The 72089-nt window shown below is 32.9% G+C and overlaps 2 protein-coding genes and 1 long non-coding RNA gene across 3 annotated transcripts; all 3 read left to right on the top strand.

Moving 5' to 3' along the window:
• The first annotated feature begins 5128 nt into the window (after nt 1–5128).
• On the top strand, nt 5129–10083 carry LOC139501611 (uncharacterized). Its single transcript, XR_011658618.1, has 3 exons — nt 5129–8281; nt 8835–8918; nt 9730–10083. It is a non-coding gene; the product is annotated as an uncharacterized lncRNA (long non-coding RNA).
• Nucleotides 10084–32035: 21952 nt separating this feature from the next.
• LOC139501307 (uncharacterized) lies at nt 32036–35068 on the top strand. The gene is made up of 2 exons (XM_071290337.1): nt 32036–32142; nt 32512–35068. The coding sequence occupies exon 2, from the start codon at nt 32512–32514 to the stop codon at nt 34453–34455; it is 1944 nt and encodes a 647-aa protein (XP_071146438.1). The 5' UTR covers nt 32036–32142; the 3' UTR covers nt 34456–35068.
• A 14229-nt stretch (nt 35069–49297) lies between these two features.
• LOC139501451 (uncharacterized) lies at nt 49298–58300 on the top strand. The gene is made up of 2 exons (XM_071290527.1): nt 49298–49380; nt 55934–58300. The coding sequence occupies exon 2, from the start codon at nt 55934–55936 to the stop codon at nt 57881–57883; it is 1950 nt and encodes a 649-aa protein (XP_071146628.1). The 5' UTR covers nt 49298–49380; the 3' UTR covers nt 57884–58300.
• Nucleotides 58301–72089: the final 13789 nt, after the last annotated feature.

The raw sequence follows: 72089 nt of genomic DNA, 5'->3' as shown, positions 1-72089 counted from the left end.
GTACTGTGCCATGCGTTTTTAGATTAATCACTCAACAACCTATTTACTGAACACTTGTATCATTTACACATGATAGCTAAGTTGAAAATTTTCGTCCTCTTTTTTTCATGAGGAACTGCAATACAAGGATTTCTGAAATTTGGTTTCAGGGTTGATAGAAGTCGGCTTAACTGTGTGATGCATTTTCAGATTCATTACTCAACGACTTCCTGTTTACCAAACATTTGTATCATTTACACATGATAGCTAAGGTGGAAATTTTTGTCACCTTTTTCTCAGGAACTTCAATACAAGGATTTCTGAAATTTGGTTTCTGAGGCTTAATAAAGGTCAGCTATACTGTGTGAGTTGTTTTTTGGATTCACAACTCAACAACTTCCTGCGTACTGAAGTATATGTTGGGGGTATCCTCAGTGGGCAGTTGCTCACAGTTTCACTTATTTTAACTATTATTGAAAGATATAACTGTTTCAACGCCACTTGTAGTACTCCTAGCTATTACAAGGCTGTCAGTTTTTATTGGTGGCAGAAGCCATATAAATGGCACCTGAAAAACCACCGACCTTCAGTGTCTGTAAATGTTGTCCAAAGTTTCTGTTGAAATGTTTGTACTGGTTTGAGGTATTGCTGATTAAAAGTGTTGACGTCTGATTAAACAAAAAACATCCTTTACCAAATTGTCAAATTCAAGGGGAGATAAACATATTGAAATAAATCTTTTACAAGGGGAGATAAACATATTGAAATAAATCCTTTACAAGGGGAGATAAACATTGAAATAAATCCTTTACAAGGGGAGATAAACATATTGAAATAAATCCTTTACAACAACTTTGGATCAATATCTTATAATGGGTACTTTGATAATATTTTGGGAAAGATTTTCAGAAAAGCAATTTGAAAATCTGTTAAAGGTATATTCTCTAAACTAATAAAAGAATGCCAATGAGATGTGGTCAATATGCCAATGAGATGTGTTAAGAAAGCTAATGAGATGTGCTAAGAAAGCCAATGAGATGTGCTAAGAATGCCAGTGAGATGTGCTAAGAATGCCAATGAGATGTGCTAAAAATGCCGATGAGATGTGTTTATACAACTAATGAGATGCACTAAGAATGCAAATAAGATGTGGTATAAAGCTAATGAGATGTGGTATAAAGCTAATGAGATGTGGTATAAAGCTAATGAGATGTGCTTAGAAAGCCAATGAGATGTGGTAATAAAGCTTATAGATGTGCCAATAAAGTTAATGAGATACACTAAGAATACAAATAAGATGTGGTAGTAAAGCTAATGAGATGCACTAAGAATGCAAATGAGATGTGGTAATAAGGCTAATGAGATGTGCTTAGAAAGCCAATGAGATGTGGTAATAAAGCTTATGGATGTTCCAATAAAGTTAATGAGATACACTAAAGAATGCAAATGAGATATGCTAAAAATGTCAATGAGATGTGTTAATACAACTAATGAGATGCACTAAGAATGCAAATAAGATGTGGTATAAAGCTAATGAGATGTGCTTAGAAATCCAATGAGATGTGGTAATAAAGCTTATGGATGTGCCAATAAAGTTAATGAGATACACTAAGATTGCAAATGAGTTGTGGTAATAAAGCTAATGAGGTGCGCTGAGAATGCACATGAGATGTGGTAGTAAAGCTAATGAGATGCACTAAGAATGCAAATGAGATGTGCTTAGAAAGCCAATGAGATGTGGTAATAAAGCTTATGGATGTGCCAATAAAGTTAATGAGATACACTAAGAGCAAATGAGATGTGCTAAAAATGTCAATGAGATGTGTTAATACAACTAATGAGATGTACTAAGAATGCAAATGAGTTGTGGTATTATAAAGCTAATGAGATGCGCTGAGAAATCCAATGAGATGTGGTAGTAAAGCTATTGAGATGCACTAAGAATGCAAATGAAATGTGGTAATAAAGCTAATGAGTTGCATTAAGAATGCACATGAGATGTGGTAATAAAGCTAATGAGACATGCCAAGAATGCACATGATATGTGGTAATAAAGCTAAGAAGATGTGGTAATAGTGCTAATGTGAGGCACTCAGAATGTAAATTAGTGGTGGTATTTATGCCAATACAATTTGGTAAGAATGCCAATGAGATTTAGTAAGGATGCCAATGAGATGTGGTAAGAATGCCAATGAGATGTGGTTAGAATGCCAATGAGATGTGGTTAGAATTCCAATGAGATGTGGTTAGAATGCCAATGAGATTTGGTAAGAATGCCATTGAGAACTATTCACCAGAGATTGAACCACAAGGCTGCAAGAGTTATCTTTCTTCCATGTGAATTTTATGTATACTTTATAGATGTAGGAAGATGTGGTAATAGTGCCAATGAGACAACTCTCCATCCAAATAACAATTTATGTATAATTTGTATACTTTGTAAGCTCCCATACAGCTGATAGTTAACATTTTCAGCAATTTATGATTAAAGTTGCCCTTTCTTTTAATAAAATTATTTTATAAATAAACTTTTATAAATTAGCAAGTAGAAAAAGCTTGCTATTAATCTCAAATTCAAAATTTTCTGAACCCCCCCCCCCCACCCAGTAAATAAAATCGATACATTCTTTTAACTTCAATTTTGGATTTAATTATATCATGATACAGAATGGATACATTCTTTTAACTTCAATTTTGGATTTAATTTTAACATGATACAGAATGGATACATTCTTTTTATTAAACTTGAATTTTGGATTTAATTATATCATGATACAGAATGGATACATTCTTTTAACTTGAATTTTTGATTTAATTTTAACATGATTCAGAATGGATACATTCTTTTAACTTCAATTTTGGATTTAATTATATCATGATACAGAATGGATACATTCTTTTAACTTCAATTTTGGATTTAATTATAACATGATACAGAATGGATACATTCTTTTTATTAAACTTGAATTTTGGATTTAATTATATCATGATACAGAATGGATACATTCTTTTTTATTAAACTTGAATTTTGGATTTAATTATATCATGATACAGAATGGATACATTCTTTTAACTTGAATTTTGGATTTAATTATAACATGATACAGAATGGATACATTCTTTTTTATTAAACTTGAATTTTGGATTTAATTATATCATGATACAGAATGGATACATTCTTTTAACTTGAATTTTGGATTTAATTATAACATGATACAGAATGGATACATTCTTTTAACTTGAATTTTGGATTTAATTATAACATGATACAGAATGGATACATTCTTTTAACTTGAATTTTGGATTTAATTATAACATGATACAGAATGGATACATTCTTTTAACTTGAATTTTGGATTTAATTATAACATGATACAGAATGGATACATTCTTTTAACTTGAATTTTGGATTTAATTTTAACATGATTCAGAATGGATACATTCTTTTAACTTGAAATTTTGATTTAGGTATATCATGATACGGAATAGATACATTCTTTTAACTTGAATTTTGGATTTAATTTTAACATGATTCAGAATGGATACATTCTTTTAACTTGAAATTTTGATTTAGGTATATCATGATACGGAATGGATACATTCTTTTAACTTGAAATTTTGATTTAGTTATATCATGATACAGAATGGATACATTCTTTTAACTTCAATTTTGGATTTAATTATATCATGATACAGAATGGATACATTCTTTTAACTTCAATTTTGGATTTAATTATAACATGATACAGAATGGATACATTCTTTTTATTAAACTTGAATTTTGGATTTAATTATATCATGATACAGAATGGATACATTCTTTTTTTATTAAACTTGAATTTTGGATTTAATTATATCATGATACAGAATGGATACATTCTTTTTATTAAACTTGAATTTTGGATTTAATTATATCATGATACAGAATGGATACATTCTTTTAACTTGAATTTTTGATTTAATTATATCATGATACAGAATGGATACATTCTTTTAACTTCAATTTTGGATTTAATTATAACATGATACAGAATGGATACATTCTTTTAACTGGAATTAAATATAATTAAGAGTATACATTTTTATCATTTACACATGATAGCTAAGGTGGATTTTTTTGTCACCTTTTTAAGAGTATACATTTTTATTTTCTGCGGATTGTTTTGATGTATGTAAGTGAACAGCAACCAACAACACAAACAAAAAAACGTAAAAAGATTAGTTAATACATTTTAAATAAAGATAAATAATGTTAATACCTTTTGTCCTTCATTTGGAAATTTCAAGATAAAATAAAATGGAAATTTATAAATGAAAAGGAATAATGCTATATTCCCTTTAAATTTTAATAAAACCATAATTCATGTCTGATGTTAAAGATTAAGTTAAAAAAGGGTGAAATAGTTTTTCCATTTTTTAAATTTTAGATCAAATTGCCCTTAAAAATCAGACGTAGAACATATATGTATCGGCTATTCCAAAACCATTTTACAGAGTTTAAAGGAACTTTCAGAACAGAACATTTAAGATACCAATTTCGTAATGCATTACTGTTTATCAGTATAATTTTGGGAATTTCCCAAAGTAAACGGTGTATTAAGTTGGAGAAAGATCTCCAATCCTACCGGGATACATTATTCTGACTCAGAGTCAACTAGACTTTGTTCTTACTTTTAAATACTACTTGCTTAAGGGAGAAGCAGCAAATATCCCTTTTAAAGTCTTTTAGTTTGTCCATACATGGGATAGAGCCCTTTACCTCCAACACATCAGGCAAGCATAGCACCATTGAGGAGGTTATAATTGGTAGTGAAAAGTATTCTTTTTAAAATATTCATATTCATTTTATTTTTGTTTATTTGAAAATGAACTGTTACACATTCTGTTGTTCAATTCCTAGTAGTAACAGAAAACATAAATTTTTATATTTGGTTTAAAAATATTTTGGTTTGAAAAGTTAATCAAAATATTTAATCAAAAAGTATGTCTCCATGTAAAATTATTCATCCCTCTACAGGACTTGTATCTTAATATAAAAACATCTTATTCTTAAAGTATCAACACTAACAATTACTAACAATTGGTACTTAATTAAATAGGTTAAAGGATGGAAGACAAGAGAGGGAGAGAAATGAGAGGGGAGGGGATAGGGGAGAGAGAATGGAGACTGATGGAGTGAGTTTTCAGATAAGGGTTTAAGGTACTAGTCTTGTAGAGGGATATGTCTTCTTGTAAAGTTAATGTATTGAGTCAAAAAAGAGAACTTCTTGTTAACAATATGAATATGAGTAGGAATACAAACCAATTTTTTTTTTGGTATGCAAATCCAGTCTGGAAGTCCTTGTTTTAAAATAATGGGTCTATTACATTTCAAAATTATTTCCAAGTCTGTTAAATGTTTGTGACCCCAGTGGCCGATCCAGGGGTTGGGGTTGGAACCCCCCCTTTTTTTTTTAATGATAATGCATTTGAATGGGGATATATATTTAAAACCCTCACTTTCTCCTGGGTTGGATCCCCCTTTTTTTAAAGATTGCTGGTTCTGCCTCTGAACCCTTTCTCTCTTCCTATTTGGTAAAGACATATTAGATTGTGTCCATAGTACACGGATACCCCATCCCCACTATCATTTTCTATGTTCAGTACTGGACTTTGAAAATGGAGGAAAAAACTCTAATTTGGCATTAAAATTAGAAAGATGATACCATAGGGAACATGTGTATTAAGTTTCAAGTTGATTGGACTTCTACTTCATCAAAAACTACCTCAACCAAAATCTTTAACCTGAAGCGAGACGGACAAACAAACGGACGCACAGACTAGAAAACATAATGCCCATAAATGAGGCATAATAAATGTTTGCCTCAGAAAACTCCCTTAATAATTTGTATAACAACAGCCAGTCTAGCCTGTCATAATTCAGTAACTACAAGTTATTTATCTATTCTTGAAAGATATAACTGTTTCAACGCCACTTGTAGTACTCCTAGCTATTACAAGGCTGCCAGTTTTTATTGGTGGTAGAAGCCATATAAATGGCACCTGAAAAATCATCCACCTTCAGTGTCTGTAAATGTTGTCCAAAGTTTTTCTGTTGAAATGTTTGTACTGGTTTGAGGTATTGCTGATTAAAAGTGTTGACGTCTGATTAAACAAAAAACATCCTTTACCAAATTGTCTAATTCAAGGGGAGATAAACATATTGAAATAAATCCTTTACAACAACTTTGGATCAATAACGGGTACTCTGATAATATTTTGGGAAAGATTTTCAGAAAAGCAATTTAAAAATCTGTTAAAGGTATATTCTCTAAACTAATGTAATAAAAGAATGCCAATGAGATGTGGTCAATATGCCAATGAGATGTGGTAAGAAAGCTAATGAGATGTGCTAAGAATGCCAATGAGATGTGCTAAGAATGCCAGTGAGATGTGCTAAGAATGCCAATGAGATGTGCTAAAAATGCCAATGAGATGTGATTATACAGCTAATGAGATGCACTAAGAATGCAAATAAGATGTGGTATAAAGCTAATGAGATGTGCTTAGGAAGCCAATGAGATGTGGTGATAAAGCTTATGGATGTGCCAATAAAGTTAATGAGATACACTAAGAATGCAAATGAGTTTTGGTAATAAAGCTAATGAGATGCACTGAGAATGCACATGCGATGTGGTAGTAAAGCTAATGAGATGCACTAAGAATGCAAATGAGATGCGGTAATAAAGCTAATGAGATGTGCTTAGAAAGCCAATGAGATGTGGTAATAAAGCTTATGGATGTGCCAATAAAGTTAATGAGATACACTAAGAATGCAAATGAGATGTGCTAAAAATGTCAATGAGATGTGTTAATACAACTAATGAGATGCACTAAGAATGCAAATAAGATGTGGTATAAAGCTAATGAGATGTGCTTAGAAAGCCAATGAGATGTGGTAATAAAGCTTATGGATGTGCCAATAAAGTTAATGAGATACACTAAGAATGCAAATGAGTTGTGGTAATAAAGCTAATGAGATGTGCTGAGAATGCACATGCGATGTGGTAGTAAAGCTAATGAGATGGACTAAGAATGCAAATGAGATGTGGTAATAAAGCTAATGAGATGTGGTAATAAAGCTTATGGATGTGCCAATAAAGTTAATGAGATACACTAAGAATGCAAATGAGATGTGCTAAAAATGTCAATGAGATGTGTTAATACAACTAATGAGATGCACTAAGAATGCATATGAGTTGTGATATTATAAAGCTAATGAGATGCGGTGAGAAAGCCAATGAGATGTGGTAGTAAAGCTATTGAGATGCACTAAGAATGCAAATGAAATGTGGTAATAAAGCTAATGAGTTGCATTAAGAATGCACATGAGATGTGGTAATAAAGCTAATGAGACATGCCAAGAATGCACATGATATGTGGTAATAAAGCTAAGAAGATGTGGTAATAGTGCTAATGTGATGCACTCAGAATGTAAATGAGTTGTGGTATTTATGCCAATACAATTTGGTAAGAATGCCAATGAGATTTAGTAAGGATGCCAATGAGATGTGGTTAGAATTCCAATGAGATGTGGTTAGAATGCCATTGAGAACTTTTCACCAGAGATTGAACCACAAGGCTGCAAGAGTTATCTTTCTTCCATGTGAATTTTATGTATACTTTATAGATGTAGGAAGATGTGGTGCGAGTGCCAATGAGACAACTCTCCATCCAAATAACAATTTATGTATACTTTGTAAGCTCCCATACAGCTTTCTTTTAATAAAATTATTTTATAAATAAACTTTTATAAATTAGCAAGTAGAAAAAGCTTGCTATTAATCTCAAATTCAAAATTTTCGGAACCCCCCCCCAGTAAATAACCACTTTCAATTTTTTTGCCAATTAAAAAAAAAAGATACCAGTAAAGGCACTAGCATAGAAGATGTGTCGAATCAAATAGGTAACAACTATAGTGATAATGAAATATTCTAATAACCAGTTTTAAATGTATTGACTTAATGGACTTATTGTATGATGTTATATGTGACCAGTCAGAATAGTGGAAAATGAAATATTCAAATGATGGAACTGACCGACTTTAAGTGAATAGACTAAATTCAGGATCGAACAGCTTTGGAATTCGACCGACAAGTAAATATTGACACCAGCCTTAGAACCAGCAAGTGAATTATTGACATTTATATTGATGTGACCAGTATTCATGTAGATGGAGCAGTGCTAGTGGACTATAAACTGTTAAATCTCACAGAAAGGCACATCACAACTGGGTCTGAAGCTGTTACATACAAAAGACGAGGTAATTATACTCAAAATACATAACATTACACTGAATGTGATTACATGTTGATGTAAAAAAGATGTGGTATGATTGCCAATGAGTCAACTCTCCACAAGAGACCAAATTACACAAAAAATTAACAATTATAGGTCACTGTGCGGCCTTCAACAATGAACAAAGCCCATACCACATAATCCGCTATAAAAGGCCCTGAAATGAAAATGTAAAACAATTCAAACAAGAAAATATAAACGGCCTTGCTAACTTGTGGACCAAAAATGAACGAAAAAACAAATATGTAAAACTAGAACAAACGACAACCACTGATGTTTATTAACCTTATATAAGCATTTAGGTTATTTTGAGTGTTTGAAAAAGATAAATGTGTAATAGAGCCAAAGGTCTTCATTACAAAAAAAGCAGCCTGGTAAATTTTAAAACAACATGTATGTACCCGATTGGATGTTTTATTAAACTTGGGTGAAAAATTGTCCTACTTTTAATTATAATTAAAATTCCATATAAGCATTTTTAAGAATGTGGCTGTTCAACATAATTTTTTCTTCTTCAGATATCCAGGAAATAAGATTGTATGTGATCTATTACAAGATCTGAGGACAGTAGGACCTGGAAGTACTATATTACCAACTTCAAGGTGAGTTATACAGTAAAACAAAATGGTAATAAACACGTGTTAAATCGCTAAAATACTGAATTCGAGGAAAAAATTCAAAACAGAAAGTCCCAAAATCAAAAGAATTGACTACAAATATCATATTCCTGAATTAGTTGGTACAAAAATGTACAAACATTTTCTTCTGTAGAAAATGGTGGATTGAACCTGGTTTTATAGCGCTAAACATCTCACTTGTATGAAAATCCCAACAAATTCCATTATATTGATAACAATACGTGAATAAAACATGATAGGTAAAAATGTCAAAATATGGGGTTCAGTAGTCAATACAGTGTCACATTCTTCATCGCAACAAAAACAAACAAATATTTAATAAAGAACCACTAAAAAGGCATATACATGTATCACATTTAACAACCTCGTTCATTATGATTACTTATTTTCATATTTTATGTATTTTTGCCAAATAATAAATTGCTCCTGCAATTATACAATGGAAACTTGATTATCATCCTACTTCTGTTTATCATACTGTTAAGACTTGGCCAAATTTATTTCAATGTTTGAATTTTGAAAAGAAACATTGATGCTACTTAGCAATTTTTAATACTCTCATTTCTGAGTTATAGGTTATGTTTAATGCAAAAATTAAAATGTCATGGTAAATATGCATGAAATATTTGCCACTGGATATTAAGCATGCAACAATCAATCAATCTTATATGTATATATGGTATGAATAATTTCTGACATATCAATAAGAATTAAATCTGTTATTTTGTGAATTTAATTTCCATGTTTTAATTGACATTTTGTTTTTTCTTTGTAGATTAACTGCTTGGGAATTTACAAATCAACTGATATAGAAGAAGATTAAATTTGCCATTTAGATGAACTTGGAAACAATTATTGACAAATGATAGTGTTTTATTATTCTTGTTAAAATCAACAGAAAGAGAGAGAGAGAGGAAGGATAGGAGAGAGTCAATTGTAAAGATTTATGTCTTTTTAACCAGACATGTCGATTACATTAGAATTTCAGAGGCCTACAGTTCTCCCTAATTAAATGGTCATGAAGCAGTTTAATGTTAAGACTTTGATGTGACCAGCGAGAACAATCAGGCAGCTGCCATTGGTTTAAATCTCTTTTTTCGAAGATGTTTGGTTACATTAGAATAAATCTGTGTGGAACGTAAAAAAAAAGTAAAAAAATGAATTTGTGGTATTTTGTACAGTTTCATTATGCAATCTTGAATACATTTATGATTACTATTTATAAAGAAGTATTAACATTAGAATGTCCGATGGAAAATGTTTAAACATTTATTTGAGACAGAGTTTTGCATTATTTCATTAAAACAATTAAATCCTTTTTCTGTGAACGAAGGACAAACAGGGAAAACAGACAAAGCTGTTATTCGATGAATTTCAAATTGTATTTATTTACATTCGATTGATTAGAGTTAAAGATTAACTACAGCTATTCAGCATAGTACAAAATTAGTGATGCACTGCAAGTGTATATGACCTTTATAGTTATCATCACACTATGTCCAATCTAGATGTAAAACACTCTTTTTTTTTTTATAGTGTTCTGTAAATTATCAGGAACACCAGTTGTGATGAATGGGAAGACTGGCAGGCTGAGAAATGGGTATAAGGGGAGGGAATACCCCTGCTTATCTTTTCATACTGGTTAGTTCCTTTGGTCAAGGTTTCGTACAAATGTTGTTCATATCAGATGTATACTTGTTATTTGGAGCTCTGTAAAAAAAAAAAAAAAAATGATGTAAAAAAGAAAAGAAAAAAAAAAGAAAAAAGAAAGAAAGAAAAGAAAAAGAAAAACAAAAATTGTAAACAGAGTTCTAGATAATAACTGGGTGGTATGAAATGTGGGTTAAATATTTTCGGTATATTTTAAATGATTTTTTTTTATGCATCTGATATTTTTTGTGTATAAAATGTTTTGTTATTTTTTTATAGAATTGCTTTAGTTGCCTTCTTGACTAACATTTATTGGTGAATGGAGAGACTAGCAGGCTGAGATTGAGGCATAAGGGGAGGGATTACCCCTGCTTTTCTCTTCATACTTGTAAATTCTGTCACTGCACGGAAGGTCAACAATTAAGAATATATATGTTTTTTTATGTATCAATGTAAGTTAGATAAGTTATATCAGATGTATATAAAGTAAGATGAAAGTATTCTTTAGAGCTCTGTAAAAAAAAAAAAAAGCATGTAAACAGAGGTCTAGATAATGCATTAAGGGGTTTGGTTTGACATGGGGATTTCAAATTATATTAACAAGTCATCATCTACAAAAATGCATCTGATATTATTTGCCCCCAGCCCAGTTTCGTGTCCCAAATATAATGACTGCAGAATAATGGCTACAGCTTAGTCAACAGCCTTATTTAAAGTTTCTGATTCACTTCCATCCCCCCCCCCCTTTTAATAAGTAGTTATAGATTAAGGTTTCTTATTGGGAGTAATGATTGATTGATTTTAATTAAGTGTCACAGAATTTTAAGATACTAATTTCTGTGTAACAAGATTAATCACCAATATTTAAAGGTGCTTTTGATTAAGATTTATTAAACTAAAAATTTTTTAGTGTTTCATCAGCTCTGTCTTATACTAAATGGAAATTTACCTCTATATATATATCTGCATTTTATATGCTACAAAATTTTGCCTGTTTTACAAAGGTGTATCTAACAAAATGAAAAATCCTGTCCATGAAATTGATTAAATTTAACCTTCTAGCTGTAATAGAAAAGAAATGTTATTTTAAATGCTGATATTGTTGAAATTGTACATGTTATAATTACAATATGATATACAGTATTATTAATCAAGTAAAATACTGCAAGTAATAACCCTGTTTGTTCATGACAATTGAACATGTCAAATATCTGTTACAATAACACACCCATGCTTTTTCCCTATTGGGTTTTTTAATGCAGGGTGCATGTTTTTCTATGATTTGTCATATTTTTGTCTTCTCTTTTTAATAAAGACCATGGAATTACATAGAAATGTTTCTGTTTTGTTGAAAAATTGAAAGGTCCTTATTTAGTTCCTCTTCAAAGGAACGCGTTTGCAAATATCTTGACCCTAGCATAATTCATCCGTTCGGATGATTGACTATGTCCTTGAGACAAGGTCAGACAGAAAACTGGTATTTGCAGCTTCAATGCAAAGGACACATCATTTAGAAGTATTCGTCTGTCATATTTGTTTTTCATTGACTATATCTGTTAATAGCTTTCTTGGTTTGAATTATCTCCCCTTGTTTTGTCCTGGCCATTATATAGTCAACTTCCTGATATACAATATGGATTTTGCTCATTGTTGAAGGTTGTATAGCAACGTATAGCTGCTAATAATCAGCCTTATTTGAACTTTGGAGCATCGATAGACTAGTTGTCTCATAGGCAATCATACCACATCTTATTTTATAGACTGGTTGGCTGGAATCAGAATATTGATTAAGGATATGTTGATCTAGTTGATTTTGAGGTTAAAATGTTGAAGCCACAGACCAAAAATGGAAGTGAAAGGTTTTTGTCGAGTCTTCGACTTTAGTCGAAAAAGTGAGACTAAGCAATCCTACATTCTGTCGGCGGCGTCCACAAATATTCAATCCATCAGGTTAAAGTTTTTGAAATTTTAATAACTTTCTTGAACTATACTTGATTTCTACCAAACAGATGATTGTTTATTGTCAAAAGCTTAGTATCCAGAGGTAAATTTTGTAAAAATAAAATTCCATTTTATCTGTATTTTACTTATAAATGGACTTAGTTTTTCTGCTGGGAAACATTACATTCACTCTGTGGTTAAACTATCCTTGGTTTATACCAAACATGGACAGAAGCTTGTTCATGGTCATAAGATAGTTAATCCAGAAGCAATTTTTGTAAAAAAAAATCCATTTTTTCAGTATTTTACTTTTAAATGGACTAAATGTACTGTTATACCACTGTCCCAGGTTAGGGGGAGGGTTAAGATCCCGCTTACATGTTAAACCCTGCCACATTATTTATGTATGTGCCTGTCCCAAGTCAGGAGCCTGTAATTCAGTGGTGGTTGTTTGTTTATGTGTTACATATTTGTTTTCTCGTTTGAAATGTTTTACATTGTCTTATCGGGGCCTTTTATAGCTGACTATGCGGTATGGGCTTTGCTCATTGTTGAAGGCTGTATGGTGACCTATAGTTGTTAATGTCTGTCATTTTGGTCTCTTGTGGACAGTGTCTCATTGGCAATCATACCACATCTTCTTTTTTATATTAGATTTTCTGCTAGGAAACAACACTTTCACTCAGTGGTTTAAAATTTTTAATAACTTTCTTATACTATTTTGGATTTGTACCAAACTTGGACAAAAGTTTGTTTATGATCATAAGATAGTTTTCAGAAGTAAATTTTGAAAAAAAATTAATCCATTTTTTCAGTATTTTACTTTAAATGGACTTAGATTTTTTGCCAGGAAACAACGCTTTCACTATGTGGTTAAAGTTTTTAAAATTTTAATAACTTTCTTATACTATTTTGGATTTGTACCAAACTTCGACAGAAGCTTGTTTATGATCATAAGATAGTATCCAGAGGAATATTTTTATTGATTTTTTTCCTCATTTTTGTTGAGCCTGTGATTAACAGCAAAAGTAGGTGAGACACTGGGTTCCGCGGAACCCTTACAAATTTTTTGGTGAACTTCAAGTAATTTTGCTGCAATTTAATCTTTATTTGGATTAATTGGCTAGTGGAAATGCGTTAGAGAACCACAACCTTCGACAGGACAACTGACAATTATAGTCCATTAAGATGAGTCAAGTGCACTTGCCATATGCAGGGTTAGAACTTACAACCTCAGCGTTGACAGGCTAGTGATTTCAGTAGTTGAACTACTATCACTACACCACCAAGACCTCACCTAAATTTGGATATATGTTATTTAATGAGAAAGATCCTATCAAATATGATGTCTTTAAGTTTAATGTCGCATATACCAAAACAAACTAAAAGCAGTGCAGAAGCAGTATTGTGGCACACAGAACCTAAACTTGGATATGGTAAATCAATACATGGAAACCCCCAAATAATTTGTTGGTCCACATGTAAAGGGTCCTAGTAATTCATTTCTGGACTGTAACTTTGGAACATTTCACAACAATTGTGACTATTTTTGTGGTATGATTTCAGCAATAGTTAATGTATAAGTATAAAGTGCTATTCCAAATTATTCCATATGTTTTGTTTCCCAATTATTGGAGAGCAAACACATGAAACATCTCTACTTAGATTACATGTATAAGTTTGCTCATAAGTCAATTCAAGGAGAACCACAATTGGTAGGTCACTGGTATTTGATATGCAGTTGTATTAGCATTGGCACATCTCAAGTTGATGGAGATTATTAGACCCTGCCCCTTCAGTCATGAATTTACATGTTTAGTGATTGTCAGTAAGGTGTCTCATTTCCATTGCATTTTATTGGCCCAGCCCCCTCAGTCCTTTAAATTGCGTAGTTTACATTTTGAAGTTGTGATTAGAGCAGATTATGATTACTGTAAATTCAGAAATTATTGCGTTCATTTATTATTGCAATTTTGTCAGTTTAGACTTAAATGCGATTTTGAGAAAAAAACTGTCTAATTCATATAAAATATTTAAAAATGCGAGTTTAACTTATTTGGTTTTACAACTCTGCCCCATTTTTGCAATAATAAAAACCTCACAATAATTTCTGAATTTACAGTAACCAATAATGCTTAGTCAATGATATTTAGTATGCAATTGCAATAGCATTCCCTAATATATGGCCCTGCCACTCATAGTTTATTGACTTAGAAACTTTTGCATTGTTTAGATGGTAAAGTTAGTGTTTGTCAGTTTTAAGGGAACTTACGTATGAGAAGTCGATGGTATTTACTATGCAGTTGTATTGGCATTTGCAATTTTCAAAGAGGTTATTTGGCCCTGCACCTTCAGTCTTTAAAAAAAAAATGAAGATGGAGTATGATTGCCAATGAGACAATTCTCCACAAGAGACCAAATGACACAGAAAATAACAGCTATAGGTCGCTGTACGACCTTCAACAATGAGCAAAGCCACATAGTCCGCTATAAAAGTCCCTGAAAATGATAAAACAATAACAAGAAAACTAATGGCCTAATTTATGTACAAAAAATGAATGAAAGACAAATATGTAATACATCAACAAACGACAACAACTGAATTACAGGCTTTTGACTTGGGGAAGGTGCAAAAACACAGAATATGGCAAAGTCAGACATGCTAGCGGGATCACAACCCTCCTCCTAAACTGGGCTAGTGGTGTATCCATACAACATATGAACAAACTATAAAAATCAGTTGAAAAAGGCTTAACTCATCAGATGGATACTGAAATAAAAATACTTCACAAAGTGGACGTCAGGCCAGGTACAGCAACAAAAAGACAGATCTGAGAGTACTAGCAGTTACTTTGTATGTTCTGCATAGTTGACACGTTAAAAGATTGCATTTCTATCTAAAGATTTGCAGTATACTTAATAACATAAGGGCGAGACAAATCTCTGTGTCTTCTGCAGTTTAATACTTATGATGAAAGAGAATAAATGTCTAACCAAATTTAAAAAATATGATTTTGCTTTTTCAATATTTTACTAATAGATTTACTTAGTTTATGCAGTGAATATTTACACAGAATCAATCTGATTTTTTTTTTTTTTTATTAAAACTCCCAATTTTTTACCTAAAATCTAAACATTTTCAAATGTTTTGATAATTTGAAGAAGGCATATGTTAAAATGTCTAATTATTTCAGTTAAAGAAGATTTAAATAGATTCACTAAAATTGATTTTTGTTGTAATTTTGCAAAATTTCTGACCACTATTTGAAAAAAATGAACAGTGGCCACCCTCAGTGACACCAACAAATATTTATGTTAGAATATTCCTCATGTACCCTATCTCTAACTTTTCACCATACTTTTAATAGGCAAGGGATGGAGCCACATATGAAATCTTTAAATGAGGTTAAAAAAAAGTAACAAATATCTTGAAAAAAATATGATTCATTTGTCTATCTGTTGAGATGAAGAAACCATACTCTGAGTTCATTTAGTTCTAAAAATATATGAAGTCTGAAATTTGCAAAATAAGTATTTATATGATTATTTATCTGGAAAATTACATTGAACTGAATGAAGACCTGACTGTATTATATATAAGCAGAATTGTTATATTAATTTATCTTCCACTAGATAATATTCTTTGCACAGAAATAGATTTTTAATTGGGAAATAGACTTTTAAATGTTATTGTCTACCAAGTTTAAAAGCAAGATGTAGACAATTTTAAAGTCCTGATGAACTACTGATATGATATACATACCATTATCTTAGTCTGTCCATATCAATGATTTTGCCATATCCAAGGATTTCTTTAGTAAGAAGGTTCTTTTACTATACAAATCCTTGCTACATCTGTCAGCAAATGTGCACCACACTAGTCACTGTTTTATGTGATTAATTTATTGAGTATCAGAGCAAAATATACAGAATGACATTCTTAATTGCCACCAATTGTTTGTGGTCAGAATTTGTAGAATAACAATGTTTTGCCAAAATCTAAAATAATCCTTTAAACTGTCTAAACCAAAAAAAAACCCAATAAAATAAAGAATAACAAACCTTGTCCCCTGAAGAAATGTGTTTACATAAGAACAAAATATTGGGGCCAAAATGGAATCATAATAATAGGTTCTGTGATAAAAAAAACAACTCTAGAAAGAATTATATACAGACTAACTAAAGGTTCTTAGTGTGAGAAAACAGGCATATTAATGATAACAAAGAGAGGCATATGATATACTACTTTCATCCATCCATTCTAACAACTGTCTGATAGGGAATGATTCATCATAAAACTAGTAAGTCAGTTGACCTGTTATGTACAAAGAGGGATAACTCGAACATTTTTTTTCTACATTTTAACAATAACACCATAGAGCATATAATCAGAACATATTAATTTATATTTTATATAATGTATCTAATTCTTGTTAGTGAAGGCTTGGGTAAAGATTTATATATATATATTACAGTATGGTAAGACTACTGCTTACACAGCGATAGACTAATATATGTAGCTGTTACTTCCATTTTAATTTGGGTATCTTTTCCAAACAAAAGGGTAACCTATATATATTCTACAACTGAGAACAAATTGACTTAACTGGTAATACTTCTAACAGATATATATATATTTACAAACAAAGGAAGAAAGATAAGTTACAGGGGCGGATCCAGAAATATAAAAAGGGGGGTCTCAACACAGGATTAAGGGGTGGGGGGGGGGGGGGTGGGGGGGGGGCATGGGGTCCAACCACGTATCCCCATTCAAATGCATTGATCGTCCAAAAAAAGGGGGTCCGGGGGTTGGACCACTGAGTAACCAGATGCCAGTGGCGTCACCTTTGTTCGGATATTGGCGAATTTCTGATTTTTTTTTACCAAATTATAAACTCAAGTAAATCGTCCAGAGAATTGTCAAAATAGTTTAGCTGTTTGATTTTAAGAATAAAATAAATTTTTTTGTAACACATTTTATTGATTTTCTTGTCTTGCTTAGATTTTCAATCAAACTGCGATGATGATGTACAATGTATAGGAATTTCTTTTAACAAATGACTTTTATTTGTTTTCAAGCAGAGAAAATCTGTAGAAAATACAATGTTTGGCATGAGAATGATTGTTAGGAGAACGATCATAGGCGGTTCCAGGGGGATAGGTGTTGGCTGGTGGCCCGCCCCCACTCCTGTGGTGCGGAAAATTTTGCTGATAATATAGGGAATCTTTGCCGTCGGAAGCATGCCGTGGCGGGAGAGTGCCCCCCTTAGGTCAGTCAGCGGGCACCCTTATGAAAAGTTCTGGATCCGCCACTGACGATGTCTGTCTGGCAGGGTTCATCTTGCCTTGACCTCATGTGCAAGGATTTTAGTTGATGTTAGTTTTTCATTGGTTTGTCAGTCAATCAGATATATAAAGCAATTATTGGTCAATTATATTTCAGTGGTGTCTCGAATGATTGTAAGGTAAAGGGGTCCGTCCAGCATGGGTTGTTTGACCTTAAACGCATTATTATAAGAAACAAATTATTCTAAAAAAGCTGGCGAGACATTTTAGAGTGTGCACGCGTGTTCAGCATAAGCTATATATAAAGATCCCGAACATGTGAATAATCTCTAACGAGAAAACCAACGGCCAGCCTTGATTTGTGATAAAACAATATAACTATATTTTTAATGGCAGACAAGAAACAACAACCAACGAACAACAGAATCCTGACTTGGGACAGCACAAACAGAATGTGACGGGTTTCACATTTTGTAAGCCTCTAACCTGCATCCTTACCTTGGACAGTTGTGTAACAGTGCAACATAAACCGTAAAAAAAGGATCACTTTATTAAATATTTCGTTAAACTTTTATTAGACAAACGATAAGAAAGCCACGCAAAGCTTATTTCCCTTGAAGTTTTTGTTTAACTTTCACAGTTTGCAAAACGTTTACAATCCGCACTAAAATTTGAAGTTTGGTATCGGCACTTTGAGTCTGTATTATCATTATGTCATATCTCTGGCCATATATTTACCACTAATAATTATATGCATAAAGATGGCACCACCACAAGTTTGAAACATTCAAGGAAAACAAATTATGTAACCCCTCGTAAAGATGATCATTCATAACCAAAAAAAAAATTCTTTTAAGAAGTTAGGTTTTGCATTCTCTTTCAAATACAAACTATTTCGCGGTGTTTATTCAGGTCTTCGATGCAAGTTTATACATTAACATATAAAGTTTAAGATTGTGTCAAGCCCCTAATCGAAATGAAATCGAAGTTTGATAGATGTTTGCAAAATATGGTAAAACCATAAATCTCATCAGTTTGAGGCTCTCTTATATCAAAAATCAACTTTGTTTTACAGCACAATTTTCAGGTTGTTCTCATTTATGAAACAAATGTAGTATAAGGGAGACCATTGAAGAAAAATAACTACTGAACCTCACATATTGTAAACTCATAAATTACAATCGACAGCACAAACTGATATAAATACTGGAGGTATAAATGTTACACACAAAGATTCACATCTAATTAAAATATAGAACTGATGAAGACGCAAACTGTACATCTACAGAACACTACAAGAGAGGCGAAAGATACTAAAATGACATTTTAACTCATTAGTAGAAAATAAACTGTTGTCATGACTGAACATACCAACAGATTAACAATAGTACACAAAACGTAACATAGAAAAATAATGAATGAGCAACACAAACTCCGACAAAAATTGGAGTGATCTTAGGTGTTGCAGGTATACAAATGTTACACACAAAGATTCACATTTTATTCAAATATAGAACTGATCAGGGTTTTTTTCAAGACGCAAAATACATCTACAGAATAATAAAAGAAAGGCAAAAGATACCAAAATGACATCGATCTAAAACTCATAAGTTGAAAATAAACCGACGCCAGGGCTTAAAAGAAAAAATACACACAGACAAACAATAGTACAAAAACACAACAACAAAAAATAAAGAAAGAACAACATGAACCCCACCAAAATCTGGTCTTTGATAGGAATTTGTCTCATTGGCAATCATACGGACACATCTTCTTACTTTTAATAATAATAGATTGATATATTTTGCGATTTATCTTGAAGACACGAACAGTGATTCCATATGGTTTTGTGCTGTCGGAATACATATTTTACGAGTTAACTTTTTATCTAATATTTGTTCACAAACTAAAGCTTCAAACAAGGGTCGGCGATCCATAATTTTTTATTATATGTTTGAAAATATAAATTTAGCAAAATATGGAAATCTATTTTTTATAGACCAATATCTACCTAACCGATAAAGAGCAGGTCGAAATCCGAATTTGGAAAGAAAAAAAACCCCGAATATGTCATTAGGGACCGTGTCAGTGAAGCTGTCTTAGGATAAGGACGTGTCTAAGGATGTTCTTAGAACACGTCTTAGTCCTAAGTTAGGTTAATGTGTATTTATTTAAGTAACTCCTATATAAACACCAGGATCTTTTTTTTTAAACGAACCACCATGAGCCAGGAATGCATTTCATGCACTTTATACTATGAATGCATTATGTTTCATTTTAGCGCATCCGTTTTCAACTTTTTATTTACACCAAATCTTTTTGACATTTTAAAACCTTTTCCAAACGGATTATTTTGGGGTTTTGGGTTTCAAAACTTTTTCGTTATTTCGTTGCGGTGAATTTCTATTTGTCGAGGAAGCCGGAGTTCTTTGAATTAACCACCTATCCACACAGCAGACTTTTTGGTGTTGATTTAGAACGTTTGAAGTCATTTTGTCCAGTCAAATCTGCTTCAAAGGAACCACTGTATTTGGTAGAAACACTGTGTTATAAGACAAGACCATGCATTTATTGGAAGTTTCTCTGTAGGGTATTTCATTCAGATAGATCGTGTAAAAGATCACCAGTCATATGAAACCAGATGTTTGCTCTCCCTTGAGTGATCCCTTAAGCAGTTTTCATTGTATATACACAGCGGGTTCAATGAAGTCTATTTATTAAAACTTCAATTTTCTCTTCCTTTTTTTATAGATTGAATATTCACGTAAAAATTCTAAACTTCCAACTGAAAGTATGCACTTCCAAGAAATATGGAAATAAAGATAGTTTGAAAATGTGGGGTCCAGTGCATTGGAGTTTTTCGAAAGAGTTTGAAGTGTCTGTAAATGTATACATTTGAGCCTGCTACATGCTTGTGTGTAATCCTTCATATTTGTCTGTCTGTCTGTCTGTCTTTCTGATTTTTTTTTATTGATGCGTACTGTTATAGCTTGATTTGAAATCGTTTATAATCTGGCTAAGAGAGTGAATTAAGATGAGCTTACATTTGATCGCATTTTTATTTTTAATATTACTTGTTTTGAGAGTGTGATCATATGTAAAGTTGTCTCATTTTTATGGCCCCTGAATCGTGTCTGTCTTTTTGAAGTATCCGAGTTAATATTTCGACATGTTAAAATACTTGATACAAATCAGATCTTTATTTTACGCATATTAAACGAGAACTTTATTTTACATATATCAGACCATTTCGTGATTTTTTTTAATATGCCAAATATACGAGAAAAGATATATACAGTTTAGCGTTATTATAGTTCGCTAACGTCGAATTACGGTTATGGGGACATGTTATTGGAAATCTTAGATCGTTTCGCATAATCTATCTGCAGCTCAAACAAAAGTACATATCATATCAGAGGAAATTAAATGTATTTTCCATCCATATCACTTAACAGATGTTAATAAATTGAGATCTAGTAGAATTTCGTTTAATAAAAAGTTTTCGAATTATTCTTTGTGTTATTTTATTATTGGGACATTTTATTGAACACGAAAAAACTGACGATGTTTCTAAAGTAAGACCGCAGTTACATAATGAGGAGTTCATATAGCTTCTTGAGGACATAATAAATTTTCTGATATTATTAAAATCCATTTTCATCCGTTATATAAAAGTGAAAACAGAAAGTTTTTGTACGGGTTGAGCAGCTAATTTGGACATTTTTTTCTCTTCCTTGTCTAAACTATTCTGACGATCTTCCTTCTCTCGCCATTTAGCGTTAAAGGTAGACAATACAGTTGTAAAATTAATATAACATTGTACTAACTAATCCGCACTGTGATTTTAAAGACGCGCACAAAACAAAATTGAAACAGCGAGATACCATTAAAATGACGTTATAGGCCTCAAAATGAGCAAAGTTTGTCATTACATAACAAAAAAAGTACAAACTCGTCTATAACCGGTAATCTATCGCATTTTTAGAATGAGACACCAATGCCATGCGTAACATAATCATGTTTGGCGTCCGTTGTAAACTTTTCACTTTTTGAACTTGTACTTGAGAACCTCTTTTAAAAAAAGATCAATTATATATTAAACTTTTATTTTTCTCAATTGTTGAAGTATATATCATAAAAAGATCATAATATGTCATTTTTCATTTTTCATATCGGATGTATTTCAGCCCTAGGTCAATATCAGCCCTCGAGCCTTAAGCTCTTGGGCTGAAATTGAACCTTGGGATGATAATACAACTGAAAAATGCCATGTAATAATCTTGTAATATCAGGATACTAGAAAAAATCATACAAGGCACCCAAAAATGGAAAAGGGGAATGTGCCAAAAAATACAAAACAACTAGATAGCAGAAAACGGGCTAAGGTCACCAATGGGGCCTTCAGCGCAGCGAAAAAATACCGCACATGTGGCGGAATTCAGTTGGTCCCTAAATAATAACGTATACCAGTTCGAGGACATGGACGCAACATTAATTCCGAAACATACAAATGAACCAAAAACAAAAAACAAAAAAAACCCACATAACGCTGAAAAAGGCTAGAGGTTCCTGACTGGGGACATGCGTAGAAATGCGGATAAGATTAACATGTTTTATCATATCTCAACCATTCCCTATACCTCTAGCTAATGTGAAATAAACAAACCCATACAGCAAAACGCACAGAAAAAAAAACAGTGAAAAGTAGTCGTTGTCCGATGTTAGAACAGGTAACAGAAATAACAAACAACATAGCAATGACATTTCGAAGCTGGCACATAATTCTTTAAATCAAAGCACTGTAAGCGGTATATGCAGTTAAAAAAACCCAAGGCAAACATAATTATTAAAACTGTTGAGTGTTCCTTCAATTTTTTTTTAAAGATTTGAAAGAGCAAACATTAAACATTCATTTATTGTACATTAATGTTATTTAATGATTTGATTATAAAGGCAAATAACTAATATTTTATCAAGGTTTTCAGATTATTTAAAAGTTTTTCGAGTACCATCGCAAAGTATCTTAAAATCGTATTAAGATGGTAATCAAGTTGGTAAGAACATAATTGTACTCGTGTTAACGATCTTATTTTATTTGTTGTTTGATGTTTCTTCTTTCATTATGTCACAAATAATTGATGGTATAGTACCGATGTTGTGGAAGATGTTTTTTTAATTGGATTAACATCCGCATATCGAGTGGTTGACCTTGCAAGGCTGATGACCAGGACTGTCAAACGCAGTATTTAAAGAATTTATTTGTATTCAAAATAGAGGTTTTCGCTATTGGAATTTCCAAAAATATGCTTTTTTTTAATAATTTGAAACAATTTTTAGTGAACACTATTAGTAATTTCTTATGTTCTTGCTTTAAAAAAAATAAACTCCAGCATGGCTTCCGTCAGTCACGATCATGTGAAACTCAACTCATTTCATTCATACAAGAGCTTGCAGCAAATAACAACAATAACACACAAATAGACTTAATTATAATGGACTTTGCCAAAGCATTTGACAAAGTCCCTCATAAAAGACTTCTATACAAACTTAAATATTATGGTATTAAAAAAGGGTCGCTGCCTTTTTAAATGACAGAACACAAACAGTTGTCCTGGATGGAGAGTCATCTGACCTGGCTCCAATCACCTCAGGTGTCCCTCAAGGCACAGTCCTGGGCCCAGTATTATTCTTGGTATATATCAACGACCTACCAGAATACCAGAATACAATCACAAACTGGAACTTGTCTCTTCGGCTAAATATCTGGGCATTACACTTCAAGCAAACCTAAATTGGTCAAAACATACAGACAACATCATAGCTAATGGCAACAAATCTCTGGGCTTCTTAAAAAGAAACTTAAAAACCTCATGTCAGAACATCAAAACTCAGGCATATCTGGCACTAGTCCGTCCATAACTGGAATATTCATGTTCAGTGTGGGACCCTCACACAGTTGAACAAACCTCCAAAATCGAGATGGTCCATAACATCAGTAGCCCGACAGGTATGATAAACACCCTAAACTGGCCAACTCTACAGGTAGAAGAACACGCACAAGATTCATAATGTTCTACAAAATAGTACATCAAATCGTATCTATACCATCTGCTATTCTCATACCATCAGACAGTAGAACCCGCAAAAACCATAATTATACTTTTAGACACATTTCAACCAAAAAAGATACATATAAATATTCATTTTTTCCATATACCATAACTCAGTGGAACTTATTGCCAATGCAAACAGTCGCTGTCGCCACAGTCGCCACTTTTAGAGAACAGCTCACACCAGCTGTTCTCCACAAATTCATCTAACTCATTATTAGCCTATGTACATAGTTTTAATCACCTTTTAAAAAAAGTTAAATTACGCACCTCAAATTTATTTCCAAATATTTTTTGTTTTTGTCTTTGTAAATATATGTATAGGCCACGCTGCGCGCGCAAACAGTAAATAATCTTCAGATCATTGAAGGACTACTGAAAACCTAAAGAAGAAGAAGAAGCAATTTCTATTGTTATAAAAAATAATGGACTGAGTTTTCGGGATGTAGAAGCAGGGTTTTTCAGAAACCCCTGCCGATACATCCTGTGGTCAAAATCAATTGTTCTTCATACCAATAGATCTATTCAATTCACACTTGTTTCAGAAACAGAAAACATAATGTATAACAATAGAACTGGGGTGTAATCTATGTTTTACGTTTATGAAACTCTTTCATACAATATGCCCCTTTAGAAGATATTTGATGAGACGGGAAGTGACATTCACTTTACCGGAGTAAGCTAATTATCTCCTTGATTTCACTCAAAAGTATATAAAAACCATTTACTTATTCCATTAGTATAAACAAACTTATGATTGGTTGCCAATTCTAACATTGAGTTAACAGGAACTAGATTCTTTTCAATTACTTTGGAAATTGATGTGGAAAGACCTTCAATTGTTCTCTGAACAAATGGTTTTTATTTTAACATTGAGTTCCTTAAAAGAACATCGTTAGAATACTAGTCAGGAGCCAGTAATGCTGTCTTACATAGTAATCAAAGGTACCATGATTATAATTTAATACGCCAGACGCGCGTTTCATGTTTTTATTGTCAAAAATTACATTGCTCATTGTGTAAATCTATTAGCACTTTTTTTTTTTTTTTTATTATATCAGAGTTTATATGGATTTATATTAGAAGTTATACTAACGCTAATTTTTATAACACTTTATGTATTATTAGTCACAGACAATGTTAAAATCTATTTTAACAATTTCAATGATGAAAGTGAGTATAGGTTTTAAAAATTTGTGAATAAATTAAACAGCACTTGTGATATCATGACAACAGTCTATTGGTGAAGTATTTTGAGGGAGGTTTTCTCCAAAAACATTTGTGTATGTAATTATTCTACAAGAGATCTTTTGTTGCCGTGAAAAAAAAATTTGGTAAGGAGATCTCACGAAAGGAAATAACTTCTTGACAATAGTTTTAAAAAATAAAACATTCAACGTGATAAATTATTATGCATGAAAAGTGGATCTTACATACAGTTCTTATACTTTAAGGAAGAAAACGCCCATGTAAACAGTACTAGTTTTCTTTTTTTCAATTGATATTTCAAAACGAGGCAGAATTAAAGACGTACTTCATACCGAGATAATCAGTACAGTACTCTAAGAATCCTATTCATCATCAGTTTTGTGTAAAAATATTATTTAATCATAAATTAAAAATTCAGCGAAAAGTTGATTTTTAAATTTTGGAATGAAAACGTCTATCATAGATACCCTTCCAGTTTCAGAATTATGGCATTATGTCTAATGAATTTATTTTAAGTAAATTCATTTTGTGCAAACAAATTTTTTGCAATTATTTATAGTTTAGTTTTGCATGTGTATCAGAACATTTATTAAACATTTTGACTGTACATAAAAGTGAAAAGACAAACATTCGGTATTCATGGGCGATGTAAAACGTCACCAGTGTCTGAGCGAAAGCTGATGAACCATGAGTATGTCAAAGAAGTCACGTCTTTTTTCTAAAAAGGTTCATCGGAAGATTCCAAGACCTTGTTGATAAATATTCCGTGTCTGTGCTTCTTTGGTATATATGTGTTTGTTTTGATAGTGGCTGAGAGTACAACACAATGTTGACTGCTATTTTTTTTTTTACATTTTACCTATTATGTCTATATATTTTGTTCACACATCATTGTAAATAAATAGAACTTGTTGCGACTTTCATACAAATAAAAGGTTTAGCTAGCTATAAAACCAGGTTCAAGCCACCATTTTCTACATGAGAAAATGCCTGTACCAAGTCAGACAGTTGTTATTCATTCGTGTGATGTGATTGAACTATTAGTTTTGCCATTTGATAAACGACTGTCAATTAAGACTTTTTCGAATTTTTGTGATATTACTTTTTGAAAACTTGTTGAATGTTTGATGATGATGTGTTTTGTCATTTGATTTTGCCATGTGATTATGGACTGTCCAATTAGATTTTCTTCTGATTTAAGAACTTTTGTGATTTTACTTTAAACTATCTTTTAATATCAAAATACCAAGATGATGAACTGGTTAAAAACATCGGGTATTATTCAAACCATTCTGACGAAGAATTATCATGACAATTTACTTAAACCTATTGTACGAACTAATCTTCCTCATGCCAGCTGACATATAAGGCTGACCTATTGTACGAACTAATCTTCCTCATGCCAGCTGACATATGAGGCTGACCTATTGTACGAACTAATTTTCCTCATGCCAGCTGACATATAAGGCTGACCTATTGTACGAACTAATCCTCCTCATGCCAGCTGACATATAAGGCTGACCTATTGTACGAACGTATCTTCCTCATGCCAGCTGACATATAAGGCTGACCTATTGTACGAACTAATCTTCCTCATGCCAGCTGACATATAAGGCTGACCTATTGTACGAACTAATCTTTCTCATGCCAGCTGACATATAAGGCTGACCTATTGTACGAACTTATCTTCCTCATGCCAGCTGACATATAAAGGCTGACCTATTGTACGAACTAATCTTCCTCATGCCAGCTGACATATAAGGCTGACCTATTGTACGAACTAATCTTCCTCATGCCAGCTGACATATAAGACTGATCTATTGTACGAACTAAACTTCCTCATGCCAGCTGACATATAAGGCTGACCTGTTGTACGAACTAATCTTCCTCATGCCAGCTGACATATAAGGCTGACCTATTGTACGAACTAATCTTCCTCATGCCAGCTTACATATAAGGCTGACCTATTGTACGAACTAATCTTTTTCATGCCAGCTGACATATAAGGCTGACCTATTGTACGAACTAATCTTCCTCATGCCAGCTGACATATAAGGCTGATACCAGGTCTCACCACTGTCTTCCATTTCATCCCAGGTCTTTCCCATGTTTTAAATTCACTGTCAATTGTCCTTCTCCATCATGTTTTGGTCTAAAGACGTTCTCTGTTTCTTTAACCTAACGATGGTGTTCATTGCTTTTTTGTTGATGTTATCGTGGTGTATTCTTAAGGTGTAACCTAGCCATGTTCATATCCGTTGTTTGAAGGTGGTTATCAGATCGTTTTTTCCTATTCTTTCGTACAGTTCTATATTGGATGCTTTTACAAATTTTCCTAACACATTTGGTGTGAAACCAGAGAGGTTCTTGCTGTCTTTCTATATTATTCTCTCGCATTCTGGACCATACAACAAGATAAAGATCACATTTCTCTGGAAGTTCTTTATTTATGTTTTCTCACTTATGTTGCCAGATTGCCATATTTTATTTAGTTGGTGAAAATATGTTCTGGTTTTCTGTAGTCTGTTTGAGATTTCTTCTCTATTTATTTATATTATCCCTTACTAAGACTGGGTGCCTCTATAGGGTAATCATCTCCTGCTAGGCATGCTGCACCCGCCAATCGAATGCCACAATCAATAAACATGATAGATAAAATTCACAGCACAAGACACATATTCTCTCATCAAGTATGCATAATGATATATAACGTGAGGATGTTGTTAGCAAATATTAATTCTGTCTGATTTTTATTACTAATACAAACTGTGTCTGTCTTTTATAGAGGATGGCTACAGAGTCCCTGTTGTTTGATTTAAAAACAAGATGAACAATGATCGGCTGTCAATACGTATTTTATTTTCATTTTAAAACATGTACACTGTTATAAGTCAAGTTACATTTACAAATGGTTTAAGATATCTTAAAAGACATTTATTCCCTGGGTAGTCAGTGGAATGTTACAGGGTACGTAAAGAGAAGCTTGGAATCTTGATAGTTTTTGTAACAGGCAATATTTGATGAATAAAATTATAATGTTAAAAAAAATATATTAAGTGTTTGATGCCAAAAATTAATTAAGGTGTATGCATATGTTATTTAATCAATTGAACCCCTAGTAATTTCAGATATATGAATAAAAAAAAAGATTTTGAAGAAGCTTTTGATTCCGTATCATGAAAATTCATCAATTAATTATTAGACTTTTTCAATTTTGGACCCTCTTTAAAACATTTGATAAAGATCTTTTACACAAATATAAGGTAATCAGTATCCCAAAACTGTTTTATGTTTCATTTCTTAAAGATTCAAAGAGGCTGTAGGCAAGGAGATCCTTTATCACCTTAAATTTTGTTTTAAGAGCTGAAATTTTATGATTTTTAATCAGAGAGAACAAAGAAAATAAAGAAATTAAAATTGACGAACTTGTACACTGTTATAAGTCAAGTTACATTTACAAATGGTTTAAGATATCTTAAGATAGTGAATATATCGTCATCCTTTGTTGCAAAAGACATTTATTCCCTGGGTAGTCAGTGGAATGTTACAGGGTACGTGAAGAGCAGCTTGGAATCTTGATAGTTTTTGTAACAAGCAATATTTGATGAATAAAATTATAATGTTAAAAAAAATATATTAAGTGTTTGATGCCAAAAATTAATTAAGTTGTATGCATATGTTATTTAATCAATTGAACCCCTAGTAATTTCAGATATATGAATAAAAAAAAATAGATTTTGAAAAAACTTTTGATTCCGTATCATGAAAATTCATCAATGAATTATTAGACTTTTTCAATTTTGGACCCTCTTTAAAACATTGGATAAAAACCTTTTACACAAATATAAGGTAATCAGTATCCCAAAACTGTTTTATGTTTCATTTCTTTGAGATTCAAAGAGGATGTAGACAAGGAGGTCCTTTATCACCTTAAATTTTGTTTTAAGAGCTGAAATTTTATGATTTTTAATCAGAAAGAACAAAGAAAATAAAGAAATTAAAATTGACGAACTTGTACACTGTTATAAGTCAAGTTACATTTATAAATGGTTTAAGATATCTTAATATAGTGAATATATCGTCATCCTTTGTTGCAAAAGACATTTATTCCCTGGGTAGTCAGTGGAATGTTACAGGGTACGTGAAGAGCAGCTTGGAATCTTGATAGTTTTTGTAACAGGCAATATTTGATGAATAAAATTATAATGTTAAAAAAAATATATTAAGTGTTTGATGCCAAAAAATAATTAAGGTGTATGCATATGTTATTTAATCCATTGAACCCCTAGTAATTTCAGATATATGAATAAAAAAAAAAATAGATTTTGAAAAAGCTTTTGATTCCGTATCATGAAAATTCATCAATGAATTATTAGACTTTTTCAATTTTGGACCCTCTTTAAAACATTGGATAAAGACCTTTTACACAAATATAAGGTAATCAGTATCCCAAAACTGTTTTATGTTTCATTTCTATGAGATTCAAAGAGGCTGTAGACAAGGAGGTCCTTTATCACCCTAAATTTTGTTTTATGAGCTGAAATTTTATGATTTTTTTATCAGAAAGAACAAAGAAAATAAAGAAATTAAAATTGATGACACAGAATATCTTATCTCCAAATACGCAGATAAAAAAATAATAATACTTGACGGTACTCCCAAATCTCTAGATGCATCTCCTCGCTTACTCCTACGGTCGGTTTGTTGTCGCTTTGACACATTCCCCATTTTGTTTCTTAATTTTATTTTTATAAAAAAATATGCTGAAATGTCTAGTCTCCATACATACTAGGTCAAAACAATGGTGGTGTGGATAGGCAAAACATAATATATTCAAGGCACCATGTGTGTAAAATGGAGATTGAAATGGGTTCCAGTAGGTTAACATTACTTGGAAAACTTTCTTGTTAATTTGCATGAAATGGAATTGTTGAATTATGGTCTAAGAATTTAATGTAATAAAGATTTGTCCTTAAAAACATTAAAACCTGTTCGAAAAGTAACAATAATCAAACGCGTATCATTTCAAAATTGAGCCATCTGTTTAACATTACAAGCACCATGCAAAAATACTTTAAAACAATTAACTAACAAAATTTATTCATTTGAAAAACAAACCGGTTAAGTGAAAAAAAGAAATATTATGTTCTGAACACAAATTAAGAGGGTTGAAAATGATAAATATTGAAAAATATATAAAAGGATTGAAACTAATACGGATTAGACGGTTGAACAACAGAAAACTATATAAGCTATTAGACAGTACTGAAATAAATAGTAATGAAAACCTAGTTTATTTAGGCCCAACAATAAGATGTATAAACCCTTTTTGGGAAGAGGTCTTTAAAGCTTGGACAGATTTACAAAATAAATTTATACCAAAAATTGAAGACGAGTTTGTATCAGATTAGTTCAGGAATAATGAATACATTGAAATAGGAACAACATCTATTTTCTATATAGACAGGGCAGATACAGGGATCTTTTTTAATGAATGATTTATTAAACGATGAGGGAAAGCTAATGACTTTTCAACAATTTCAAAACATTCATAAAATTAAGTCAAACTTTTTTACTAAAAAATTTGGTAATTTCATCAGAAAAATCATATAAAATATTTCTTAAGAACGATATATCCATAAACAAGCTTTATAAAACACAAGGACTAATTATTCGAAATAATATAAGAAATTGTTTTTATAAAAAAGAAGGCTCGAACATATATTTAAGGTTTTATTAGAAAATAGCAGTACTTAACTTAAATGTGAAGAAAAATGGTCCTTAACACTGAACAATAATTCTGAATGGAAAACCGTGCATAATATGTCTTTATTTTAAACCATGTTTTTTTTTACTCCACAAAAAAGCGCAAAACTCCACTGGTTTCAATATAGAGTAATAAACAGAATATTGGACACAAATAAATATTTATTCAAAATACAAATAAAACAAAGCGATAAAAATACTTTCTGCAATGAAGTTACCGAAGATATTGAACACATATTGTGGATATGCCATGAAATAGCAGATCTGTAAAATAAAAAAAACTAATAATACTATTATAGAAATTCTTTATCATTAGAAAAAAACAGAATTAGTTAGTTTATTATTCCGGGTGGGGGGGGGGGGGGGGAGATATCAGTCCCCTGAAACACTTGCTGATTAATTGTTTTAGAAGTTTCTCGTTTTCAGATACATATTTTTACCTCGATTTAGTTCAAGAAACGACATGCAAATAAAATATGAGTAACTACAATTAGCATAAATTCTAAAAAGAAACATTAATGTTACAGGTATGATGCTGGTACCGACTGAATTGGATTCAAAATAGTTTCTAGACTTTTGAGTATTTTTGCCCATCGATAGATTTTCCCAAATTACTACAGTTTTCAACACATTTGAATTTTAATTTGACTTTCAAATTGACAATTATGGTCTTGTTCAGTCATCTGGTTTGAAAAGTCATTTGCTCTTTTTCCATCTCTTCGCGTCCACAATAAACTGTTTCAAAGATCTTGATATACAAAGTCTGTTTTATATTATTTCCGGTCAGTCGACACAAATGGCCGTCATGACATACGGGACAACACATTTATCAAAATGCATATATTTCACAAAATTATGACTTCTTTCATGAGTTATTGCTTCTAAATGAGGATGTTTTAGTTATTGTCATGTGTGTGCCTACACATGTATTATCTTTAAAGCTATATTAGATAAGTAGTAGCTGATTGCTTTCAATATGTTAAACAAAGGGATTTCTCATTCTAATAATCACACATAGATTTTCTCTTTCACATGCATTGTTTTAAGTTGTTTCCTCTCAGGAAATTACGACGGAAGGGGAAAACTGTATAATGTTAAGGGAAATACATTGTGCTACTATAAAAAGACTTGTGTGCTGTATCTGGATTCTTACTTTATACTGTTTTAAATTGCAGATCACCAAAATTGATATCTATCCAAGTATAAATTATTGGAGTTTGATCAAAGTGAGAAGTATTTTAAATTCCATACTTAAACACATTTTTCATTGCAATGCATGTACAAAGTTAGTGAACAATACATGTATTTCGGATAAGGAATGTAAAAAGTGAAACAGAGATTTCTAACGAATTCCAGTCGAGAGAATCAAAATTGTTTAATCCCCTTCATGTGATACAAGTTTTTGTTCCATAGATCTGACTCTTTTTTTTTTATATATATACACTCCGTGTAAATGACTATATAACTGTCATTATCCTTTGATTCGTATTGATACGATTGTTTTGCATTATGGAAAATACGCAATGTTTAAAAGAGTTGAACTACAGAGGTTCATATATTATAAATACATTCTGTAACTTCACTTATTTTTACAGATGGAGACTGACAAAGACATTTGCAGAAGACTTTACCATTGTTTGTGTGAGACAATATCAGAGGAAGTCGTAAAAATAAGAAGACAATTCTACGCATCCGTAGATCACTTCGCAGAAAGGAAAGAAATTACACTTATCAGTAGTGGTAGCAGGGCAGAAGGCTTAGACATGCGGAGTGATATAGACTTGATGTGTCTATTGAACTTTGTGAATGTGAGTGAAGAAAGAACGGAAGATTCGTTTCTTATTCCGAATAACTTTGTGATGGAAATAGACGACTGTAAACCTTGCTTTACCCAACTAAAAGGGAACAGCTGTCATTATAATTGGTTGACTCGTTGGTTTTCTACTCCACTAGGACAAGGATTGTCACTTGAAAGTGGACGTGTTAGATATTTGTTTCTTTCGATTATTAGACTTTTCAAGCCAATGAACTTACATGGTCCTTGTGCATCAAACGGTGACGGTTTGTGTGATGTAACAATATCTCTGCGCTGTCCAGTTTGGATTAAACAAGCACAGCCATGGATAAAAAGGGTACGATACTGGCCCCCGAAGCGAGTTGTGTCATGTATTTGCAGTTATGGTATTTTATTTGTACCAATTGGTTCTAAGGAATCGCCAAATGAACATTTGGAATGGAGAATTTCTTTTTCTGTGGCAGAAAAGCATCTGATATTCTCGTTTACACATACCCAGCTTTTATGTTATGCTCTTTTGAAACTGATGCTGAAGCAAGTTATTGAAGAAGAAGAGAAATTTAAAGGATTACTATGTTCGTATTTCATTAAAACCATAATTTTCTGGGTTTCTGAGGAATTTGATTCATCCCTATGGCGACCTGATAATATGCTGCCTTGTTTCATGAATTGTTTTAAACGTCTTATTTATTGCATTACCTACAAATGTCTTCCTCATTATTTTATAATTGAAAACAATTTGTTTGAATGTAGGTTTAACAGACAACAACATCAGGACTTTTTAATTTTTCTAAATGACTTGTATTCGAAAGGAATATATTGTTTTTTAAATTGTAATGTGCTATTGAAATTCTTCAACAACGCTCCTATTATTTCAAAGACGTCCGACATTGAAATTGTTTGCCGTAAACTTAATGCCATTTCTGTTCAATATGCACGACCGTACCTCCGGCTGTTGGGGATGTTTAATTTAGTAGACACACCCTCTCGGCAATTAAAAAGAGGACAACTATTTATCAAGAGATTTTTCAATATCAAACACAATGATTTCTTGCCGTTTATAATTTTTGTGAGATTCTGTCAGCTGGTAGGCAAAAGCATGGATATCAACGCCAATTATCCTAACAAATATAGATATAAACTATCAAAGCAATATTTGCCGTTCTTTTTCCTGGGACTACACGGTGATGCAGTTTCAGGTTGGATGTACGTTGCAACATACTACTATTGTATTGGCCAGTATACTACTTCCCTCAAGCTGATAATTCATGCTTTAAAACAATACGCACCTGACAAAATACTTGCCCGTGGTAGTAAACTTTCTACCCATCAATTATCTGTGATTGAGAAGGAAGGAATACGAAGAAAGATATGGAAAAGCAGACATTTCTACAAGCGTCATGTTATAAATGAGATATATTTTTATTATGATTCTCGCGTTATTCCTCGCGAGTTGGATGTACAGGCTACCACACAAGCTTACATACCTCCAATTGTCTATATTCATTTTCTACGATTCCTATGCTTTTACAGATTACATGAAGATTCCATGTGTATGCATGCCATTCGTGACTTACGGATATCTGTCATTAGAAAACATCCTCAAAATGATCGTCATTCAGTGGGAGAAGCCTACCATTGTTTAGCAGTAGCATTGTTGATTGTTGGACAAAAGAAAGAAGCTCGATTTTATTTTGCTCTATCAACTGCAAAAAAATCAACGTTAAAGGACATTTACTTTTAAACTCATAAAGATTTATAAATATTTCAATCATTAAATTAAACCAGAATTTTAATCATATTAATATCCTTTTGATGAGTTATGGTTTTGTTTACAATGCAAACATAGAAAATATTTCACAACAATCCCACACGAAGACAGATGTGCGGAACATGGCATTCCTACATAATTACCATCGAATATATAATTCGTCATTCTTGATTTTACTGTATGTATATGTATATAAATATATTTTTTATCATCACAACAAGGAAATCAATCGTAAATATAAATCATAGTGTCGACATCTTATACGTTTTGGTATTTTTCTTTCCATTTACAAAAATCTCGTTATTTATCTAAAAACTAACCAAAAATTAAAAGAAGGGATATATTTATGATACTATTGCCAGGTCATTAAAAATGGCATATTTTGGTTTTAATATTAATTCACTTATAGGGTCCTTGCATCATAAATAGATACATTTATTCTAAAACTAGTTGTTGGCATGATACGGGTTATGTTCTTCTTATATTATTTGTGATGGAATGATACTAATGAACATTCAAATAAAAGGGATTGTGGTTGATTTTTTACATAATCTTCCAATCGGTTTAATTAAAGTGCATTAACTGCTTGTATTACTTTGTTAAGTTAAATCTGCCTCATATTTGCATAAAGAGTATACAGGTATATGTCTCCCAAACCTGGGCTCAATTACATGTCAAAGTCATTAATTACATTTCAATTACATTTTTTTAGTTGTAATTAATTACATCAAAAAAACATTGATTTTCAAATGTAATTAAGTACATCACAACAACATTGATTTTGAAATGGAATTAATTTCATTACAATTACATAGCCAATGTAATTAGTTACTTTCGTCCAAAGAAATGTAAGAGCTACATTATATAAGATTAAATAATAAAAATGGCAACACCCTGAATGAAACTTTAAACAGTAAAAGAAAGCTTATGTTATAAGTTTTAATTTCAAATGTCATTGCTACATCTTGGGATCTTATCATCATTCAATTTTTAAATACCGACTATTTGTTTGGATTGTTAAACATGTTTAACCCCGCCGCAATTTCGCGCCTATCCCAAGTCAGGAGCTCTGGCCTTTGTTAGTCTTGTATGATTTAAATTTTAGTTTCTTGTGTACAATTCGGAGTTTAGTATGACGTCCATTATCACTATACGAGTATACATATTTTTTAAAGGGCTAGCTGAAGGACGCCTCCGGTTGTGGGAGTTTCTCGTTACATTGAAGACCCATTGGTGGCCTTCGGCTGTTGTCTGCTCTATGGTCGGGTTGTTGTCGCTTTGACACATTCCCCATTTCCTTTCTCAATTTTATCATATATGCCATCGATAATATATAAGACTATTTTGACGAAAAACATTCTCGAACATTGTTAATCATATCAAAGAATTCATGACAAAAATTCTCTGTTTTGTTAATCTTGTATTATGTTTAGTTTTGTCTATCTTCTTTAGATTTTGCTCAAAACAAAAAAGAAAGCAAAAAATCCTCAAAGCAAAATACATGAAATACAAAACAAAACAAAAAGATCTTGTCTTGCTGATTGCTTTGTCTTATTTAAGTTTCTATCTATCTGTATATTATACTTTGATTGTAAGACAATAATTAGATTTGAATTTAAGAATCGACAACACAGTTTTACAAGGTTAACAGTACATCTGTATTATTTAAATCTGGGTTATAATAAATAATGATGCTAGATAGATAACTACTGTTAACAATTGAGTATCGAGAGTCTTTAGTTGAGACATTCAAATTAGGGACCATCTCAAAAGAGTATAATAAATAATTGATTTACTCCGTTCAAAATAATGTTTTCACACTGCTACACAGGCGCAGATACATCCAAGCACATTCAACACCCAGGCCATGTGCAAATTTCCAACAATCTATGGCTTCCATGAATTATTTCGATTCTAATAGCTAAGAACAAATACGGACATAAAAAAACTGAAGCGAGGGCAGGTATGCTTTTCTCACCACTTAGTGTCCGTCGTCCGTCGTCGTCGTCCGTCGTCGTCGTCGTCGTTAACTTTTTACATTTTGAACTTCTTCTAGAGAACCACTGAATGGAATGAAACAAAACATGGCATGAATGTTCCTTATGAGGTGCTGACCAAGTGTTGTTACTTTGTAGCCGATCCATCATCTAAGATGGCCGCGAGCGGGGGACTTATTTTAACATAGGACCCTACGGGAAATGCATACAAATGACTTCTTTTAGAGAACCACTGAATGGAACGAAACCAAACATGGCACAAATGTTCCTTATGAGGTGCTGACCAAGTGTTGTTACTTTTTAGCTGATCCATTATCCACGATGGCCGCCAGCGGGGGACTTTGTTTAACATAGGACCCTATGGGAAATGCATACAAATGACTTCTTTTAGAGAACCACTGAATGGAATGAAACCAAACATGGCATGAATGTTCCTTATGAGGTGCTGACCAAGTGTTGTTACTTTGTAGCCGATCCATCATCCAAGATGGCCGCCAGTAGGGGACTTAGTTTAACATAGGACCCTATGGGAAATACATACAAATGTCTTCTTTTAGTGAACCACTGAATGGAATGACACCAAACATGGCATGAATGTTCCTTATGAGGTGCTGACCAAGTGTTGTTACTTTTTAGCTGATCCATTATCCACGATGGCCGCCAGCGGGGGACTTTGTTTAACATAGGATCCTATGGGAAATGCATACAAATGACTTCTTTTAGAGAACCACTGAATGGAATGAAACCAAACATGGCATGAATGTTCCTTATGAGGTGCTGACCAATTGTTGTTACTTTGTAGCCGATCCATCATCCAAGATGGCCGCCAGTAGGGGACTTAGTTTAACATAGGACCCTATGAGAAATACATACAAATGTCTTCTTTTAGTGAACCACTGAATGGAATGACACCAAACATGGCATGAATGTTCCTTATGAGGTGCTGACCAAGTGTTGTTACTTTGTAGCCAATCCATTATCCAAGATGGACGCCAGTGGGGGGACTTAGTTTAACATAGGACCCTACGGGAAATGCATACAAATGACTTCTTTTAGAGAACCACTGAATGGAACGAAACCAAACATGGCACAAATGTTCCTTATGAGGTGCTGACCAAGTGTTGTTACTTTTTAGCTGATCCATTATCCACGATGGCCGCCAGCGGGGGACTTTGTTTAACATAGGACCCTATGGGAAATGCATACAAATGACTTCTTTTAGAGAACCACTAAATGGAATGAAACCAAACATGGCATGAATGTTCCTTATGAGGTGCTGACCAATTGTGGTTACTTTGTAGCCGATCCATCATCCAAGATGGCCGCCAGTAGGGGACTTAGTTTAACATAGGACCCTATGGGAAATACATACAAATGTCTTCTTTTAGTGAACCACTGAATGGAATGACACCAAACATGGCATGAATGTTCCTTATGAGGTGCTGACCAAGTGTTGTTACTTTGTAGCCAATCCATTATCCAAGATGGACGCCAGTGGGGGGACTTAGTTTAACATAGGACCCTATGGGAAATGCATACAAAAGTCTTCTTCTAGAGAACCACTGAATTGAATGAAATCAAACATAGCCTGAATGTTCCTTTCCTTATGAGGTTGTATTGTTACTTTTAGCCAAAATTATATTTTTTTATATGATTCAAAAACCCAAGTAGAATCAGTTGAGCGATACAGGCTCTTGAGAGCCTCTAGTACTCATTGTTATAGATAAAACTCAAATATTCTAAAAAAATCTGTAGCTTGCATGAATTATTTCGTGATTAACCGCTAGAGAAAAATCTGTTTAATTCGTTTAATTCTCAAACCAAACATTTGCCATTTTTAATTAGCATGTTGTTTCGCGTAAGTTTCCTTCAAATTTAAAATTCGAGATTTTGTAAAAAAGAAGCCGCTATGCACGTTGACTTTCTGAAATCAGTAAATATGCGAACAATGCAATCAAATAATAATAAAAAATAAATACCTCAAAAATCAATTATATACAATATTAAACCAATTTCGATGGATCACGCAACAGAAAACTTTCAACTCTATCGTTTTTTTTTTATTTGTATGAAGTCATGTTTTGAATTGACTTAAATGAGCCAAAACATTAATATACTTTCGCGGATTTTTATTTTATTTTCATTTTGTTGATTTCTATCGTATTCCTATACCAACTCTGTTGCATCTAAAATTTTTGATCACAAAAAAGTGTTGCAGAATTTAAATATTAATGACCTCAAAGCTAAACCACCTGATTGTGCCTGTTCACATTCCCATTCCGTGTATAATCCTGCTTGCCATGTTTTTCTGGAGACCTAAACATAGTCAATAACTACAAGTTGAGACAATCTTTGTGCAAGGGTCCGAAATACAGCCAATCAATTGAAAGCAGAACTTCAAACTACTAATGGATTATGTTGAGGGTTTTGCAAATGACTGGGTAAAAAGAGAAAAGGTTGAGCTTGACACTCTTTCGGAGTGGATAAAATCAGGGAGGTCATTGATTCAGATAAGAGTAAGTAAGCTTAAAGGGTCACTGAGCACCAAAGCTCCTTCTATCTTAAAAGACCCTCATGTCATAGAGGAGTTGTCTTGCCTCCATGACAAATATGTTGTCGTTCCAGCTGACAAAGCCTCAAACAATATTGTATTTGTTTGCAAGAAACACCACATTGACTGTCTGATAAAGGAACTGGGTATACATAACACACTATCCTACATATACACTAAGTACGCTTACGAAGCAGGTCCTAATCTCCTTTGGTGTTAATCCAAAGGATGAAGACCAGGATCTTCCATCCTTATATTGGATTCCTAAGCTTCACAAGAATCCTTATGAGAAAAGGTATATTGCAGGTTCTTTTAAGTGTTCAACTAAACCCCTTTCTAAAGTTCTTACTGCCATACTCACTGCAGTCACAAGAAACGTTATATTCAAGGAGTGGTGTTAATCAGATGTGGATACTGAAAAATTCAGAAGAGTTATTGGTGAACTTACAATCTCAATCATGAAAACATTGTACCAACATTAAAACCTTTGATTTTTCAACTCTTTGTGCCACTCTTCCAGATACTCGAATGAATGAAACGTTGGCTTATGTTTCTTTAACAAAAAGGGCACTAGACGTTTTAAATATCTAGTTTTGGGCTGGAATTCAGCTTACTTTGTGAAAAATCATACAGAGTCAAGGAAAAATATACCGACGAGGATATCAGTGCCATGCTGGACTTTTTAATTGACAACATACATTTTGAATTTGGAGGTTTGGTCTTCTAACAGACTATTGGAATCCAAATGGGAACCAATTGCGCTCCTCTTCTTTTGTTTTTATATTCATATGAAGCAAAATTTATCCAAGGGCTAAAAGGTACTGAAAGGAGAAAAATAATAAGCCCAGTCTTTTAATTTCACCTTTCGGTATATTGATGATGTGTGTCTCTTAATAATCACTTACATTTAATATATCCAAGTGAACTTGAAATTAAAGATACTACCGACTAATTTTCCTATAGTCAACTTTGCATTTCTGTGTAGCAACATCCCAGCGGCACCAGCATATGGAGTATATGTGTCTCAATTGATACGTTACTATAAAGCTAGCTCAAAGTACGTTGATTTTGTTGAACGAGGAATACTGCTTTCTCAAAAGTTGCTAAGACAGGGCTATGAATCAATCAAATTAAGATTATCACTCAGGAAATTTTACGGTCGCCATCATGAGCTGATTGGCCATTTTGACAAAAGTGTGTCAGAAATCATCATAATAACCTTTCAGCATTATAATTACCGACATGAACTAAGAAATAACACGACGGGTGCCGTATACCTCATCCTTTTGGAGCAACTGATTTCACTCCCGGTTTTTAATGGAGTTCGTGTTGTTTCTTAATTTTATTTATAACTGTTGATGTAAATGTCCTTTGGTATTGTGAGTCTTTGTTTACTCTTGTTTTTTTTTATGTTATTGTCTTCTTCGAGCTCTTGTGCATTACTTCTTTTTATCATGCCCCCGAATAAGAATAAATGTTATTTGGTCTATTTTTAATTACAATTTTTAAAACAATAAAATCGGCAAAAGGTTTGCAAACAGGTTCCAATACATGTGGATTTACGTGGGAAGTACAGTGTAACTGCCAATATTATGTATATCTCTGAGTCTGCGCTAAATATATATATATCTATATGGAGAATTTTATCACGGTGTTGTTAACAAAGCGAAAGAAGCACGTCATAATATTATTAGAATAATTGATTAACTCCGTTCAGAATAACGTTTTCACACTGCTACACAGCCGCAGATACTTCCAAATTTGAAAAAGAGGGCGGGGCAGATCTAACACCCGGAACACAATGATACGACCACATAAAATCGGAAGACAAAGGGGAGTTACTACCCCTGGAACACCCCTATATCCACCACCGCTACCTAACTCGACGATATTTTTTTGCAGTTCAGAGAAACGGTCTTGAACTAAATATCATGAAATACAACGTGTGTATTGAAATCACAGTTTTTTTTTATGGCATAGCAATATATATTAACAAAAATATATGAGTCATATAATAGGATATTCTGTTTATTTTAGTTAGAATTAGATTCTGAGTTATTTAGAAAACCTTTGAGATCTTTGGCAGTTGCTGGCTCATGCGGCCATATGCAACTGGTCTCCCAGAAATCGCTTTAAGATGGTATTTCAGTTAGTAAGAACCGAATTTTATTCGTGTTAATGATCTTTTTTAATTGTTGTTTGATGTTTCTTCATTCTTTATGTCATAAACAATTGATGGTATAGCACTGGTGTTGTGGAAGATATTTGCTCAATTGGATTGCATGACCTAATAACGAGTTGTTGACCTTGCAAGACTGGGGTGTATAAAATAGATGTTTTAAATTTTGTCGCTATTCGAATTTCCTAAAATGTTTTTTTTTTTTATAATGTGAAACAAATTTTAATGAACACTATTAGTACATGTAGTAATTTCTCATGTTTTTGCTTTTAAAAAAATAATCAATTTCTATTCTTATATATAACTATGGACTTAGTTTTCGGGCTGTAAAAGCAGTTGTTTTCAAAAACCCCGCTCGTCAAATCTGGTGGTCAAAATACATGGTTTTTCGTAACAATAAATCTTTTCAATTTACACTTGTTACAGAAACAGAAAATTCAAAGTATAACAATAGAACTGGGGTGTAACCTAGGTTTTACACTTATGAAACTTTTTCTAGAACAAGTGCCCCTATGAAGAAAAGCCTATTTCCGATTATTTGGATAAAGGATAAAGAGGGAAAGTGTTCAGAAACCAAATAGTACTTTTAATTCTTTCAAATTCTAATCGCATTGTTTGTTTACTGTTACATTAGATCATTTATCTTTAGAATGTGAAATGGTTCATTATAAAGTTATATGACCTTTTACAAAACGTTATGTGACATATGACCTTGAAAAACGACAATGAAGTGACTTTTTGAAAATCGGAAGTAGCTATTTTTGCAGTTGTTTTTTTTTCATTTACAATAACTCATAATCCATATTTGTTTGTAATATAAAAACATCAACTTCTAACTAATGACAACAAGTGATTTTCGAAAAACCGAAAGTGGCCAATTATCTCTTACGGGAAGTAACATTTCCTTTATTTGACTCGAAAGTATATAAAATACATTTACTGACTTCATTAGTATTAGAAACGTATGATTGGATGCCAACTTTAACATCGAGTAAACAGGAACTAGTGTAACGTGTAACCGGGCGGGGACGTTTAGATATTTTTATCCTCGGGTTCGTACCAGTTTCCTGGATTTTGAAAAGCATTTCAAAAGTTCATACGTCAATAAAAAGTTTACACTATCACTATCAAATATGAAAAAAACACTACACTACATAAAACGAATTTCAACACCTATCAACCTAACCTGAACCTGTTGAATTAAAACTGTTTAAAACCCTTTCAGTCCTACTGATTGAAACTATAGTCTGAAACCTAAATGTATGGAACTGGTTTGTAACCTAAATGTATGAAACTGGTCTGAAACCTAAATGTATGAAACTGGTGTGAAACCTATATCTATGGAACGGGTCTGAAACCTAAATGTATGAAACTGGTTAGACGGTTTGGAACTATTGTCTGAAACCTAACTGTTTGGAACTGGTCTGAAACCTAAATGTTTGAAACTGGTCAGACGGTTTGGAACTAGTTTGAAATCTAAGTGTTTGGAACTGGTCTGAAACCTAAATGTTTGGAACTGGTCTGAAACCTAAATGTTTAAAACGGGGCTAAACCTGAATAAAACGAATGTATGGAAACTATTCAATCTGTTGTAAACTTTCGACGTATGAAACTTTATTAAAATATATTTATAAAACTGTTGGAACAGTGTAGCACTAAGGTATGGTTTAACAGCAAACATTCACTGCAATAGTGAGAGATGTGGAACGCAAAACCTTAGCACTAACCCAGTTTATACAATTTCTACGGAACCGAAACAACTATCTATATCTTCTCAATAGGTTTGAAACACTCCACTTTGTTTGACTAATCTTGCTACTCGTCTTAAAATATTAACTGTCCTACCTTTTTCTTCTTCTTCTTACAACGTCTCCGATAAGAATGACAACTTACACTGAAAAGCTACCCACTATTTATACTTCAGACGCGGACCTCGAAGAGAGCACACTATAACCACTGTACAGGTCAAGCGTCTGATAGCAACCGAGGATGAAGGGATGATTTTAGATACAGTTTTCAAAGATAAAAAAATTAAATGGTAAACTCATAGAGATATCGGAAAATATATAACTGTAGAACTATTATAATATTCTTAAACTGTAAATTCGTAACACTAGATTCTTTCAACATGTTCAACTACTTTGGAAATTGATGTTGAAAGACCTTCAATTGTTCTCTGGGTTTTAATTTTACATTGTTTCCTTTAACAGGCATCGTTAGAATACTTTCCAAGAGCCAGTAATTCAGTGGTTGCCGTTTCTTGCTGTGTTACATATTTGTTTTTCGTTCATTATTTTGTACCTGAATTATGACGGAAATGTTCTCGTTTGATGTTTTAACATTTGTCATTTCGGGGTCTTTTATATTTTACTATGCTGTATGTGATTCTTTGTTAATTGGTCACTTGTGACGAGTTGTCTCATTGGCAATCATATCTTATATTTGTATATTTGAATTTGATGTTTGGCCCACCAATTTCTTCAGAAAATGCTTGTACCAAGTAAGAAAAATTTATAATTAATTTCTATTCGTTCTGTTTGTTGATAAAGATTGGTTTTATCAGTGTTGATGGACTCTCACTATTTTAATTAACCTTACAGTTTTGTAAACTTTTTTTTATTATATTGATGTATATTAGAAATTACACTAATGCTAATCTTTTCTACACTTTATGTACTATAAGTCACAGATTATTGAAAAGTATTTTAACAATTTCAATAATGAAAGTATCTGTAGGTTTTAAAAAATGTGAATAAATTAATCACAGATCGTGACTTTCATGACAAAAGCCTATTGGTGAAGTATTTTTTAAAGTGAGGTTTTCCCCAAACGCATGCGAACCTGATTCTTCTATAAGAGATCTTTTGTTGTCGTGAACATAAAAATGTGGTAATGAGATCTTACGAAAGGAAACAACTTCTTGACAATTAATTGTTAAAAAAAACAGTGAACATGATAACTTTTTATGCATGAAAAGTGGATCTTACATAACATTATTATACTTTAAAGAAGACAACACCCATATTAACCGTACCAGTTTTCTATTCCTAAACTGATATTACAAAACGAATTAAAGACGTTCTTCATACCGAGATCATCATTAAAGGCATCCTATTCAGCATCAGTTTTGTGTAAAAATATTATTTAATTATAAATTGAAAATTCAGCCAAAAATTGATTTAAATTTTGGAAAGAAAACGTCCATCGTAGATACCCTTCCAGTTTTAGAATTATAACATTATGTCTAATGAATTTATTTCAAGTAAATTAATTTTAAGAAAAATCACATATCAAAGTCGTTTGCACAAAATTCCGTATAGCGGGTTATTTTCGCTGGTGTAAAATTTCGCGATTTTTATTAAATAAGGCGGTTATTATTTTGTGGATTCAAATCTTTATACTTCTGCATGTGCACTTTTAAATTAACGAAACTTATTTTGGCGATTTTTTTCTATTCGCGAAAATAAGCAAATATTTACACCACGCAAAAATAACCTGCTTTACGCTATTTGTTTTGTGCAAAAAAATTTCACCCCATTATTTATTGCTAAGTTTTGCATGTCTATTAGAACATTTAAAAAACATTTGAACTGTACATAACAGTGAAAATACATTTGGTATTCCAGATCTTTGTAAAAAGTCAACAGTGAGCAGAAAGGTAATGAACTATGGTTTTGTCAAAGACACATCTCGTCCTTTTTCTAAAAAAAGATCGTCGGAAGATTCCACGTCCTTGTTGACAAATATTACGTTTTTGTGCTTATTTGTTATGTATTTGTTTTTTTTTATAGTGATTAAGACTATATAGTGACTAATACTTGTGGCTATTTTTAGCTTGCTCTTCGGTATGAGTCGAGGCTTCGTGTTGAAGGCCATAATTTGATCTATAATTGTTTACTTTTTACACATTACGACTTGAATGGAGATTTGTCTCATTGGCACTCATACCACATCTTCATATTTCTATGTTAAACTGCTTCTACTTCAATTTCAGATTTCGAGAAAAATTCACTTTATTTCTTTAATCATGTACACGAAACAATGGTAACCAATTTGAATACGTCACAATTTTATTTAAGAAAATCTTAATTAAATGAAACCTTGAATTGAAATACCTTATTTAAAGTTCATCGTATTATATAAACCGGGTCATATGATCCAGAAGTAGCAGATTTATTTAGACATCTGGAAAAAAGTAGGTAATTTATTATGTAAATATAGCCATTTCTACTTAAAAAGAGATTATTGTATGAATTTAAAAACTCTTTAACTATAGTCTATTGTTCTAGATTGTGCTAGTGCAGAATCAAGTATGTTCAGAAAAAGCTTTCGGAAAGTGTAAGACATAAATTCAATCTATATCTCTGAACTTGCAGCACATTTTAACAACAGTACCTATGTACAAGTCTGCCTTATAATTGACAACGGAGTAACATTATAATATATACACTAACATATCTATTTTTTCGATAACTATATTTTTCAATTTGATTCACATGGATTTATCTTTGCTGCCATTGTAAGTATATGTGTTATCAAATCTTGCTCCTATATCCTTTTTGCAACATGTATTTTGTAAACTGAATAATGTTTCCTACATGTATGTTGTTATCCAACATATTCAGAATGTAGATCAAAGAAAAACAAATAGATTATAAATAATAATTATTGCGAACTAGGTTAACCCTTTCCACTTAGTAATTTTTTGGTCAATCTATATAAACTTTTGCCAGTTATATTTTCCCATTGATTCAATACGATAACGTTTAGATTTCCTCAATCACGGCCGACACTCGGCTAACCGAGAGATTGGGCGGTTAATCTATATTGAGTATGCGGCTATATAGGAGATTGGTCTGTTAATGGGGTTGGTTATACGTCTGTTAAGAGTAAAACGCACAATTTAATGTTAAACTCTATTAAATATAAAGATTTTTGGCATATTGTAAGAACCAAATCAAAAAAAGAAAACTGTCTGACAAAATGATATCTATCATAGAACATTTTCCACTTGTAAAAACATTTCACAGTCTACGCAGTTTTCAGTAAAATCAAAAGGCGTCGCGCAAGTATGTAGTATTTATGCTTATACGCATAGCAATTTTTTTTTTAATAAGAGTCGGAACAAACAATTTTAGATATCATTTAAAGGACACAAAATAGTACTTTGGTTCTAAAACATAAATTTACATTGGTAAATATTTCATGATTGTAATAAAAGTGAATATTACGACGTTTTAGTGAAAATTATTGGAATAAAGTCTGTTAATGGGTTGAACAATTGAAATTGTGTCAGTTAAGAGTAATTTAGCCACAGTTATTTTTGCTTCCTTTATATTGTCCTATAGAAAAAGTTAAGAATGAGATGTTCCTGAGTAAAACAAAATGATAATACGGTGCAACAGTATCCTACGGAACCGAATTAGCGCAATACATTTTTTTTTTTAATTTTTCGTCCTAAATTTGCGTTACAACGCAAACCTTTTGCATTATAATGCAAACCTTTGCGATAAAACGCAGACCTTTGCGTTGTAACGCAAACCTTTGCGTTATAACGCAAACCTTTGTGAAATAACGCAAACCTCAAATATCTTGATTTCAATTGTTCATTAAGTTTTGTAAAAAATGTCCCTCTGTCATTCATTTCGGTTGTGATTTACTAGTAAGAGCATTTTTATTTTGACTTTCTTAGCATTTTATTGAAGGGTGTGTCACATCAATAAAGTGTGATATGGATTGGCCACTGGAATACGCATGAATTTATTATTAACGTTTTCAATCAGCCTCAATTTTTGTGTCTGTTCAAAGTAGCACGTTCTCAAATCCGACTGAAAGTGTCTTTCTAATACAACACAGGGTACATATAACGTGTTGTCATTCTCATATTCACATGACATTTGTCACTGGACGTTTAACCCTAATTCGTAAGCATCGTCCAATTGGTTCTTTATTTCTATTACTTAATCATATGTTGTTTACAAATCATTCTCAAGTAGTAAATGGAAATGAGCGAATGCAGCTACATTTGTTCATCTTGAGTTTTAATACATTTTATTCCGTTTAGTTCCTTTCTTCATAAGTGTAGAGGAGAACGGCAGTTGTCCGCATATAAACTTCTAGCATTTGTCACCAATTAAAGTAAATCGAAATCTGTTACTGTTTCAACACCCAGGGATGTTTCTTAAACAATTATTATTTTTTCTCTCTTTTTTAGCAATGCATCACTCTCTACTATCCTTATCTATTATTCTATATTCTGCTACTCCATCCAGATTATCGTGTATACCATGAGGGTTCGGATGGGGGGGGGGGGTGTTATTTCTGTATTCTTTAAATTGTTATGTCACGTTTCCTCCGTGACTTTTTTTCCTTTTTCCTTTTATTTATCTTAATCATTATTCTTTCTCTATTCTTTATATTTTAGCATCCCAATATATTTTACTTACTGATGTTTAGTTACATTACGATGTTTATCTCTGATCTATATACTGGTTACCTATGTAGATGACAAATTGGTGTCATTCATGCCAATTAAACAGAATCCACATGACATATGCGACCATTCTTGGATGAAATTAACATTACTTTAATATTACACTTTTTGAAACGGTTTTTATCAATTTTCAATTTCCATTGTTTAAATTGTTCATTGTTCATGTGTTATTTCCGTATATTTTATGTTTCATTGCTCATGTGTTGTTTCCGTATATTTTAGCCGCTCGTCTTGAGCCTTACCATTTGATCCGATAACACCCCATATAGCAATAAAATTGCCATTTATAACTCTTAACAGACCAATTAACAGACTGGGTTTTATACATCCGACCCATTAACAGACCAGGTTTTAAATAAAGATTGATTTATGTCACCAAAATACAGATTTTCGTGAAGATTTTTTACACAATGATTTCATTATGGTTAACAAACATAATGCCTGTCTTTTCTCGATGTTCAAAATATTGCATGCACGTAAATTCAACCAACGTATCATTTTGTGTACAGTTTGTGTGTGTAAAATGTGTATAAATTTATTGATTTTTTCATTTTATAGATCGTACATTGAAGCTAGAAAAATAATAATTACACCACTGGATTCATTACATTGAATTGTTTTGTTAGACATGAATATTTTTTATGATAAAAATATATCTAAAAAGTTATACAATGAAACATGCTGAACTTTCAATGATTTTTTCGATAACACCTGATTAACAGACTTTAGCCAACCCGATTAACAAACCAACCGCCGATATAGCCGCATACTCAATATAGATTAACCGACCAATCTCTCGGTTAGCCGAGTGACGGCCGTGTCAATGGGAAATCCATCTTTATTTATTTAATTTACTGAGTGAAATATTGAAGAACTTAACTCACCAAACTTGACGTGAAGAATATATTTTCAATCTGTGATTCAAACATTAAAAGTTTCTATCCTATGGATTGTTTTTTTTATCTTTGACAAACAAAAGCTGGAAAATGACGTCTTTAAATCAAGAACTTCTTAAAATGTATCTATTCTTTAACTAAAAAAACTCCAAAAGAATGCAAATTTCATTAAAAACGTACTAGACATGTTGTCAGAAATCCAACTGTTTATGATGAAAACATTGTTCATATGGTACAGATTTAAACAAAAACAGTTTTCAGAAAAAGGTATTCAAAGGTTTTGAGACGATGCGAATACTAAACGTTAGAATATGAATAAATATCTTTACCCAATGAATTCAAATAGCAAAAACTATGCAATTTAACAAATATATAATTAATAAGCTTCATGTAAATTATTAAATAAGGAAATATAAACTTTTATGTTTTATACAAGGAAAATAAAAAGGACATAATAATCATGTCTGCTACACTTGTAACCCTTGAAACTTTAACACGATTAAAAATGTCGACATATGGGGGTGGGTGGGTTCAACTCCTGGAACACCGATTACCCTTGGCCCTTTAATATATTTGATGTGGAATTTTTTTTTTCGTTTTTGAATTATATAATTTTGAGAATGCTCTTCTGTATTTGTGATAATCTAATTCGAATAGATAAGATTTTCCTTTGTAGGGACCCCAGTCTTTTAACAAAGTAGTATAGTTATGTTTGGACACCCCTATGCATATCTGAATAACTATAACAGATAATTGTATAGCTATTGTTTGATGAACTAGAGGTATGTATTTTTTTTTAAAACTTCGGTATTTGTATTGTTAAAGTGGCGATTCCTGATAAATCAAGCGTTCTTGTTTATTTTTAAATCCTGTCCCTAGTGTAATACTAAATGAAAATGTAAAACCATTCATGTCTTTCAAAAAAGAGGGAAAAAAACCCAGTCCATTAAATCAATTCGGGGAATAGATTTATGCGCACTTGACATTCAATATTTGCAAAACATGATCTATTAAGCTTTAACATGATAATTATAGAAATTCCTAAAGATTACTGATGAAAACGCATCATTTAGCAGTTAGCCGAAAAATATCATAATTATTTTGCTGAAATATATTTTGAAATCTTATGGACTATGTGTGATCACACTCTGCCGAAAGTCCATAATCAAACAAAATAAGACAAATAAATGCTTCTTTTCGCCGTATACGGTGCAGGAAATACTCATCCTTCCAGAGCAACTGATTTCACTCCCGGTTTTTAATAGAGTTCGTGTTGTTTCTTAATTTTTATTTATAACTGTTGATGTAAATGTCCTTTGGTTTTGTGAGTCTTTGTTTACTCTTGGTTTTTATTGTTCTTGTCTTCATCGAGCTCTTGTGCATTACTTCTTTTTATCATGCCCCCGAAAATGAATAAATGTTATTTTGTCTATTTTTAATTACAATTTTTAAAACAATAAAATCGGCAAAAGGTTTGCAAACAGGTTCCAATACATGTGGATTTACGTGGGAAGTTCGGTGTAACTGCCAATATTATGTATATCTCTGAGTCTGCGCTAAATATATATATATCTATATGGAGAATTTTATCACGGTGTTGTTAACAAAGCGAAAAAAGCACGTCATAATATTATTAGAATAATTGATTAACTCCGTTCAGAATAACGTTTTCACACTGCTACACAGCCGCAGATACATCCAAATTTGAAAAGGAGGGCGGGGCAGATCTAACACCCGGTACACAATGATACGACCACATAAAATCGGAAGACAAAGGGGAGTTACTACCCCTGGAACACCCCTATATCAACCACCGCTACCTAACTCGACGATATTTTTTTGCAGTTCAGAGAAACGGTCCTGAACTAAATATCATGAAATACAACGTGTGTATTGAAATTATAGTTTTTTTTTTGGCATAGCAATATATAATGACAAAAATATATGAGTCATATACTAGGATAATCTGGTTATTTTAGTTAGAATTAGATTCTGAGTTATTTAGAAAACCTTTGAGATCTTTGGCACTTGCTGGCTCATGCGGCCATATGCAACTGGTCTCCCAGAAATCGCTTTAAGATGGTATTTCAGTTAGTAAGAACCGAATTTTATTCGTGTTAATGATCTTTTTTAATTGTTGTTTGATGTTTCTTCATTCTTTATGTCATAAACAATTGATGGTATAGCACTGGTGTTGTGGAAGATATTTGCTCAATTGGATTGACCTCCTAATAACGAGTTGTTGACCTTGCAAGGCTGGTGTGTATAAAATAGATGTTTTATATTTTTTCGCTATTCGAATTTCCTAAAATGTTTTTTTTATTTGATAATGTGAAACAAATTTAATGAACACTATTAGTACATGTAGTAATTTCTTATATTTTTGCTTTTAAAAAAATAATCAATTTCTATTCTTATGAATAACAATTGACTTAGTTTTCGGGCTGTAAAAGCAGTTGTTTGCAAAAACCCCGCTCGTCAAATCTGGTGGTCAAAATACATGGTTTTTCGTAACAATAGATCTATTCAATTTACACTAGTTACAGAAACAGAAAATACAAAGTATAACAATAGAACTGGGGTGTAACCTTTGTTTTAGTACTTTTAATTCGTTCAAATTCTTATCGCATTTTTTGTTTACTGTTACATTAGATCATTTATTTTTAGAATGTGAAATGGTTCATTATAAAGTTATATGACCTTTTACAAAACATTATGTGACATATGACCTTGAAAAACGACAATGAAGTGACTTTTTGAAAATCGGAAGTAGCTATTTTTGCAGGTTTTTTTTCATTTACAATAACTCATAATCCATATTTGTTTGTAATATAAAAACATAAACTTCTAATTAATGACAACAAGTGATTTTCGAAAAACCGAAAGTGGCCAATTATCTCTTACGGGAAGTAACATTTCCTTTATTTGACTCGAAAGTATATAAAATACATTTACTAATTTCATTAGTATAAAGAAACTTATGATTGGATGCCAACTTTAACATCGAGTAAACAGGAACTAGTGTAACGTGTAACCGGGCGGGGACGTTTAGATATTTTTATCCTCGGGTTCGTACCAGTTTCCTGGGATTTGAAAAGCATTTCAAAAGTTCATACGTCCTGTTGAATTAAAACTTTTTAAAACCGTTTCAGTCCTAGTGTTTGAAACTATAGTCTGAAACCTATATGTATGGAACTGGTTTGTAACCTAAATGTATGAAACTGGTCTGAAACCTAAATGTATGAAACTGGTCTGAAACCTAAATGTATGGAACGGGTCTGAAACCTAAATGTATGAAACTGGTTAGACGGTTTGGAACTATTGTCTGAAACCTAACTGTTTGGAACTGGTCTGAAACCTAAATGTTTGAAACTGGTCAGACGGTTTGGAACTAGTTTGAAACCTAAATGTTTGGAACTGGTCTGAAACTTAAATGTTTTGAACTGGTCTGAAACTTAAATGTTTAAAACGGGGCTAAACCTGAATAAAACGAATGTATGGAAACTATTCAATCTGTTGTAAACTTTCGACGTATGAAACTTTATTAAAATATATTTATAAAACTGTTGGAACAGTGTAGCACTAAGGTATGGTTTAACAGCAAACATTCACTGCAATAGTGAGAGATGTGGAACGCAAAACATTAGCACTAACCCTGTTTATACAATTTCTACGGAACCGAAACAACTATCTTTATCTTCTCAACAGGTTTTAAACACTCCACTGTGTTTGACTAATCCTGCTACTCGTCTTTAAATATTAACTGTCCTACCTTTTTCTTTTTCTTCTTCTTCTTACAACGTCTCCGATAAGAATGACAACTTACACTGAAAAGCTACCCACTATTTATACTTCGAACGCGGACCTCGAAGAGAGCACCATAGCAACCACTGTACAGGTCAAGCGTCTGATAGCAACCAAGGATGAAGGGATGATTTTAGATACAGTTTTCAAAGATAAAAAGATCAAATGGGAAACTCATAGAGATATCGGAAAATATATAACTGTAGAACTATTATAATATTCTTAAACTGTAAATTCGTAACACTATTCGAGATGGCTTGTAAAACTAAGATTTATTGGCAGTATTGACCACAGCTTTTTATTATTAAACAAAAATTTAAATATGTACACATAGAGATTCAACGATATATATTGTTCAACTAGATAGATTCATAGATAACTAGATTCATAGATGTATAGATCATTTTTTGGTTACCTCTGGCAACCTACAGATAACTAGATAGATATATATAGATAGATAGATGTATGATCCTGGGATACAGCGATCAACTAACTTAGCTGTTGGATCCTGGGATACAGCGATCCACAAAATGTACTTTTAATATCACTAAAATATAGACAACTGTAACTGTAGTTTATCACACGCAGCGAAGTTGTCAAATTGATTAGGTACGGTATATGTCCAACTCAACCGTACCGGATCAACCGCCACTAAAGTGGGGATGAAGCTGCGATAGGACTGTGGCCAATACTGTTTTAAAATTACTTAAGATATACACATACTAGTACCAAATGTATCTGGATATGTATAAGAACCAGAATAAATAAACATTTCAAGCGCACCTTGCAAATTATTCAGAAATATATCATTTCCAAGGTCTGTCAAATGAACACCATCTTCCTTTAAAAAAGTACTGTTAGGAAGAATATCTGGATACTTTATATAATGTCCCCCATTCTTTAACACGAATGATGCAATGACACTATTTATCCTAATTCTTCATGCCATCATGCTATCCTGACTTATTGAATGACGCCAATTTGTTCTCGGTAAAATTTGAGACCAGACAATCGAACTATTGGGTAGATAACTTTGTACCTTCTCCAAGGTGGCCTTGATTTCATTCCTTAAAAACCCTGGTTTTGTCTTCCCCAAATCATTTCCAGCAATATGAAGGACAAGATATTTCGGCGCTTTTTCATATTTCATCAGTCTTTTATAGTTGATTCCAAATCTTTTAAACCCGTGCCACCATACCCTTGCCACCAAATTTTAACTCCTATTCTATGGAGACCTAAATTTACACCACCTGTTTTACTTCTTGCGTGTACAAATGCATTTCTTATCAAAGATGAGCCTACTATCCATACTGACACTTCTTGGCCTACAATTTAATACATGTATGTATTGACATGAAATATTCTAAATTACTTTACAATTTGTTGTTCCATTGTTCCGACTATTCATACAATACAATGTATTGTTCCAAAGATCCAACTCTTCATCCAATACAATGTGTTATTCCATAGATCTGACTCTTCATCCAATACAATGTGTTGTTCAATAGATCCAACTCTTAGTCCAATACAATTTGTTTTTCCATAGATCCAACCCTTCATCCAATACAATGTGTTGTTCCAGAGATCTGACTCTTTATCTAATACAATGTGTTGTTCAATAGATCGGACTCTTCATCTAATACAATGTGTTGTTCCATAAACCCATCATATCATCTAATACAAGGTGTTGTTCAATAGATCCGACTCTTCATCCAATACGATGTGTTTGTCCATAGCTCCATCTATTCATCCAATACAATGTGTTGTTCCATAGTTCCGACTCTTCATCCAATACAATGTTTTGTTCCATAGACCCGACTCTTCATCCAATACAATGTGTTGTTCAATAGTTCCGACTTTTCATCCAATACAAAGTGTAGTTCCATAGATCCGACTCTTCATCCAATACAATGTTATGTTCAATAGTTCCGACTCTTCATCCAATACAAAGTGTTGTTCCATAAATCCGACTCTTCATCCAATACAATGTGTTGTTCAATAGTTCCGACTTTTCATCCAATACAAAGTGTAGTTCCATAGATCCGACTCTTCATCCAATACAATGTTTTGTTCAATAGTTCCGACTCTTCATCCAATACAATGTGTTGTTCCATAGATCCGAATCTTCGTCCAACATAAGGTGTTGTTCCATAGATCCGACTATATATCCGACACAATGTGTTATTCCATAGATCCGACTCTTCGTTTAATACAATGTGTTGTTCCATAGATCCGACTCTTCATCCAATACAATATTTTGTTCCATAAATCCGACTCTTCATCCAATACGATGCGTTTTTCCATAGCTCCGACTCTTCATCCAATACAATGTGTTTTTCAAGAGTTCCGACTCTTCATCCATTACAATGCGTTGTTCAATAGATCCGACTCTTCGTACAATACAATGTGTTGTTCCATAAATCTGACTCTCCATCTAATACAATTTGTTGTTCCATAGATCCGACTCTTCATCCAATACAATGTGTTGTTCCATAGATCCGACTCTTCATCTAATACAATGTGTTGTTCCATAGATCCGACTCATGATCTAATACAATGTGTTGTTCCATAGATCCTACTCTTCATCCAATACAATGCATTTGTCCATAGCTCCATCTCTTCATTCAATACAATGTGTTGTTCCATTGTTCCCACTTTTCATACAATGCAATGTGTTGTTCCAAAGATCCAACTCTTTATCCAATACAATGTGTTTTTCAATAGTTCCGACTGTTCATCTAATACAAAGTGTTGTTCAATAGTTCCGACCCTTTATCAAATACAATGTGTTGTTCCATAGATCCGACTCTTCATCCAATACAATGTGTTGTTCCATAGATCCGACTCTTCATCTAATACAATGTGTTGTTCCATAGATCCGACTCATGATCTAATACAATGTGTTGTTCCATAGATCCTACTCTTCATCCAATACAATGCATTTGTCCATAGCTCCATCTCTTCATGCAATACAATGTGTTGTTCCATTGTTCCCACTTTTCATACAATGCAATGTGTTGTTCCAAAGATCCAACTCTTTATCCAATACAATGTGTTTTTCAATAGTTCCGACTCTTCATCTAATACAATGTGTTGTTCAATAGTTCCGACCCTTTATCAAATACAATGTGTTGTTCAATAGATTCGACTCTTCTTCCAATACACTGTGTTGTTTCATAGTTCCGACTCTTCGTCCAATACAATGTGTTGTTCCATAGTTATGACTCTTCGTCCAATACAATGTGTTGTACCATAGATCCGACTTTTCGTCCAATACCATGTGTTTTTCCATAGATCCGACTATTCATCTGATACAATGTGTTGTTCTATAGATCCGACTTTTCGTCAAATACAATGTGTTGTTCCTTAGTTCCGATTCACACAAAACATTCGGTGTAAATAACAATATAAATTTATTATTCTTTGATTCATAGTGCAATGACAATTTAGCATTACAAACAATAATCAATGATTAAAATAATTTAATTGAAGTGGTTCACATATTATTAGTAACTTTACTTATTTTAACAGATGGAAACTGACGAAAACATTTGCAGACGACTTTACCTTTGTTTGTGTGAGACAATAGGATCAGAGGAAGTTGTAAAAGCAAGACGGCAATTCTATGCGACAGTAGATTATTTCACAGAAAAGAAGCACTTTTCAATAGTTACTAGTGGAAGCAAGGCAGAAGGCTTACAACAAATGAAGAGTGATACAGACGTAATGGTTCTATTTAGATTGGTGAATGTGAGTGAAAATAGAACAGACGATTCGTTTCTTATTCCGAATAATTTTGTTATGGATACTGATGACTGTAAACCTGGTTTTACTCAATTAAAGGGAAACAGCTGTCATTATGATGCACTAGTGAATTGGCTTTCTACTCCATATGGACAGGAATTGCGGTTTGAAAGTGGACGTATACGACATTGGATTGTTTCGATCTTCGGCCTTTTTAGGCTTATGACCTTACATGGCCCATGTGCATCAGACATGGACAAAGATGTTGATATCACTGTTTGTCTGCGATGTCCAGTATTTATTCAACAAGCACAACCATGGATTAAAAGAGACCGTATTTGGCCTTCTCCGAAATTGGTGTCTAATATATGCAGTTATGGTACTTTATTGGTACCAATAGGTAGTAAGGATTCGCCAAATGAACATTTAGAATGGAGAATGTCTTTTTCCGTCGCTGAAAAACATCTGATATTTTCGTTTACGCATACTCAACTTTTATGTTATGCTCTTTTGAAACTTATGTTAAAACAAGTCATTGATAAGAAAGAGAAATTTAATGGATTACTATGTTCGTATTTCTTAAAAACCGTACTATTTTGGGTTTCTGAGGAATCTGAGCCATCCATATGGCGACCAGAAAATATATTGCCATGTTTTATGAAATGTTTTAATCGACTAATATACTACGTTTACTACAAATACCTTCCTCATTATTTTATAATCGAGAACAATTTGTTTGATTGTAGATTTAACAGACAACAACATCGCGATTTTTTAATATTTCTGAATGAATTGTATTTGAAAGGAATAATGTGCTTTAAAAATTGTAATTCGCTTTCAAACTTCTTCAGCAACATCCCTCTTGCGCCAAAGATGTCTGATACAGAAGTTGTTTGTTGTACATTAAATGCAATTATTCTTATGAATTCACGGTCATATCTCAGGTTAACAGGCATGTTTTGTATCTTAGGAACCCCGTCAGAACCATTAAAAATGGGAAAAGTATTTATCAAGAGAATTTTGAAAATAAGACCCAATGGATTCTTGCCATTTATTGTGTTTTGTTGGTTTTGTCAGCTGATAGGTAAAAGTATGGATAGTCACACAAAATGTTCAAACAGATATAGATATAAACTATTGAAGCAATTTTTGCCATACCTTTATATGGGACTTCATACAGATTCAGTTGCCAGTTGGATGTATTTAGCAACATATTACTATTGTTTTGGCCAGTACAGAACGTCTCTTAAACTTATATTCCATGCTTTGAAGGAATGCACCAATGGAAAACTATTCAACACAAAATGTACATTAACTTCCAGTAATATTTCTACGATTGAGAAAGAAGGAATACGACAGAAGATATGGAAAAGGAGACATGTTAATAAGCATCATGTCGTAAATGAGATAACTTTTTATTATAATTCTCGAGTTATTCCCTCAGAATTAGATGTGCAGGCTACAACAAAAGTTTACATACCTTCGAGAGTATACATTCATTTTCTAAGGTTTCTCTGTTTATATCGATTGAAGGAAGATTTTCAGTGTATGCAAGCAATTGATGACCTTCGGTTATCCGTATTTAGAACACATCTTGAAGAGCATAGATATGCTCTCGGAGAAGCCTACCATTGTTTAGCAACAGCTTTGTTGATTTGTGGACAACTGAAAGAGGCTCGATCTTATTTTTCTAAATCGAACGCATATAAAGAAAAATATAAGCGTTTTTATTTCTAATTATCATTCTCATATATGTCATGGATAAGATATAAGGCTATTTTGACGAAAAACATTCTCGAACATTGTAGACCATATTAAAGAATTCATGACAAAAATTCTCTGTTTTGTTAATCTTGTATTACTGATAATTTGGTCTGTTTAGTTTTGTCTATCTACTTTAGATTTTGCTCATAACAAAAAAGAAAGCAAAAAAGCCTCAACGCAAAATACATGAAATACAAAACAAAACAAAAGGATCTTGTCTTGCTGATTGTTTTGTTTTATTTAAGTTTCTATCTATCTGTATATTATACTTTGATTGTAAGACAATAATTAGATTTGAATTTCAGAATCGGCAACACAGTTTTTCAAGGTTAACAGTATTATGTATTATTTAAATCTGGGTTATAATAAATAATGATGTTAGATAGATAACTACTGTTAACAATTGAGAATCGAGTCTCTAGTTGAGACATTCAAATTAGGGACCATCTCAAAAGAGTATAATAAATAATTGATTTACTCCGTTCAAAATAATGTTGTCCCACTGCTACACAGGCGCAGATACATCCAAGCACATTGAACACCCAGGCCATGTGCTAACTTCCAACAATCTATGACTTTCATGAATTATTTCGATTCTAATAGCTAAGAACAAATACGGATATAAAAAAACTGAAGCGAGAGTTGGTATGCTTTTCTCACAACTTGGCGTCCGTTGTCCGTCGTCGTCGTCGTCGTCGTTAACTTTTTACATTTTGAACTTCTTCTAGAGAACCACTGAATGGAATGAAACAAAACATGGCATGAATGTTCCTTATAAGTTACTGACCAAGTGTTGTTACTTTGTAGCCGATCCATCATCCAAGATGGCCGCCATCGGGGGACTTAGTTTAACATAGGACCCTATGGGAAATGCATACAAATGACTTCTTTTAGAGAACCACTCAATGGAATGAAACCAAACATGGCATGAATGTTCCTTATGAGGTGTTGACCAAGTGTTGTCACTTTGTAGCCGATCCATTATCCAAGATGGCCACCAGCGGGGGACTTAGTTTAACATAGGACCCTATGGGAAATGCATACAAATGACTTCTTTTAGAGAACCACTGAATGGAATAAAACAAAACATAGCATGAATGTTCCGTATGAGGTGCTGACCAAGTGTTGTTACTTTGAAACCGATCCATCATCCGTGATGGCCGCCAGCGGGGGACTTAGTTTAACATAGGACCCTATTGGAAATACATACAAATGTCTTGTTTAGTGAACCACTGAATGGAATGACACCAAACATTACATTAATGTTCCTTATGAGGTGCTGACCATGTGTTGTTACTTTGTAGCAAATCCATCATCCGAAATGGCCGCCAGTGGGGGGACTGAGTTTAACATAGGACCCTATGGGAAATGCATACAAAAGTCTTGTTCTAGAGAACCACTGAATTGAATGAAATCAAACATAGCCTGAATGGTCCTTTCTTTATGAGGTTGTGTTGTTACTTTTAGCCAAATTTTATATTTTTTATATGATTTCAAAAACCCAAGTAGAATCAGGTGAGCGATACAGGTTCTTGAGAGCCTCTAGTACTCAATGTTATAGATAAAACTCAAATATTCTAATAAATCTGAAGCTCTCATGAATTATTTCGTGATTAACCGCTAGAGAAAAATCTGTTTAATTCGTTCAATTCTCAAACCAAACATTTGCCATTTTTAATTAGCATGTTGTTTCACGTAAGTTTCCTTCAAATTTAAATCCGACATTTTGTAATTAAGAAGCCGCTATGCACGTTGACTTTCTGAAATCAGTAAATATGCAAATAATGCAATAAAATAATAATAAAAAAACTACCTCAAAAATCAATTATATACAATATTAAACCAATTTCGATGGATCACGCAACAGAAAACTTTCAACTCTATCGTTTTTTTTTTATTTGTATGAAGTCATGTTTTGAAATGACTTAAATGAGCCAAAACATTAATGTACTTTCGCGGATTTTTATTTTATTTTCATTTTGTTGATTTCTATCGTATTCCTACACCAATAAAATTGAGAATGGAAATGGGGAATGTGTCAAAGAGACAACAACCCGCCCAAATAAAAAACAACAGCAGAGGGTCACTAACAGGTCTTCAATGTAGCGAGAAATTCCCGCACCCGGAGGCGTCCTTCAGCTGGCCCCTAAACAAATATATACTAGTCCAGTGATAATGAACGCCATACTAATTTCCAAATTGTACACAAGAAACTAAAATTAAAATAATACAAGACTAACAAAGGATAGAGGCTCCTGACTTGGGACAGGCGCAAAAATGCGGCGGGGTTAAACATGTTTGTGAGATCTCAACCCTCCCCCTATACCTCTAACCAATGTAGTAAAGTAAACGCATAACAATACGCACATTAAAATTCAGTTCAAGAGAAATCCGAGTCTGATGTCAGAAGATGTAACCAAAGAAAATAAACAAAATGACAATAATACATAAATAACAACAGACTACTAGCAGTTAACTGACATGCCAGCTCCAGACTTCAACTAAACTGACTGAAAGATTATGATTTCATCATATGAACATCAGGCACAATCCTTCCCGTTAGGGGTTTAGTATCATACCATCATAACATATATGAGAAGAACATAACCCGTGTCATGCCAACAACTGTTTTTAGAACAAATGTGTTTAGTTCCGATGCAAAGACCTTATCAATGACTCAATATTAACGCCAAAATATGCAATCTTTAATGACTTGACAACAGTATCGTAATTATATCCCTTCTTATTAAGTCTATTCAAAGGTTTTGTAAGTTTCTGAGGTGAATACTGACACCTTTGTGCTTTATAAAGAATATTACCATAAAAAATTGGATGTGAAATACCTGAACGTATTAAAATTCTGCATGTTGAGCTATATTTACGAATAATGTCTTTATACCGATGATAAAATTTAGTAAATGTTTTGACTAGTTTGTGATATCGAAAACCCTGGTGTAATAATTTTTCAGTAATACATAAATTTCTCTCGTTAAAATCTAAAACATTGTTACATACACGAGCGAATCGTACAAGTTGAGATATATAAACACCGTAAGATGGTGACAAGGGAACGGTCACCATCTAAAAACGGATAATTAACGATAGGAAATGAAAAATCATCCCTTTTATCATAAATTTTAGTATTCAGCTTTCCATTAGTGATATAGATATCAAGATCGAGAAAAGGGCAGTGGTCATTGTTAGTATTAGCTTTATTTAAAGTAAGTTCAACAGGATAAATTTCATTAATATACATACTGAAGTCGTCATTATTGAGAGCCAAAATATCATCCAAATATCTAAAAGTATTATTAAATTTGTTTATCAGATGTTGTTTCGATGGGTCTTTGCTTATTTTTGTCATAAATTGTAACTCATAACAATACAAAAACAGGTCCGCAATAAGTGGTGCACAGTTAGTCCCCATTGGAATTCCGATAATCTGACGATATACGGAATCCCCAAAGCGAACAAAAATGTTATCTAGTAAAAATTCAAGGGCATATATAGTATCAAAGCATGTCCAATTAACATAGTTTTTTTGTTTATTGCTACTAAAAAATGACCTAAAAGAGTTTGAACATATATATTCACATTCTGATTTTTTGAATGCCCATTTAATTAGGTGTGTGAATTTTTTCTTAATGAGAATGTGAGGCAATGTGGTATACAGGGTAGAAAAATCTAAACTTTGAACAGATTCAAAATCACCAATAAAAGCATGCAATTTATCAAGTACTTCCAACGAGTTCTTGACACTCCAAAAGTAATTTATTCCACTATTTTCGAAGGCCTTATTTGAACAATTTATTATCAGGTTTTTAATTGTACCAAGTGTGCTGGTAAGAAGAATAGACAATTTAGTAGTTGAACAATGGCTTGAAGACGAAATAAATCTATATTTGTAAGGGGTTTTGTGTAGCTTCGGAAGCCAATACATAGTTGGGACTTTCATTGTATTTTGCTCTGCTTGTAAAGCGGTGCCTAAAAGTTTATGTTTGTTACAGATTTCGTTTTCTGAAAATGGAGTCAGTTGGAATGTTGGTGAATTGGTGATTTCCTTTTTCAGAACCTCAATGTAAAATTTACGTCAAACAATAATTATATTATTAGCAGCTTTATCTGCCGGGACAAAAACAAATTCCTTGGCTAGTTCTTTTAGTTTATGTTTGATACGAGAAATAGGTTTATTGTTGTAAGGGTTTATAGTAAAATGTTCTTTAAAATGTTGAATACGTATATCAACTATCTTCATTACTGAATTAAAAAAAGAGTCCAAAGATTTTTTGTCAGCTTTTTCCCGTTTTATCCATTTCATACAGTAAGTATGGAGTGAGTCGTGGATGATATTACGACACTCATTCCAATTAATAATTGACGGGGGACGATATTTAGGTCCTTTACTGAGGAATGATTTTAACTCTCGGTCTTGAACGATGTTAAGATCTCCTGTTATAACATGGGAAATGGGGCCATAAATATATTCGGAATTACTGCAATTACATGAAGTAGGTGTATTTTCACTGATATTAACATCTTTACACAATTGACTATAATTAAACACAAATTTCCGGGTAGATTTCTTGTAAATATAACAAATAAGAGGTAGCTCAGTATTGTCAAACCAACCCTGTTACATCTAAAATTTTTGATCACAAAAAAGTGTTGAAGAATCTAAATATTAATGACCTCAAAGCTAAAGCACCTGATTGTGCCTGTTCACATTCCCATTTCGTGTATAATCCTGCTTGCCATGTTTTTCTGGAGACGTAAACATAGTCAATAACTACAAGTTGAGACAATCTTTGTCCAAGGGTCCGAAATACAGAGAGTCACAGCCAATCAATTGAAAGCAGAACTTCAAACTACTAATGGATTATGTTGAGGGTTTTGCAAATGACTGGGCAAAAAGAGAAAAGGTTGAGCTTGACACTCTTTCGGAGTGAGTAAAATCAGTGAGGTCATTGATTCTGATAAGAGTAAGTAAGCTTAAAGGGTCAATGAGCACCAAAGCTCCTTCCATCTTAAAAGACTCTCATGTCATAGAGGAGTTGTCTTGCCTCCATGACAAATATGTTGTAGTTCCAGCTGACAAAGCCTCAAACAATATTGTTTTTGTTTGCAAGAAACACCACATTGACTGTCTGATTAAGGAACTGGGTATACATAACACTCTATATTACATATACACTAAGTACGCTTACGAAGCAGGTCCTAATCTCCTTTGGTGTTAATCCAAAGGATGAAGACCAGGATCTTCCATCCTTATATTGGATTCCTAAGCTTCACAAGAATCCTTATAAGAAAAGGTATATTGCAGGTTCTTCCAAGTGTTCCACTGAACCCCTTTCTAAAGTTCTTACTGCCACACTCACTGCAGTCACAAGAAACGGTATATTCAAGGAGTGGTGTTAATCAGATGTGGATACTGAAAAATTCAGAAGAGTTATTGGTGAATTTACAATCTCAATCATTAAAACATTGTACCAACATTAAAACCTTTGATTTTTCAACTCTTTGTGCCACTCTTCTATATACTCGAATGAAAGAACTCGTTGGCTTATGTTTCTTTAACAAAAAGGGCACTAGACGTTTTAAATATCTAGTTTTGGGCTGGAATTCAGCTTACTTTGTGAAAAATCATACAGAGTCAAGGAAAAATATACCGACGAGGATATCAGTGCCATGCTGGACTTTTTAATTGACAACATATATTTTGAATTTGGAGGTTTGGTCTTCTAACAGACTATTGGAATCCCAAGAAGTACCAATTGCGCTCCTCTACTTTTGTTTTAATATTCATATGAAGCAAAATTTATCCAAAAGCTTGTACTGAAAGGAGAAAAGAAATTAGCCCAGTCTTTTAATGGTACTATTGTTATTGTTTTCTTCGAGCTCTTGTGCATTACTTCTTTTTATCATGCCCCCAAATAAAAATAGTTGTTATTTTGTCTTTTTTTAATTACAATTTTTAAAACAATAAAATCGGCGAAGGTTTGCAAACAGGTTCCAACACATGTGGATTTACGTGGGAAGTACAGTGTAACTGCCAATATTATGTATATCTCTGAGTCTGCGCTAAGTATATATATATCTATATGGAGAATTTTATCACGGTGTTGTTAACAAAGCGAAAGAAGCACGTCATACATGTAATATTATTAGAATAACTGATTAACTTCGTTCAGAATAACGTTTTCACACTGCTACACAGCCGCAGATACATCCAAATTTGAAAAGGAGGGCGGGGCAGATCTAACACCCGGAACACAATGATACGACCACATAAAATCGGAAGACAAAGGGGAGTTACTACCCCTGGAACACCCCTATATCCACCAACGCTACCTAACTCGACGATAATTTTTTGCAGTTCAGAGAAACGGTCTTGAACTAAATATCATGAAATACAACGTGTGTATTAAAATCATAGTTTTTTTTTTATGGCAAAGCAATATATGTTAACAAAAATATATGAGTCATATTCTAGGATATTCTGTTTATTTTAGTTAGAATTAGATTCTGAGTTATTTAGAAAACCTTTGAGATCTTTGGCACTTGCTGGCTCATGCGGCCATATGCAACTGGTCTCCCAGAAATCGCTTTAAGATGGTAATTCAGTTGGTAAGAACCGAATTTTATTCGTGTTAATGATCTTTTTTAATTGTTGTTGGATGTTTCTTCATTCATTATGTCATAAACAATTGATGGTATAGATCTGGTGTTGTGGAAGATATTTGCTCAATTGGATTGACCTCCTAATAACGAGTTGTTGACCTTGCAAGGCTGGTGTTTTATATTTTTTCGCTATTCGAATTTCCTAAAATGTTTTTTTTTATAATGTGAAACGAATTTTAATGAACACTATTAGTACATGTAGTAATTTCTTATGTTTTTGCTTTAAAAAAAATAATCAATTTCTATTCTTATGAATAACAATGGACTTAGTTTTCGGGCTGTAAAAGCAGTTGTTTCCAAAAACCCGGCTAATCAAATCTAGTGGTCAAAATACATGGTTTTTGGTAACAATAGATCTATTCAATTTACACTTGCTACAGAAACAAAAAATACAAAGTATAACAATAGAACTGGGGTGTAACCTTTGTTTTACACTTATGAAACTTTTTCTAGAACAAGTGCCCCTATGACGAAAAACCTATTTCCGAATATTTAGATAAAGGATTAAGAGGGAAACTGTCCAGAAACCAAATAAAACTTTTGTTTCGTTCAAATTCTAATCGCATCTTTGTTTACTGTTTCATTAGAACATTTTCATTTTTTTTAGAATGTGAAATAGTTCATTATAAAGCTATATGACCTTTTACAAAAAGTGAGGTGACATATAACCTTGAAAAACGACAATGAAGTGACCTTTGGAAAACCGGAAGTAGCTATTTTTGCAGTTTTCTCATTTACAAGTACTCATAATCCATATTTGTTTGTAATATAGATACATAAACTTCTAACTAATGACAAGTGACTTTCGAAAACCCGAAAGTGGCTAATTATCTCCTACGAGAAGTAACATTTCCTTCATTTCAAATAGATTCAGAATTTTAGAAAACTTAAATGATGAAGATGACACAGAAACAATTGATGATAAATGGGGGAAGAATCTATTAGATTTAAACAAAAAAAAACATACAGATTGGATTACACCTAGAACATGGGACAATATTATTATCAGGAGAGATACAAAGAAAAAGTTGAACGAGGCAAAATCACAACGTCTTAAAGAAAGATACCAACTTGAATATAGCCAAATACACAGAAATGTGAATAGAATGGTACGAAACGACAAGAGGGCTGAAAAGACAGAAGAAGGCGAGCAAGGCAATTGATATAAAATAACCAAAATTATTTGTGGCAAAAACACAGCATAGTTTTATATTCCTGTAAAAGACAAGCTAGGGAATTTGTTAACATCTGAAAATGAACAAGAACAAAGATTGACAGAACATTTCAGATCATTTCAGTGAGCTACTAAATAGACCAACTCCAAAAGAACTCCCTATTATTGCAGAAAATAACAACAAACTAGAAATCAGCATAGAACCACCTGAGATGCATGAGATAATATCTGCAATCAAAAGCCTAAAAAATGGAAAATCACCTGGAAACGACAATCTGAATGCTGAACTGTTCAAATTAGACCTAGGCTTATCTGCCATCCTGCGTTATAACATCTTTAAAGACATCTTGAATAAAGCACAGATACAATACATCTGGAATAATGGCACTTTAATCAAAATACCAAAAAAGGGAGCACTTAATGATTGTAACAACTGGCGTGGCATTACACTACTTTCCATCCCAAGTAAGATCATGGCAAAATCATAATAAGACGAATTGCAAACTCCATTGATGATCTACTGCGAAAAGAACAAGCAGGTTTTCGTCCGGGAAGAGGTTGCATCGACCAAATATTTACATTAAGAAATATTATAGAACAATGCACAGAATGGCAACGGCAGCTATATATAAACTGTTTTGACTTTGAGAAAGCATTTGACAGCATCCACAGGGAAAGTCTTTGGAAAATATTGCGATCATATGGCATTCCACAACATCTTATTAACCTGATATAAGCATTCTACAAGAGATTTCGGTGCAGGGTTGGATACAGTGATATATACTTCCAAGTAAAATCAGGAGTAAGACAAGAGTGTGTCATGTCATCGACGCTCTTAATTACAGTCATTGACTGGATAATGAGACAAACAACTGCTAATACACCAAGAGGCATAAGATGGGGCCCTTTAACCACTTTGAAAGACCTAGATTTTGCTGATGACTTAGCATTAATGTCTCACACACACCAACATATTCAATATAAGACCTCAGAGCTAGAAAAATATTCAGGACAGATGGGGCTGACAATCAACGTAAAGAAAACTGAATGTTTTGTGCGGTGCTTTGTTCACATATATTATCTTTTCCGTATAACATGTATTTTCGAGCAGATATAGTTTCACTATCGGCCTTGTAGTTTCGGTATTCTTCATCTTTATTTCAGCGGCACACACAATTCCATCGTTTTCTCGAATAAGTTTAGCTACAATGGCCATTTTCCAATTGATTCTAGTTGACTCATCGTGCACAAGAACAACGTCGCCAACTTTAATTTGTTCATTGTTATTTCCATATGCTTTGTGGCATTCCCTCAATGATGTTACATAGTCATTTTTCCATCTTGTCCAAAAGTGTCTGAATAATTTTTTTTGTCATTCATTTTGTTTACTTAGTGATGAAAAGTCAATAAACACGGGTTCACTGTTGTCCTGTTCTGAATGTGGATAAGAAAACGATCTTATTTTTCTACCACATAAGAGGTGTGATGGAGTTAGTGGTTCACTGTCATTGATACTCGTTGAGGTGTATGTTAGTGGTCTGTCGTTCATTACACTTTCTACTTCCGTAATAATAGTGCACAAGGTTTGAAAATCGACCAATGATTTTCCGAGGACTATTTTTTAACGTAGTTTTTGTTACTGCTATTAGTCTCTCCCAAAATCCACCATACTAGGGAGCACGATTCGGAATAAATATCCACTGTACACCTAAATCTGCGATTTTACTTTGTACATTTTGCGATTCAACTATTTGTTTGATTTCTTTTGAAGCTACAACAAAGGTCAGCGCATTATCCGTTATAAACCTGCGACTTGTGAAACGGCGAAAAGCTTGCACAAAACATTCTGCGGATAAATTCGGTCAAACCTCTAAATGAACTCCTTTAGTTGACGCACATGTATATAAGCACACGTATGCCTTACTTATATTTTTGTGTCCATCCCTTACATGTAGTACTCCTGTAAAGTTAATACCGGTCACAGTGAATGGCGGTGCATCTTGGAAGGCGTGCTTTGGGCAAAGTCAGCGGGTCCGGAGCCTTATACGAAGTTCCATTTACTTTAAGACAAGCAGTACATTTACGTAAAATATTATCAACAAATTGCGAATACACGGTATCCAAAAGTTTTGACGTATATGCGATATGGTACTACTAGTTCCTGAGTGTAGCAAATTCTCGTGTGCATCTCGTACTATCAACGTTGTTAGCTGTGTGTTTGCTGGTAACAAAATAGGAAATTTGGCGGACTCGAGATTCGGTGCATTCTCTATCCTTTCTTTACATCGGATAATATTGTTCTGATCCAGAAATAAATTCAACTGACGAATCCTAGAGCCATTTTTTGTACGATCTCCTTTTACTAACGTGTCGTATTTCTCCGGGTAGTTTAATACATGGCATGACCTAATCCAAAATTGTGCTGACTTCTGTATTTCTTTCACATTACATGAGCAAACTGTTCTGTCATCCTTTGATAATCTACAGTTTTGAATAAAACGTAATACATATGCGGTCGTTCGTAATAGTTTCTTGTATGAAGAAAATCTGTCAATTTCCTCTAAATCGTGAATTCCTGTCGTTCTATTCTCAAATGTTGGTTGCTGGACATCAATGTTATCAGTCAATGTAGATAGTACAGAGTTATCGTCAATTGTATGAACCGGACGTTTTGTTGAATCTATTATCCATGACGGACAATGCTTCCATAGCATGTTTTCTGCATATTGAGTGGCCATTATTCCGCGTGTAAGTATGTCTGCTGGATTTTGATCTGTCGGACAGTATTGCCATCTATAGGGTCTTGTTAACTCGTTATTTCAGCTACTCTATTTGCAATAAATCGTTGTAGTGGTTTTTTCGACATCAGCCAATTCAATACTATTTGACTGTCAGACCATAATTCTACGTTTCTAATGTTGGTATACGTGGATAAAATGTGTTGTGTAAGTCTCGCGCCAATTACAGCTGTCATTAACTCTAACTGCGGTAGTGTTAAACTTTTAACCGGAGCTACTCTTGTTTTCGCCATAATCAATTTGGATTCATTCCCGTTGCAAAGATAGGCTACGGAACCGTAAACTTTGAAGCTGGCATCAGAAAATACTTGTAGTGTTAACGATGTGGTTTCGTTTTGTGTACCGGTAAAATAACGTCTCGGAAAAGCAGTCCTGATACTCTTTTGAATGTTGGTTGCGATGTCAATCCATGTTTCGCATAACTTTGTAGGTAAGAATTCATCCCATTCGTAGTGTTCGCGCCAAAGTTCTTGGAGAAATAAATTTGCTCTGATTGTGATTGTACTCAAGAGGCCTAATGGGTCATATATTTTTGACGATTGCTTCAATATCTCTCGTTTAGTGATATTTGTTTCCGATGTTAAGTGAATTTCGGGTTGTGCGAAATAAAGTTCGTCTTTTTGTACACCCCAACGCATTCCTAGTACTTTCAGTTTGGTGTCCTTGTCAAGTATTTTATCAGCGCATGCTATTGTCCGTAAAAGCTGACTGTTCGATGTCCACGATCGGAGATTAAATCCACCTTTTGTCATTAATTCTCTGGCTTCTATGTAATACTGTACGGCTTTGTTCTCTTTAGTTACGCTCGATATAATTCTTTCCTTGAGTCTGCACATGTTTGAGTAGTGTTGCGCTCAGAATAAAGGGGGAGCATGTAGCGCCAAAAAAGAACAGACTTAAAACGATATGTCACCAATTTACTGTTTATGTTTTCTGCATCAGACATCCACAAAAATCTTGTCGCATCTCTGTCCTGTTCGTGTAAACCTACGTTTAAGAATGCCTTTTCGATATCAGTTGAAATTGCGATGGCATTTAATCGGAAACGCAATAATAGTTTTGTCAAGTCATTTAGAACGGGTGATGTATTCATCAGACAGTCTTTTAATCTCGGATACTGATCAGATTGTCTACAACTACAATCGTATACAATGCGAATTGGCGTGGTTATCGAATCTTTCCTAACTGGGTGGTGCGGTATATAATGTACTGTCTTGTCGTTACAATGTTACATTCTTCATATCATCGATTTTTTCAATGAAACCTTTAAGAGACAGTGTCAGTAACTATCAAGTATTGTCCTTATCATGACCGGAAAGTGAAAAAAAATAATTTTCTTTTAATGTTTTGATATATGGTAGCATACATGATTGGTAATTCATATACATGTTACTGAAGTTGTATATCCACTGTTTCCATGGTAACGGATAAACAATATTGTTGAGTCATTCATTATATTATACAAATACAGCCTTTGTATGAGGTCAATACAAGGATATATTGACCTGAAAGAAGTATATTGACTGAGGACGAAGTCCGAGGTCGATATACGTCTTTGGGTCGATATATCCTGTATTGACCTCATACAAAGGCTATATTTGTTATATTATTAATTTCTGACCATATTTGTATCAAAATCGTCATTTAAGTTTGTTGGAATTTTATAGATATAACATTGTCTCCTTGACAATAACATCATATTAGTTGTTATTTCATTTACTTTTTTTGGACATCTTATGTATTTGAAGATTTTTTTTCGTCAAATAATCGATCACAGAAACAATATCCTGAAATTCATTACATGACGTCACAAAGTATATTGGTTTTTATATATTCTATAAATAACCGTGCAATATGCTTTTGCAGGTCAATATGCGTTTTGCTATCCGCCGTTTTCTCTCTACCTTCGAAAATATAGTTTAACATGTGACTATCCATAAACGAATTAAATTTGTTAAAATATACGAATTAATAATATATATATTTATCATATACTAAGCATTAATATGATAGATTTTGCATATGTGTAATGAGTGGAAGTACACAAGCCATAATTTCCCATCCGGGCTGATAATCCATATCATGGACCTCTCGTGCAAAACAACAACCCATAACAGAGCCTCTCGTGCAAGTTACTACCGGTATTTCCGGTATCAGCTGTTTTCTTTTCCATTGTGACGTCAGATCATTTTTTTATTATGACGTCAAGATTTTACGGGAACTTTTGTGCTGTCCAGTATTGGCAAACAAAGGTGAATTTGAGCCAGTGGAAAATTTGTTTGTACAGAACCAGCTGTTATTGAAAAAACAGATGTTAACATGGCTAATTAATAAAATCCAATGACAAAGACTTTCAAAATAATGATAGTTTAGTACGTGCTAACAAATGCCTTTGACAATTATGAATCGTCTCATAGTAGAATCATAGCACACAATGTAGTAATAATGATCATAATACTGTAAATACTTCTATCGTCTATGCTGCTAGCTTTTAAATTTTTAATGTTTCAAAAAGCCTCTATAAGAAATGGTACAATAAGATATATGGAGTTAGTAATAATAAAGTGGACAATTTTAGTGTATTTGATGGATTCATAATTTAACTTTTTATAAAGTGTTTTACTGTTTTAGTTATTTGGTTTGTTTATTAGCCTTACATAAAACAATTGTCGGAAGTATATGATAAAGAGATCAATTCATGGCCTTTTCGACCCATATTAGCAACTCGACTACGTCTCGGGCTGATATGGGAGTCTCGGGATGATACACGGGCCGATATGGAAAAGGCCATGTATTAATCTATATATACACATATATAGATTATAACATGGTATTTTTCATAGCAGACCACTTATTAGCCGTAGGCCGTGATATCAGCCCGGAGGCCGACATGCTCGATGGATGCTTTTGACCATTGGCATATAAAGGGTCTAATATGAAAAATAACATGTTATGTTCTTTTTATATTTACTTCAGAAGAAAACCAAGACAAGAAAACTTTTTTTTAATAATTATCAAAAGTACCAGGATTATAATTTAGTACGCCAGACGCGCGTTTCATCTACATAAGACTCGTCAGTGACGCTCATATCAAAATAGTATAAAGCCAAACACGTGCGAAGTTGTAGAGCCTTGAGGATCAAAAATTCCAAAAAGTTGTGCCAAATAGAACTAAGGAAATCTATGCCTGGGATAAGAAAATCCTTAGTTTTTTAGAAAAATTCAAAGTTTTGTAAACAGGAAATTTATAAAAATGACCAGTCACATAATTGATATTCATGTCAACACCGAAGTGCTGACTAATGGACTGGTTATACTGAAAATTTCGTTGTAGTTCCAATGATGGTCAAACATCAAAAACTTGTATAATATGGACATTTACCTTGTATGAAAAGTTTATTTTTTTTATATAGATTTTCAGTTTCCCTGGTAAAAGCAGCATTTGTTTGTTGCCAATGTAGGATTTCAAATTTACAAATGGTGATAACCATTATGCTAAGTTTGATTAATATTTGTCCTTTGGTTCCAC

Source organism: Mytilus edulis, chromosome 13, assembly GCF_963676685.1.
Source record: "Mytilus edulis chromosome 13, xbMytEdul2.2, whole genome shotgun sequence".
Lineage (NCBI taxonomy): Eukaryota > Metazoa > Mollusca > Bivalvia > Mytilida > Mytilidae > Mytilus > Mytilus edulis.
This window is presented reverse-complemented; position numbering and strand designations above follow the sequence as displayed.

Excerpts from the sequence above, each read along its gene's own strand:
- LOC139501451 (XM_071290527.1), top strand. The coding sequence starts at position 55,934 with ATGGAAACTGACGAAAACATTTGCAGACGACTTTACCTTTGTTTGTGT.
- LOC139501307 (XM_071290337.1), top strand. The coding sequence starts at position 32,512 with ATGGAGACTGACAAAGACATTTGCAGAAGACTTTACCATTGTTTGTGT.